The sequence below is a fragment of the Lathyrus oleraceus genome, chromosome 5 (assembly GCF_024323335.1).
Source record: "Lathyrus oleraceus cultivar Zhongwan6 chromosome 5, CAAS_Psat_ZW6_1.0, whole genome shotgun sequence".
Classification (NCBI taxonomy): domain Eukaryota; kingdom Viridiplantae; phylum Streptophyta; class Magnoliopsida; order Fabales; family Fabaceae; genus Lathyrus; species Lathyrus oleraceus.
The window spans coordinates 226,893,103-226,965,191 of NC_066583.1; the positions used below are offsets into that span (position 1 = coordinate 226,893,103).

General features: G+C 36.8%; 1 protein-coding gene, 1 non-coding gene and 1 pseudogene across 2 annotated transcripts; all 3 read left to right on the forward strand.

The window, feature by feature from the left end:
- Window positions 1–25,695: 25,695 nt before the first annotated feature.
- On the forward strand, window positions 25,696–25,802 carry LOC127088405 (small nucleolar RNA R71). Its single transcript, XR_007790243.1, has one exon. It is a non-coding gene; the product is annotated as a small nucleolar RNA R71 (small nucleolar RNA).
- A 14,519-nt stretch (window positions 25,803–40,321) lies between these two features.
- LOC127079885 (uncharacterized) lies at window positions 40,322–41,830 on the forward strand (annotated as a pseudogene).
- A 50-nt stretch (window positions 41,831–41,880) lies between these two features.
- On the forward strand, window positions 41,881–42,702 carry LOC127079886 (uncharacterized). The gene has a single exon (XM_051020240.1). The coding sequence runs from the start codon at window positions 41,881–41,883 to the stop codon at window positions 42,700–42,702; it is 822 nt and encodes a 273-aa protein (XP_050876197.1).
- The last annotated feature ends 29,387 nt before the right edge of the window (window positions 42,703–72,089 follow it).

A 72,089-nucleotide genomic window follows, 5' to 3' on the forward strand; every position in this document is an offset into this window, starting at 1 on the left:
TGCTACATGTTCGCCTTTATCGTTTTGCACGACTGTGATGCCTCCCTTTTTAGGTACTACCTGCACAGGGCTCACCCACTTACTATCCGAGATCTGGTAGATTATACCTGCCTCAAGCAACTTAAGAACTTCCTTCTTAACAACATCACTCATTATAGGGTTTATTCTTCTCTGATGCTCCCTAGAGGGTTTTGAATCTTCTTCTAACGAAATCTGATGCATGCATACTGTTATACGGTGAACTGACTTTTGTGTTTTGCTTTGAAAAGCAATGTCGCGGATAGCAAGAGTCGCCACCGACTTTTCTTTTATCCAATAAGGAAAGGCGGAAAAGAACAGGAAAGACCTTGATTAGATTTTGGGTTCGGGAGGTACATTATACAAAGGGAAGGTGTTAGCACCCTTTGTATCCATGGTTATCCATGGGCTCTTAATTGCTTAGCTCACTTACGTTTTCCTTGTTCGAGAAAGTGTTTGAGAAATGTGGTGTGTTTAGAACATATTTTGAAAGGAGAGTTTAACTTGATAATGATTCTTGTATGAATGTATACAAAGTGTTTATCTCGTTTGATTTTGAAAGATGTTTAGAAAAATATAACTCGGCAATGATTCTGGTGCGAATGTATACCAAGTGGTGATTTTCTAAAAGATGTTTTGAAAAGTGTGAGGTGTGAAAAGTATTTTAAGCTGTGAGCAAGCATTTAAGAGTTATACCTAACAAAGGTCTTTATAGGTATTTCCTATCCTTAGGAGGGTAAAACTGTCCTTACTATTGAGAAGTAAGTAGTCTTATCCTTTGGATGTAAAGGGACATCGTAGGGTCGTCGATCGGTCATTGAAGGCAACATTTGTAAGGATACCTTAGCATTCGAAGGGACGATCATCATTTAACCGTAGGCTACCACGCAGGGTCATCGAGGGACAAAGTCATGTATTCGAAGGCAACATTCGAGGGACTATGATGATTTAACCGAAGGGTCTTTGCTAAGGGTATCCTTACATTCGCGGGACATGGCCGTAATATTGTAAGGAAACAAAGAGAGGGCCTAAATCATATGTTCGAAGGCAATGTAATCAGTCAAGTAATTAAAATGAATCTTCACAAGGGTATCCCACAAATAAAGTGGAATACCTAGCAAACTGTCTCTTCAGGAGTATGTGAACCCTCACAAAAATTCAACAAACGGGTTAGAATACCAAGCTAGGGTGCAACCAAGAGTTGCACCAAACAAGAGAATCATAGCAATAATAGTGTCAGGCAAATAGCGTGTAAATGCAATAGAAAACATGTCAATCAAGTACATATTAGAATGCAAATGACAAAACAAATACTGTCATGTTCGCTACTGCCTCGCCTAGCGAAGGCTTGGCGAACCCTCGCTACATGTTCGCTCAGCGAAGTGCTGGCGAACGACTGTGGGTTCTGGGTTCTTCTTTGATAACAGTGCCATTTCCGGAACCCCAAACCCTATGGCATCCATTACAGAAATTACATGGTTAAACATTCAAGATATTGTGTTACACGTTCATGCATACTTAAACCCATATGCAAAACCTAATGAGAAATTCAATCATAATGCCTCATGTATTTGTAGATATCAAATTAGGAGCATAAAATTAGTGGGGGTGTGGCAAACCTGTTTGCAATTGAGTTGGGCGGAGGTAACCTTTGTACAGATGAGTTTCCTTCGGGGTATCTGGGGGTTACTCTGAATTCTCTTCGTTAGCCTCCAGGGTTTTTTCGGTTGCCTCTGTTAGGGTTTGCTTGTTCCCTCTCTGTCCACCGTCTGTCTATATCTCCCCTTCTCTGTGTGAAGTTCTGGTATTTATAATAGTTGTGTCTTGGTGGGCTCAGAATTAAGCCCAAAATTTTCTGGTATTTCGTGAGCTCGCTAGGCGAGTGAGGTAGCGAAGGATTCGCCTAGCGAAAGGTTTGCTCGCCTAGCGAGCATGCCAGTTTAGGTCATCTTCTGGATTTGGTAACCTGTGCGCTGGACCCTTGTTCCTTTAACATTAATGTCTTGAAAATGGATTAGAATGTCTTGAAAAATGCCCTGAACACTTAACGGGCAAATTTTGGGGTATGACAGCTGCCCCTGTTCAATATTCATAAACCGAGAGAGTTAGAATGGTATGTATGCCATTCATGATCTGGAGGTGGAAGATTATTGAACACTTAGAATGCCCCAAAAATTTGCGCTTGTTAGTTAAAAGTTAGTCTTGATGGAGATGGGCTTAAAGATGCCATCCAGAAAGTATGAGGATGGAGGCTTCAGAGTGCGTCGAACATTAGACCATATCTGAAGACATGGGTGTCATACTGGGCCTTACGCTAGACCGTATAATGAGTCATCCTGATGAGATAAGGATCCGAATGGGTCATACACTGCTGGGGATAAAGAATCAGAATGGATCATACGCTAGATCGTATCTGAATTGCAGAATGAACCGTCCGTTAGGCTGGATCTGGAGAGGTAAAGATCAGAATGGGTCGTACGCTAGATCGTATCTGAGTAGCAGAATGAGTCGTCCATTAGGCAGGTGACTTCACTGGGGATGGAAGATCAGACCGGATCATACGCTAGATCGTATCTGAGTAGCAGAATGAGCCGTCCGTTAGGCTGTATCTGGAGAAATAAAGGTCAGAATGGAGCGTACGCTAGATCGTATCTGAGTAGCAGAATGAGCCGTCCGTTCGGCTGTATCTGATGATAAAAGGTAGTCGTACGCTAGACTACACTTCAGAATGTACCGTACGCTAGGTAGTATCTGAGGAATAAAGATCAGAATAGATCGTACGCTAGATCGTATCTGAGTAGCAGAATGAGCCGTCTGTTAGGCTGTATCTGGAGATAAAAGGGGGTAGTCATACACTAGACTACACTTCAGAATGTACCGTATGCTAGGTAGTATCTGAGGGGATGAACATCCAAATGGGTCGTACGCTAGACCATATTGGAACAGTTGAAGGAACCATACGTTAGGCTGAATCAGAATGAACCGTACGTTAGGCTATATCTGATAATATTTGTATATGTTGTATTTGCAATAAATGTGTGGGATGGGCTTAAATATGCCATCATTAGGAGGATGTCAGAATGCTCATCAGAATGAACATCCATATGGATTATATCTGAAAGATGCATCTGAATCTAAAATGTAACCGATGAGGGTGTCCGTCTGAATGAACCTTTATTTTGACTGTATCGGTAGGATAATTAACCTGAAAAAGGTTAGCCTCATGCCATGTCATGATGCATGAGATGTTTTATGCTTGTGAAAATAAATGTGGACATAGCATGCATGTATATGATGCGAAATGATGCATGAATGAATTATGTGTCTGAAAATTTTTGCCAGGGGAAAATAAATCCCCATATTCTGGTTGGAGACATTTGTATTGATGACCCTTTCTTAGCTGGGGGTATTTGATTTCTTGTCTGATGGTAGAAATATTCACCAGGACCTGGCTGGGGGATAAAAGAGATGACCAATCTGTCTAGTAATGCCAATTTCTTCTGGGAAATAACTAGTTTTGCTGGGGAATAGGATTAGCAACTGGATTCATCGGAAAGCATGGTTAGACTTTATCCTCGACCCTAAAGTCTTTTAGTAATTGCTATTCCTATTTTATGCATGTATTTTCAGTAAACATCAATCATGTTCAAACGCATATATTAATTCAAATTAAATCAATGGACGTTTATGCAAACAAAACAGAGAAAGTAAAACAACAACGTCTATTTGGAAATAAAATTGTATCGATTTTGAAAGAGGGCCTATAAACAGGCAATTTTGAGTACAAGGAGACAGAGATCCTAGTAAGAGGAAATTGTCAAGAAAACAAAGAAAAAGCTATGAAGAAAAACTCATATTGATTTTAATTTCACTACTGTCATTATGTCTTCAAGCCTCTCATCTCCTGCTGTCGGATAGAAGTGATTGGCTTGTTCAGTCCCTTTGACTTGGGTGAAGCTGACCTAGAACGGGACATAGTCATACGCTTTAATCCCTAATTTTTGCCTGGACCTACCTTTTCAGGTTTTCAGTCCACCAGGATACCCTTTCTTGCCCAAGCCGCCTTTTCAGGTTTTCGACTTGCCGGGTGTACATTTTTATATGTTTATCCCTAGTTTTTGCCCGAACCCTTTTGGTTCGCCGAGATGCCCTTACTTTTGCCTAGATACGTCGACCTAGCGGGTCTCTTTTATGCGTAGTATTTTTTAACTATGTCTGCGTTCACGGGATGTGGGAAGTCTTCGCCATCCATTGTAGCAAGCATCATGGCTCCACCAGAGAATACCTTCTTAACTACAAACGGCCCCTCGTATGTGGGAGTCCATTTGCCTCTAGAATCACCTTGTGGTAGAATGATACGCTTTATTACCAAGTCGCCAATTTGATATACCTGTCTCTTGACTTTCTTATTAAACGCCTGGGTCATGCGCTTCTGATATATCTGTCCATGACAAATAGCCGCAAGTCTCTTTTCATCAATCAAATTTATCTGATCGAGTCGAGTCTGAATCCATTCATCTTCCTCTAAGCCTGCATCTTTCATAATTCTTAGAGAGGGAATCTGAACTTCCACTGGTAAAATGGTTTCCATTCCGTAGACTAAAGAGAAAGGCGTTGCCTCTGTCGAAGTGTGTACTGAAGTGCGATAACCATGAAGAGCAAAGGGTAACATCTCATGCCAGTCTTTGTATGTTACTGTCATCTTTTGTATGATCTTCTTAATATTCTTATTGGCAGTTTCTACGGCGCCATTCATCTTTGGCCGGTACGGAGAAGAGTTATGGTGTTTTATTTTGAACTGCGTGCAGAGTTCAGTAATCATCTTGTTGTTCAAATTAGTACCATTGTCAGTGATAACTCTTTCAGGGATGCCATACCGACAAATAAGACTATTCTTGATGAACCGTGCCACCACATTCTTGGTGACAGAAGCAAATGAGGTTGCCTCTACCCACTTCGTAAAATAATCAATAGCAACAAGAATGAAACGATGTCCATTAGAAGTAGTAGGTTTAATCTCTCCAATCATATCAATGCCCCACATTGCAAAGGGCCAAGGTGCTGTCAACACGTTCAATGGAGTAGGAGGTACATGTACTTTGTCCGCATAGATCTGGCACTTGTGGCAAGTTCTGGAGTGATGGTGGCAATCAGCTTTCATGGTAGACCAATAATACCCTGATCTCAGAATCTTCTTGGCCATCGTATGTCCACTAGAATGAGTCCCAAAAGTATCGTCGTGTATGTCTTCCATAATCTTTTCTGCTTCCCTTTTATCCACACAGCGAAGCAAAGTCGAATCATGATTATGTTTGTATAATACTCCATTACTCAAAAAGAATTTAGCGGAGAACTTCCTCAGAAACTTTCTGTCATTGATGGATGCCCCTTCAGGATATTCTTGAGTTTCTAGATATCTTTTTACTTCGTGGAACCAAGGTTTCTCTTCTACTTCATCAGTATTCAGTTCATAACAATGTGCTGGTTCATCTAATCGTGCAATGGTGATCATGGGAGCTTCATTGTCCCATCTGACTCTGAACATAAATGACATGGTAGCTAATGTGTCTGCCAACTGATTCTCTTCTCGTGGAATATGTTCGAATGTAATCTCTTCAAAGTATGGGATTAATTTCAACACCCACTCTCGATAAGGGATGAGATTCGGATGTTTAGTGTCCCATTCTCCTTTGATCTGACTGATTACTAAGGCTGAGTCTCCGTACACACTCAAAAACTTGATTTTCAGGTCTATAGCAGCCTTGAGTCCCAAAATACATGCTTCATACTCAACCATATTGTTGGTACAGTCAAAACATAGTCTAGCAGTGAAAGGCGTATGGCAACCCCTGGGAGAAATAATTACAACACCAACACCATTGCCCAACGCATTAGAAGATCCGTCAAAAACCATAGTCCATCGGGATCCCAGTTCGGGTCCTTCATCTGGTCCAGGTTCTTCATAATCAGTAACAAGCATGACATCCTCATTTGGGAACTCAAAATTCATAGATTGGTAATCATCAACTGCTTGATGAGCCAAATGATCAGCTAACACGCTTACTTTGATGGCTTTCTGAGTAGTATATTGGATATCATACTCTGTTAAAATCATCTGCCATCTTGCTATTCTTCCGGAGAGGGCAGGTTTCTCAAATATATATTTGATAGGATCCATCTTAGAAATCAATAAAGTGGTATGATTCAACATATAATGTCTTAGTCAGCGAGCAGCCCAAGCCAAAGCACAACAAGTTTTCTCGAGCAATGAGTATCTTGTTTCACAGTCGGTAAACTTTTTGCTAAGGTAGTATATGGCATGCTCTTTTCGACCAGACTCGTCATGTTGCCCCAACACACACCCCATTGAATTTTCTAACATGGTCAAATACATGATTAGAGGTCTTCCTTAAACTGGTGGCATCAGAATTGAAGGTTCTTGGAGATGCTTCTTGATTTTGTCAAAAGCTTCTTGACATTCATCATTCCAGATCATCTCTTGATTTTTCCTCAATAATTTGAAGATGGGTTTGCAAGTAGCAGTCAAATGGGAGATAAATCGGGCAATGTAATTCAAGCGTCCCAAGAAACCTCTGACTTCCTTATCTGTACAGGGAACTGGCATTTCTTGAATAGCTCTCACCTTAGTCGGGTCAACCTCAATTCCTTTACCACTGACAATAAAGCCCAAGAGTTTACCGGATCTTACTCCAAAGGTGCATTTGTTCGGGTTCAATGTCAACTTGTATTTCTTCAACCTCTCAAACAGTTTGTATAAATGATCGAGATGTTCTTCTTCAGTATGAGATCTGGCTATCATGTCATCCACATATACCTCTATTTCATGATGGATCATATCATGGAACAAAACCACCATAGCACGCTGGTATGTTGCCCCTGCATTCTTTAAATCGAATGGCATTACTTTGTAACAGAAAGTGCCCCATTGCGTCACAAATGTAGTTTTCTCCATGTCCTCAGGTGCCATCTTAATCTGGTTATAACCTGAGAATCCATCCATGAATGAGAATACCTTGTGTTGAGTGGTGTTATCTACCAGAACATCAATGTGCAGAAGTGGAAAGTCATCTTTGGGACTCGCTTTATTCAAATCTCTGTAATCTACACACATTCGCACCTTACCATCCTTCTTTGGCACTGGTACCACATTAGCAACCCATTGAGGATAAGAAGTAACAGCCAGAAAACCTGCATCGAATTGTTTCATAACCTCGACTTTGATTTTTTCAGACATTTCAGGACGCATGCGACGAACCTTTTGCTTAACAGGACGACAATCTTCCTTCATTGGCAAACGATGCACTACTATATCAGTATCCAGTCCTGGCATGTCTTCATAAGACCAAGCAAAAATCTCTATATAGTCATGTAACATCTGAATCAATCTTTCTTTGACACTGTTTCCCAAGCCTGCTCCTATTTTGACTTCTTTCTTGTCTACTTCAGTACCCAGATTTACAGTTTCAATTGATTCCTCATGCGGCTGTATAGTCTTTTCCTCTTGCAGTAACAGTCTGGCAAGCTCTCCAGGTACTTCACAATCTTCCTCACTTCCATCCTCGGCTTGGTAGATCGGATTTTCAAAGTCATAATGAACAGTAGCAGAATTATTATCGACAGGATCTAGAGTGGATATGGATCTGCAATTTGTTATGTGAGTGTGTGTAAGAAAGCATAGCTTGTTTAAAAGATGACAGGAAAGATAAAGAGCGCAATATTTGAATGCAAAAAGTCCATTGATTTATTGAATGTGGATATGCTTATGAAAATGACAAAACCCTTAACAAATTAGCTATTTGTGCCCCGGGCATAGACACAATGCTTTAAGAAGTTCAATTGTAAAAATTAAAAATTTGCAACACTAAAATAGGCAACAACAATTACTCCTGACTAAAGGAAATCGGGATAGTGTCTTCAGCCTTCCAATTATTGAGTCCGTCACCAATTGTTGGGAAAATCCAGCTATCCAAGTCGCAATTGTAACACCCCGATAATAATAAAATAATTATTTGAATTGAGTTAATAATTTATTTATTAATTTAATTAAATAATTGGAAATTTTATTATTATTATTATTGGATTATTATTTTGGAAAATATATATAAGTTGGAATTAAGGAAAAACCCCATTGGGAGTAAAAACATTTCACGTGAAAACAGAGAAAATCGTGAAAGGGGAAAAGGGCAGAGAAGAGGAGAAAGGAGCTGAAGAGCAAAGGTTGAAGAACGGAAAGGCTTGAAGCTCAAAGATTCGCCGGATTGTTAAGGTAAGGGGGGGTTTATCGTCAATTAACGGGTATTATGGGATAATATGTCATGGGTAGTGATAAGCTGTTGATTGACCCTAATTGGGAATTGTAAATGCTGAAATTTTGTTGGATGAACCGTGGTAGAAGTTGAAATTTAGTCGGTAATTGAGTCTGTTGTAATTTCCCGATCGTATGGCTTTTTACGGAATCGGATTCGGAGGCCCGGAAGTCTCCCAATGGCGGAAAATGCGGAGAATTCTGCATTCTGCCTTGAGTTAGCGCAGGAACAGCTTCTGTCTTGCGTTAACCGGTTAACCCAGGGTGTTAACCGGTTAACACTGTGTTGGATTATGGATATATGCTGTTTTGTCTGCGTTAACCGGTTAACCCAGGGTGTTAACCGGTTAACACTGTTGTAATTTCTGATATTTGGCTGTTTGTGCTGCGTTAACCGGTTAACCCAGGGCGTTAACCGGTTAACACTGTTAAATTTTGAGACAGAAGGCGTGTTGTGCTGCGTTAACCGGTTAACCCAGGGCGTTAACCGGTTAACGCTGTTGCAGAGTGGAAATTTGGTGTTTTAAATGTTGTGTGCCTAATTGAGGGTTGGCCTATGTTGCCTATGGTGTAATAGGGATAAATTCCCGCTGTTTGAGCAGTATATGCAATATTGAAATGTACTAATATTGTGGTTGTTGTTTGGCATATTCTGACATGCTTATGTAATGCAAGATTGATGATGTATAATGATGTACATGATGTTGTGAATGTATATATTATGCACGTATGTGTGAATGGACTGTTGTATGGCTCAGAGTGTGAGCATATGTTTATTATTGAATTATTGTTGATGTTGCATTGCTAGATGATTAGCATGCATGGCATAGCCTTCGGGGCTGTAGCTAATTCCCATAGTGAGGAATTAGTGAGTGAACCATTTTGGGTTTGTTGTTGATGTTTGCATACTAGATGATTAGTGTGCATAGTCTAGCCTTCGGGGCTGTAGCTAATTCCCACGGTGAGGAATTAGTGAGTGAGTCACTAGGTCTCAAATGAGTGGGACTAGTGAGCTTAGTAGCCGTATCTGGAGGGATCGGTGAGCTTGAACTATATGTTCAAGAATAGTCGGTACCGCATGTGTAGAGTCTCATTGCATAAAAATATGTATGGCGTATAATATGAATGGATGTGTTCCAATATTATACGTGTGTTGTGTTGTTGTTAAGTATGATTTGAGATTATACTGGTATTGTATATTGATGTTGAGTATGATGTTTAAGCCAATGAGCTATTGCTGAATGTGTATTGCAATTAGGGTGATTGATGTGTTATTTACTTAGCATTACATGTTGTTCTATAATGCTTATTATATTGACTGAAGAACTCACCCTTACAACTATTTTTCAGGTAACGAGCAGTGAGTTGAGTAGAAGCTAGTGCTATGGAGTCTAGTGTCGTCCTTAGTGGGTCATGCTCTGGTAGATGTAACATCGGGAGGGGATGTTTGACTATGTTTTAATTTAGTTGTTGATCAACTTTACATGTAATGTAGTACATGCTTTGAATTGTTGATGTTTTGTATCCGCTGCGTATTATGCAACTGTTTTATTTGATAAATAAATGAGCATGACAGAATGTTTTGATAAATGTTTGTGAAATGATTGTGTGACACCCTTCGGGGCATAATTACTCTGATTAACATGTTATTATTTTAATTAAATAATTTGGGGTATTTAGAAGGGTGTTACATAAGTGGTATCAGAGCATAGTCGGTCGTGTCGAGTCGTAATTATTCTGTTTTTCCCTGTACGGGATAGGTGTTGTGTAACCCTATCAGTACTCATTGTTTTAGTTTGTTGGGTTTTCAGAATAGAGATGGCTGGAAGAGGTAGAGATGATGCTGCGATTGCTGAGGCTCTGGGTATGCTGGCTGGAGTACTTGGAGGGAATCCAAATGCTGTAGGAATGGGAGCTGCTCGTCAACTGAGTGAGTTCCAGAAGAACAATCCTCCAATGTTCAAGGGAGCATACGATCCAGATGGTGCTCAGAAGTGGTTGAAGGAAATCGAGAGGATCTTCAGAGTAACTGAGTGTGCGGATAACCAGAAGGTCAGGTTCGGTACGCATATGCTGTCAGAGGAAGCTGATGATTGGTGGGTTGCTACCCGCACTGAGTTGGAATCTGCTGGGAATACTGAAATCACTTGGGCTGTGTTCAGGGAAAGGTTCCTGAGAAAGTATTTTCCAGAAGATGTCAGAGGAAAGAAAGAGATAGAGTTTTTGGAATTGAAGCAGGGTAACAGGTCGGTTACTGAGTATGCTGCGAAGTTCATCGAGCTGTCAAAGTACTATACTCCTTATAGTGAGGCTGCTGGAGAATTTTCGAAGTGTGTGAAGTTTGAGAACGGGTTGCGTCCCGAGATCAAGCAGGCAATTGGATATCAGCGAATCAGGGTGTTTTCTGACTTGGTTGACTGTTGCAGAATTTTTGAACAGGATTCCAAGGCTAGAGCAGAGAGCTATCAGCAGAGGGTTGATAGGAAGGGTAAGAATCAGATGGATCGTGGAAAACCGTATGCAGCTGGCAAAAGTTTTCAGAAGCAGAGTGGGATGAAGAGGCCTAGTGGGGGAGACTCTAGTGCTCCTGCTAAGTGTTATAGATGTGGTCGGGCTGGACATCGTGTTCATGAGTGTACCAGTGCTGAGATGAAGTGTTTCAAGTGTGGGAAAGGTGGTCACTTGGCTGCAGAGTGCCGATTGAAGACTGTAACTTGTTTCAACTGTGGAGAGTTGGGTCATATCAGTCCCCAGTGTCCTAAGCCGAAGAAGGAGAATCAGTCAGGAGGCAAGGTTTTTGCTCTATCAGGTTCTGAGACTTCTGCAGATGATCGTTTGATCAGAGGTACGTGTTATATTAATGGCGTTCCTCTTATAGCTATTATTGACACGGGTGCTACTCATTCTTTTATATCTGTGGATTGTGCTGTGAAGCTTAAGTTAGAGATATCTGAGATGCGTGGAAGTATGGTGATTGATACTCCTGCAAAGGGTTCAGTGACTACTACTTCGGTTTGTTTGAGTTGTCCTTTGAATATTTTTGGTAGAGATTTTGGGATAGACCTTGTGTGTCTTCCATTAGTGCGGATTGACGTTATCTTGGGTATGAACTGGTTGGTGTTTAACCGAGTTTCTATCAATTGTTTTGATAAGACTGTGATATTTCCTGAGATTGAGGAAGGGCAAAGTCTGTTTCTATCAGCCAGGCAGGTGAATGAGGAAGTGGCAGATGGGGCAGAGTTGTTTATGCTGTTGGCAACTTTAGAGGCTAAAGATAAACTGGTGATTCGTGATCTAGCAGTGGTGTGTGACTTTCCGGATGTGTTTCCGGAAGAAGTGAATGAGTTACCGCCAGAGCGTGAAGTTGAGTTCTCGATTGAATTGGTACCTGGTACTAGACCGATATCGATGGCTCCTTATCGTATGTCTGCTGTTGAGCTAGCTGAATTGAAGAGCCAGTTGGAAGATTTGTTGGATAAGAAATTTATTCGTCCGAGTGTGTCACCGTGGGGTGCACCAGTGTTGTTGGTTAAGAAGAAAGAAGGTACTATGAGGTTGTGTGTGGATTACAGACAACTGAATAAAGTGACGATCAAGAATCGGTATCCTTTACCGAGGATTGATGATTTGATGGATCAATTGGTTGGTGCTAGTGTGTTCAGCAAGATAGATTTGAGATCGGGATATCATCAGATACGTGTGAAAGCTGAGGATATTCAGAAGACTGCTTTCAGAACAAGGTATGGACATTATGAGTATTCTGTAATGCCTTTTGGTGTGACTAATGCACCTGGAGTATTTATGGAGTACATGAATAGGATTTTCCATCCGTACTTGGATCAGTTTGTTGTGGTGTTTATTGATGACATTTTGGTGTATTCGAAATCTGAAGAAGAACATGCTGAGCATTTGAGAGTGGTTTTAGGAGTGCTGCGAGAAAAGCAGTTATTTGCTAAACTGTCTAAGTGTGAATTTTGGTTAGAAGAAGTTAGTTTTCTTGGTCATGTGATTTCAAGAGGTGGTGTTGCTGTTGATCCTTCTAAGATAGAAGCGGTATCTAAGTGGGAAGCTCCGAAGTCTGTTGCTGAGATTCGAAGTTTCCTTGGTTTGGCTGGTTATTATAGGAAGTTCATTGAGGGATTTTCTAAGTTGGCGTTACCGTTGACGATGTTGACTAGAAAGGGACAGGCGTTTCTTTGGGACTCAAAATGTGAAGAAGGTTTCCAAGAGTTAAAGAGAAGGTTGACTACTGCTCCTATTTTGACGTTACCGAGTTCGTCGGAACCATTTGAAGTTTACTGTGATGCTTCATTGTTGGGTTTGGGTGGTGTGTTGATGCAGAATAAGCAGGTTATAGCTTATGCTTCGAGACAGCTGAGGGTTCATGAAAGGAACTATCCGACGCACGATTTAGAGTTGGCAGCTGTAGTGTTTGTTTTAAAGTTGTGGAGGCATTATTTGTACGGGTCAAGATTTGAAGTTTTCAGTGACCATAAAAGTTTAAAGTATTTGTTTGATCAGAAAGAACTGAATATGAGACAGAGGAGATGGTTAGAATTTCTGAAGGATTATGACTTTGGTTTGAATTACCATCCGGGTAAAGCAAATGTAGTAGCTGATGCATTGAGTCGGAAATCATTGCACATGTCTATGTTAATGGTTAAGGAATTGGATTTAATTGAGCAGTTTAGAGACTTGAGCTTGGTGTGTGAGAGTACTCACAATAGTGTTAAATTGGGAATGTTGAAGTTAACGAGTGGCATTTTGGATGAGATTAGAGAGGGTCAGAAATCCGATATGCTTTTGGTGGATAAGTTGACTTTAGTGAATCAAGGTCAAGGTGGTGAATTCAGAGTTGATGAGAATGGTATTTTGAAATTTGGTAATCGAGTGTGTATTCCGGATGTTACAGAACTTAAGAAGAGTATTCTTGAAGAAGGACATCGTAGTGGGTTGAGTATTCATCCTGGAGCTACGAAGATGTATCATGATTTGAAGAAGTTATTTTGGTGGCCGGGAATGAAAAGAGAAATTGCGAGTTTTGTTTATTCTTGTTTGACTTGTCAGAAGTCAAAGATTGAGCATCAGAAGCCGTCTGGACTAATGCAACCGTTGGCTATTCCAGAGTGGAAGTGGGATAGTATCAGTATGGATTTTGTTTCTGGTTTACCAAGGACAAATAAGAATTTTGAAGCCATTTGGGTGATTGTTGACAGGTTGACAAAATCGGCTCATTTCATTCCGATCAGAATGGATTATCCGTTAGAGAGATTAGCCGAGTTGTATATTGAGAAGATTGTAAGCTTGCATGGTATTCCGTCGAGTATTGTTTCGGACAGAGATCCTAGATTTACATCGAAGTTCTGGGAAGGTTTGCAGAAGGCTTTGGGAACTAAGCTGAGATTGAGTTCTGCATATCATCCGCAGACTGATGGTCAGACTGAGAGGACGATTCAGTCACTGGAGGATCTTTTGAGAGCTTGTGTTTTGGAAAAAGGAGGTGCTTGGGATTGTTATTTGCCTTTGATTGAGTTTACCTACAACAATAGTTTTCATTCGAGTATTGGTATGGCACCGTTTGAAGCTTTGTATGGTAGGAGATGTCGGACACCTTTATGTTGGTATGAGTCCGGTGAGAGTGCGGTGGTTGGACCGGAGATTGTTCAACAAACTACGGAAAAGATTAAGATGATTCAGGATAAGATGAGAATTGCTCAGAGTCGTCAGAAGAGTTATCACGATAAGAGGAGGAAGTCACTTGAGTTCCAAGAGGGAGATCATGTGTTTCTTCGCGTCACTCCGATAACTGGTGTTGGTCGAGCTTTGAAGTCGAAGAAGTTGACACCTCGATTTATTGGTCCTTATCAGATTTTGGAGAGGATAGGAGAAGTAGCCTATCGTATCGCCTTACCGCCGTCGCTTGCGAATTTGCATGACGTTTTTCATGTGTCTCAGTTGAGGAGGTACATTCATAATCCGTCGCATGTAGTCCAAGTAGATGATGTACAGGTGAGAGATAACCTGACTGTTGAAACATCACCTATGAGGATTGAGGATCGAGAGTTGAAGCAGTTGCGGGGTAAAGAGATTGCCTTGGTGAAGGTAGCTTGGGGAGGACCAGCAGGTGGCAATGTGACTTGGGAACTTGAGAGTCAGATGAAAGAGTCTTATCCGGAGTTATTCGCTTGAGGTATGTTTTCGAGGACGAAAACTCTTTTAGTGGGGGAGAGTTGTAACACCCCGATAATAATAAAATAATTATTTGAATTGAGTTAATAATTTATTTATTAATTTAATTAAATAATTGGAAATTTTATTATTATTATTATTGGATTATTATTTTGGAAAATATATATAAGTTGGAATTAAGGAAAAACCCCATTGGGAGTAAAAACATTTCACGTGAAAACAGAGAAAATCGTGAAAGGGGAAAAGGGCAGAGAAGAGGAGAAAGGAGCTGAAGAGCAAAGGTTGAAGAACGGAAAGGCTTGAAGCTCAAAGATTCGCCGAATTGTTAAGGTAAGGGGGGGTTTATCGTCAATTAACGGGTATTATGGGATAATATGTCATGGGTAGTGATAAGCTGTTGATTGACCCTAATTGGGAATTGTAAATGCTGAAATTTTGTTGGATGAACCGTGGTAGAAGTTGAAATTTAGTCGGTAATTGAGTCTGTTGTAATTTCCCGATCGTATGGCTTTTTACGGAATCGGATTCGGAGGCCCGGAAGTCTCCCAATGGCGGAAAATACGGAGAATTCTGCATTCTGCCTTGAGTTAGCGCAGGAACAGCTTCTGTCTTGCGTTAACCGGTTAACCCAGGGTGTTAACCGGTTAACACTGTGTTGGATTATGGATATATGCTGTTTTGTCTGCGTTAACCGGTTAACCCAGGGTGTTAACCGGTTAACACTGTTGTAATTTCTGATATTTGGCTGTTTGTGCTGCGTTAACCGGTTAACCCAGGGCGTTAACCGGTTAACACTGTTAAATTTTGAGACAGAAGGCGTGTTGTGCTGCGTTAACCGGTTAACCCAGGGCGTTAACCGGTTAACGCTGTTGCAGAGTGGAAATTTGGTGTTTTAAATGTTGTGGGCCTAATTGAGGGTTGGCCTATGTTGCCTATGGTGTAATAGGGATAAATTCCCGCTGTTTGAGCAGTATATGCAATATTGAAATGTACTAATATTGTGGTTGTTGTTTGGCATATTCTGACATGCTTATGTAATGCAAGATTGATGAGGTATAATGATGTACATGATGCTGTGAATGTATATATTATGCACGTATGTGTGAATGGACTGTTGTATGGCTCAGAGTGTGAGCATATGTTTATTATTGAATTATTGTTGATGTTGCATTGCTAGATGATTAGCATGCATGGCATAGCCTTCGGGGCTGTAGCTAATTCCCATAGTGAGGAATTAGTGAGTGAACCATTTTGGGTTTGTTGTTGATGTTTGCATACTAGATGATTAGTGTGCATAGTCTAGCCTTCGGGGCTGTAGCTAATTCCCACGGTGAGGAATTAGTGAGTGAGTCACTAGGTCTCAAATGAGTGGGACTAGTGAGCTTAGTAGCCGTATCTGGAGGGATCGGTGAGCTTGAACTATATGTTCAAGAATAGTCGGTACCGCATGTGTAGAGTCTCATTGCATAAAAATATGTATGGCGTATAATATGAATGGATGTGTTCCAATATTATACGTGTGTTGTGTTGTTGTTAAGTATGATTTGAGATTATACTGGTATTGTATATTGATGTTGAGTATGATGTTTAAGCCAATGAGCTATTGCTGAATGTGTATTGCAATTAGGGTGATTGATGTGTTATTTACTTAGCATTACATGTTGTTCTATAATGCTTATTATATTGACTGAAGAACTCACCCTTACAACTATTTTTCAGGTAACGAGCAGTGAGTTGAGTAGAAGCTAGTGCTATGGAGTCTAGTGTCGTCCTTAGTGGGTCATGCTCTGGTAGATGTAACATCGGGAGGGGATGTTTGACTATGTTTTAATTTAGTTGTTGATCAACTTTACATGTAATGTAGTACATGCTTTGAATTGTTGATGTTTTGTATCCGCTGCGTATTATGCAACTGTTTTATTTGATAAATAAATGAGCATGACAGAATGTTTTGATAAATGTTTGTGAAATGATTGTGTGACACCCTTCGGGGCATAATTACTCTGATTAACATGTTATTATTTTAATTAAATAATTTGGGGTATTTAGAAGGGTGTTACAGCAATCGCTATCAGCATCTTCTACATCATTAATCTGATCTTTGACTGCCTTTTCAGAGCAAAATCCCAGGCCAAATCTATCAGACTTGTACGGTACGTCGATCAGTTGACCCCAGCCAGTACGACCACCATCTTCGACTACGGCTTGAGCGTCTTTCAGAGAAGTCATAGCAGGAGGAGCACGAATAACCTTGGGCACACGGGAAGTTGGCTTACGGACATGACCGGTCGGAGGAACTACTTCAAATGACTGAGAAGGAGTCTCAAAGAATTCACCATCCATCTCGACGTATCTGAAGGTATGCACACTACTGACAATATACTCTTCTTCTCCACACACAGTGACAATCTTACCCTCTATTGGATACCTCAGCTTTTGATGGAGAGACGAAGCTACAACACTTGCCCCATGAATCCAAGGGCGTCCCAGCAAGCAGGAATAGGCAGGACGAATGTTCATTACATGAAAGGTAGTGTTGAAGACTTGAGGTCCTATCTTGATAGGGAGAACCACTTCACCATGGACAACACTCTTCGCACCATCGTAAGCACGCACCACAACGTCACTAGGTTTCAGTTCAATGCTTTTACAGTCCAGTTTATCGAGCATAGCTTTCGGTAGCACATTCAAAGAAGAGCCATTATCGATCAACACATGAGATAAGGTGATCCCCTTACACTCAATGGAGATATGCAGAGCTTTATTGTGATTCTTTCCTGCTGGTGTCAGGTCAGCATCGGAAAAGCCTAGGCCATTGTCAACAGCCAAGTGAGCAACATAATTTTCGAACTGATCGACGGATGTCTCCTGAGGTACATGAGCGGTCTTTAAGAATTTTATCAATGCATTGGCATGAGATTCAGAAGATAACAACAAGAATAACATCGAAATTTTAGACGGAGTATGCCCCAACTGTTCTACCACATCAAAATCACTCTTGCGGATGATTTTCAGCATTTCTTCCATTTCCTGTTTGGCAACATCTTCGGTAGTAACTTCGACTGGTGTTCTTGACTGAGAAGGATTGATTACTGGTTCTTTTCCTCGAGTTTCAGGGACGGGAGGTGAGATTTCTGGAGAAAAGATCCTTCCGCTTCGAGTAATTTTACTAGTCCCAACAATGTCAACGTCATTAGGATTAGCAGAATTATCATCTTGCTTTATGCCGTGGATGTAAACATCACCCCCATAATTCCACGGAATGGCTTTGCTTGAGGAATACGGTACTGGGCCAGGTCCAGTAATAATTAGGGGAGCTACCTTGGGCTCAGTAGTAATCTTCACAGGCACTCTAGTAGCAGTAATCTTCACTGGAACTTTGGATCTGGCAATCACAGATATTTCTTCAATAGGGTTTTCCACCTTAGGAATCTTTTCAAAGAGAATTGTACGATCATCCATCAGCTGTTGAATACCATTCCTCAACTTTAAGCAACCATTGGGTCGGGGTATACAGAGATCGCAATTTTCAGCACAACCTGGAAATAAACCAGCTTGCAATAAATTCTTCTTGATGATCAGGAGAGGAGATGCTAAATCAGATATATTAGAAATGTGAGAATTGTCATCCGCAGCATTAACAGTCTTGTCATGATTAGGCATAGGAGCAGTGATGACATTAGGAGTCTCCGGAGGATCAAATTCAATTTCTCCAGCGTCGATCATATCCTGAATCTTATTTTTCAACAACCAACAATCGTTTGTATCATGCCCGGGGCTATCGGAGTGATATGCACACCTGGCATTGGGATTATAACGAGGAGAAGTAGTGTTGGGATTTGCAGGAGGATCTCTGAGGGTAATTAAATTTGCTTTTAGCATACCCTGCAGTGCTTGTGCTAAAGTCATATTGATCTTCGTAAACTGTCTTCTTGGCCTGTCTTGTCTGTGTTGGAAGTTTTGAGATGGCGGTGCTGTCATCGTAACTGCTCCAACAACATGGTCACGATTTTTCTTGTTGTGACCCCTTTGACCGTACACCGCATTTGATTCGTTCCTCCCCTGATAGGACTTTTTGGTGCTTGCAGAGGTAGCCACCTGTATCTTTCCACTTTGAATGCCACTTTCAACACGTTCACCCGTTAATATAAGTTCAGTGAAACCCGATGAGGAACTTCCCAATAGATGGCTGTAGAATGGGCCAGTCAGTGTACCCATGAACATGTCCACTAATTCTCGATCAGTCATAGGGGGTTTGACTCTGCCAGCCAAATCTCTCCATTTTTTAGCGTATTCTTTGAAGCTTTCTTTAGATCCCATAGTCATATTCTGCAACTGTAACCGAGTAGGCGCCAATTCAGAATTATACTGGTAGTGTTTATAGAAAGTTGTTGCTAAATCAGTCCAGGTGCGGATGTTAGAGCTCTCGAGCTGATAATACCACTCTAACTGTGTGCCAGACAGACTCTCTTGGAAGAAATGGATCCATAGCTTCCTATCAGTGGTATACGGTTGAATCTTTCTCACATAAGCTCTCAGATGCATCTGAGGACAAGACGCACCATCATACTTAGTGAAAGCGGGGACCTTGAATTTTCGGGGAATGACCACATCAGAGACCAGATCTAAGCTTTCGAAATCCAGACTGGGCGCCTTCTGACCCTCCATAGCTAGCATACGTTCTTCCAGCAACTTATACTTATCATCTTTTGGAGAGTACTGTTCATTTTCATAATCTTCATCGTCGTCCTCAAGGTTGAAGGGATCAACATTCTCCTCTTCCGAATCATTTTCTGTCTCCTCTTCTTGATCCTTCGGAATTCTAATCTTGACTCCTGCGGCCTGTCCTTTAAGCCTTCTTCCCGGGTTAATGTAACTCACAACTTTCTTGTCTTTCTTCTTCTCGAGCAAGAGAGCCTTCAGCTCATCCTGCCCCTTGGATAAGTTCAAGATCATCTCCTGGAATTGAGCATTCTGAGCCTGGAGATCCTTGACAGTTTGTTCGAGAGCCATCTGTTTGTTTAGAAGGAAGACCGTGAGAATATTGATCCTTTAGAATACCTGTTATGCGATGTTATGTTATGCTATGCAATGTATGAAATGTTTTCAAGGACTTTTGGAATTTAACTTTGCGTAAACCACCCAAAAAGGGGAACTTTTATTAATAATTTCTTTAATCAATGTTTGTTACAAAAAATAATAACAATACAATGAAAGTTCAAGTCTCCCAGGGACGGCTTCTTTTTGGGCGGAGATATGCATTGAGTCTTCGTTCCTCATTAAGCTGGCTGGTGAGCTCTAATACTTTCTTCCTTTCTGCACCGAACTGAGTTTCAAAAGTATCCCTTTCCTCTCTCAACTGGATCCAGGATTTCTTCAATTCTTCAATATTGGTAGGCATATCTGGATAAGGAATGATCTGAGGGGCACCTCCTTCAACTTTTGGCTCGACAGCCAGAGGTCCGATTGCAAGATATGGCATGGTAAGCTCACGAGCTCTGGCGCGTACCCATCTGAGATAAGGTTCCATAGGAATAGAGTTTTTCTGTCCTAAAGTACTTCTTTTCACCATGCCCCAAGCTCGTACAAACCTTTGACGGGGACCTTGAGAGTCGTTGTCATAGTCAAACACGGTGCCTTGAATAATTATTTCATGTGGACCGTCCATTCTAGCATAACCGAACTGGCGTATGGCTAAAGCTGGGTTATAAGTAATACCTCCTCTTATCCCCAGGAGTGGTACATTAGAGAATTCTCCGCAACGGTCAATGATGATAACATTTTCTTTGGGTTGGGGACACCAATGGATGTCTGAATGTGAGAGCGACATTATCCTTTGAGACCATTTCAAATCTTGCTCATTCTTCAAGACTGATTAAGGAAGGTGCGAAATAAACCACCTGGATAATAAAGGTACGCAGCACATGAGAGTCCCTTGCCTTTTCATAGTACGAGTGTGAAGGGAATGCAAAATGTCTCCAAGCAAGGTAGGCACAGGGTTATGAGTGAGAAATATCCTAACAGCATTCATGTATATGAATTGATCCGGATTAGGAAATAGCACCAAACCATAGATTAGTAGGGCTAGAACATCTTCGAAAGCATGGACATTCATAACTTTTAGGAATTCTCGGGCCTTATTTATCAGAAATTTGGCAAGTAAACCCTTAACTCCACTTCTTGTTACCCAATTAGTTTCAATGTCGGACTTTGTCATGTGTAAAGCCGCGACAACTTCTTCAGACTTCGGAATCTTTTTTAAACCACTGAAAGGTGTTTGATCAAGGATAGGTATCCCAAGCAGCCTAGAGAATTCTTCTAATGTGGGTACCAACTGATAATATGGGAAGGTGAAGCAATGATGTTTAGGATCGAAGAACTGGAATAGAACTCTCATCATATCTTCTTTGAAACCGGTGGTAACTAAATTGAGGAGAGAACCATGTTTCTTGATGAACTGAGCATGATCGGGAAGTTCTGATACTAAATCCTTGAGTTGAGGAGAGGTCGCTACAAAATTGATCCGGATGGTCTTCCTAGAAGCCATAGCCTGTTTAACAGAGCAAAATTAAATCCCTAAGTCCTTGAAATGGTTCGTACAATGCCATGATGTCATGATGTTATGATGTTATGATGTTATGATGTTATGTAAGTAACAAACACAAACAAGTCACACCGCAATCATTCCTAGGTTTTAAGGCTTGCATGAGTTCCATAGGTAAGTACCCTCCCCACTGAAGTTTGGTTGGTTCCACCTGTCCTAGAATAGTAACCGGGTTCTAGAAGGATCTCAAATCATCGACCTTTCCTTAAGTCCACTTCAGTGCAACACCAAGCGGTTGACCAAAATTTCCCTAAAGTCCAATCTCAAAGAGTGTAGTATCGAGTATCAACCAACCCCAGTCGGAACCGAAGTCAGTTATCTCACTACTTTCTAATGGCTAGGATGAGTCAATTAGGGTTCTAAAGGTCTGGTTAATGCTTTGATGACACCACGCAGACGCCAAATTTTTCCTCAAGTAAACATGAGGAACATCAGGACGTCTAAAGTGTCACATTAACCGTAGCCATCATTTTAACCATTCCAGTATACGCCGGACAGTCGCGATGATCTCTTGCTACTTACCTAAGGTACACTAGATCCGGGTGTAGGATCTTTCACTCAAGCATAGAATACCCAAATAATCCCTTAAAAGTAAATCAGCTGAAGGAACAATTCGAAAACATAAATGACCTTATTTTTAAGGTAACCTCTCTTTTTAAGGTTCCCCAGCAGAGTCGCCAGTTCTGTTATACGGTGAACTGACTTTTATGTTTTGCTTTGAAAAGCAATGTCGCGGATAGCAAGAGTCGCCACCGACTTTTCTTTTATCCAATAAGGAAAGGCGGAAAAGAACAGGAAAGACCTTGATTAGATTTTGGGTTCGGGAGGTACATTATACAAAGGGAAGGTGTTAGCACCCTTTGTATCCATGGTTATCCATGGGCTCTTAATTGCTTAGCTCACTTACGTTTTCCTTGTTCGAGAAAGTGTTTGAGAAATGTGGTGTGCTTAGAACATATTTTGAAAGGAGAGTTTAACTTGATAATGATTCTTGTACGAATGTATACAAAGTGTTTATCTCGTTTGATTTTGAAAGATGTTTAGAAAAATATAACTCGACGATGATTCTGGTGCGAATGTATACCAAGTGGTGATTTTCTAAAAGATGTTTTGAAAAGTGTGAGGTGTGAAAAGTATTTTAAGCTGTGAGCAAGCATTTAAGAGTTATACCTAACAAAGGTCTTTATAGGTATTTCCTATCCTTAGGAGGGTAAAATTGTCCTTACTATTGAGAAGTAAGTAGGCTTATCCTTTGGATGTAAAGGGACATCGTAGGGTCGTCGATCGGTCATTGAAGGCAACATTTGTAAGGATACCTTAGCATTCGAAGGGACGATCATCATTTAACCGTAGGCTACCACGCAGGGTCATCGAGGGACAAAGTCATGTATTCGAAGGCAACATTCGAGGGACTATGATGATTTAACCGAAGGGTCTTTGCTAAGGGTATCCTTACATTCGCGGGACATGGCCGTAATATTGTAAGGAAACAAAGAGAGGGCCCAAATCATATGTTCGAAGGCAATGTAATCAGTCAAGTAATTAAAATGAATCTTCACAAGGGTATCCCACAAATAAAGTGGAATACCTAGCAAACTGTCTCTTCAGGAGTATGTGAACCCTCACAAAAATTCAACAAACAGGTTAGAATACCAAGCTAGGGTGCAACCAAGAGTTGCACCAAACAAGAGAATCACAGCAATAATAGTGTCAGGCAAACAGCGTGTAAATGCAATAGAAAACATGTCAATCAAGTACAGATTAGAATGCAAATGACAAAACAAATACTGTCATGTTCGCTACTGCTTCGCCTAGCGAAGGCTTGGCGAACCCTCACTACATGTTCGCTCAGCGAAGTACTGGCGAACGACTGCGGGTTCTGGGTTCTTCTTTGATAACAGTGCGATTTCCGGAACCACAAACCCTATGGCATCCATTACAGAAATTACATGGTTAAACATTCAAGATATTGTGTTACACGTTCATGCATACTTAAACCCATATGCAAAACCTAATGAGAAATTCAATCATAATGCCTCATGTATTTGCAGATATCAAATTAGGAGCATAAAATTAGTGGGGGTGTGGCAAACCTGTTTGCAATTGAGTTGGGCGGAGGTAACCTTTGTGCAGATGAGTTTCCTTCGGGGTATCCGGGGGTTACTCTGAATTCTCTTCGTTAGCCTCTAGGGTTTTTTCGGTTGCCTCTGTTAGGGTTTGCTTGTTCCCTCTTTGTCCACCGTCTGTCTATATCTCCCCTTCTCTGTGTGAAGTTCTGGTATTTATAATAGTTGTGTCTTGGTGGGCTCAGAATTAAGCCCAAAATTTTCTGGTATTTCGTGAGCTCGCTAGGCGAGTGAGGTAGCGAAGGATTCTCCTAGAGAAGGGTTTGCTCGCCTAGCGAGCATGCCAGTTTAGGTCATCTTCTGGATTTGGTAACCTGTGCGCTGGACCCTTGTTCCTTTAACATTAATGTCTTGAAAATGGATTAGAATGTCTTGAAAAATGCCCTGAACACTTAACGGGCAAATTTTGGGGTATGACACATACGGACGGGCTTATACCTTTCAGGTCAGAGATATTATATCCTAAGGCTGAGGGATGTCTTCGCAAAACGTCTAAAAGTTGGTTCGTTTCCTCTTGGCTCAAGGTAGCACTGACTATAACTGGACGGTTTTTCTTTTCATCGAGGAACTCATATCTCAGGTTCTTAGGCAGTTCCTTAAGTTCTAAGGTTGGTTTCTTAGGGCATGGCATAGGATCTGGGGTAAGGGATAAACATTCGTAAAGGTTATCATCGATGTAAGGTTCTTTAAAGTCATCATCTTCCTTTATGGGGGTTGATGGTAACTTGATAATTTCTTTTTGTTCTAATTCTCTAACACATTCATCAATGATATCTAAGGCATAACACGAGTCTCCCATCACAGGTGCCATAAGAAATTTCGAAAGTATAAATTCTATTTTCTCGTCACCTACCTCAAATGTCAACTTTCCTTTCTTGACATCTATTATGGCTCCTGCAGTCGATAAGAATGGTCTACCTAGAAGAATTGGTATATCATTGTCCTCTTTGATGTCCATGACGACAAAATCAGTAGGGATAAATAGTTGACCTATCCTAACAGGGACATCTTCTAAAATGCCTATCGGATATTTGACAGATCTATCGGCTAACTGAAGTGACATCTTAGTGGGTTGTAATTCTCCTAAGTTTAACCTCTCACAAACTGCTAGAGGCATTAAGCTCACACTAGCTCCTAAGTCTAGAAAAGCTTTATCGATGACATGATTACCCAAAAGGCAAGGAATGGAGAAATTTCCAGGATCTTTATCTTTCTTTGCTAATTTGTCCTCGGAAATAGCATTACATTCCAAAGGCTTTGGATCGTCGAGTCTACGTTTGTTGGTAAGGATGTCTTTCAGAAACTTTGCATAAGAAGGTATTTGGGTGATGGCTTCTGTGAAAGGGATTTCTACATGAAGTTTTTCTATAACTTTAATAAATTTTTGGTACTGTTTATTGATCTGGGTTTGTTTGAGTCTTTGCGGATATGGTATAGGTGGTTTATATGGAGGGGGCGGTACGTAAATTTTATCTTTAGGTTCTTCTCCTTTCTCTCGACCATCCTGGTTTTCAGATTCTTCTGGTTCCTTTACTTCGTCCGGGGGTTTGGTACACTCCTTAGAAGTTTCGGGTTCACTCAGTCTTGGGTTTGGTGGCTCATCATAAGCGTTCCCACTTCTTAGGGTAATGGCATTGGCTTGTCCTCTCGGATTTTGTTGAGGTTGTCCAGAGAATTTTCCTCCAGGTGTAGTCTGAGGGGCTTGGTTTAAAGCTACCTGAGAGATCTGTGTTTCAAGCATCTTGGTATGAGTAACTATTTGGTCAACCTTGGTTCCTAAATGAGTAATCAATTCGTTAACATGAATGTTTTGGTTCATGAACTCCTTGTTTTGTTGGGTTTGAGCGGTGATAAAATTTTCCATAATTTTCTCAAGGCTCGGCTTTGGTGGTACAGGTTGCATAGGTTGATTTGATCTAGGGGCTTGATAACTAGGTCTCGGAGGTGCATTATTTTGAATTGGGTTATTGTTTCTATAGGAGAAGTTAGGGTGATTCCTCTATCCAGGGTTATAGGTATTTGAATATGGGTTCCCTTGGGTGTAGTTCACTTGCTCGGAGTGGGTTTCGTTTAATAGACTGCATTCAGCAGATTGGTGTCCTTGGGTTCCACATATCTCATAATCCGACGAAACTGCGGCTACAGTATTCGGGTTCGTGTACATATGCTCGACTTTGAGAGTTAATGCGTCCATTTTAGCTTGCATCATGTCTATAGAGCTTAGTTCATGCACTCCTCCTTGGGCTTCCTTCTTCTCCATTGTCGCTCGTTCGACTCCCCATGATTGATGGTTTTGAGCCATGTCTTCGATGAGGGCACTAGCTTCAGGGTAAGGTTTGTTCATCAGAGCACCGCCTGCGGCAGCGTCGATGGTCATCTTTGTGTTATAATGAAGTCCATTATAGAAGGTTTGAATGATTAACCAATTTTCTAAACCATGATGTGGGCATGCTCGTAATAACTCTTTATATCTCTCCCAAGCTTCGAACAACGATTCTCCTTGGTTTTGGGTAAATCTAGTTATATGGTTTCGAAGAACGGCGGTCTTACTCAGGGGAAAATATCTAGCAAGAAAAACTCTTCTAAGGTTATCCCAAGTCGTAATGGAATTGGGTGGAAGGGACTCTAACCATGATAGGGCTTTATCTCTGAGGGAAAAAGGGAATAATCTTAAACGTATTACCTCAGGAGAAGCTCCATTGGTTTTAAAAGTATCTGCTAATTGAAGAAATATTTTTAAATGTTGGTTAGGGTTCTCGGTAGCGAGACCCGCGAATTGTCTCTGTTGCACTAATTACAACAAGGATGGTTTAAGTTCAAAATTATTGGCTGGGATGATTGGGTTTACTATACTAGAACTAGGTTCTTCGTTAGATGGTTGAGCGAAATCTTTAAGAGGTCTTTGATTTTGATCTTCGGCCATAGCTCTCTTAATTCTATGAAAGAATAAACGTGCGCGAGTGTAACGTTCAGGTTTCGCCAGAGGATTTACTAAACTTAAACTTCCGGTACTGCGAGTTCTTCGCATTGACCGGCGGGAAATAACCTAAGTCTAAACGATATAACAACAGGAAAATGAAATTTGACGAAATTGGTCCCCGGCAACGGCGCTAAAAACTTGATGCGTTGTTAAACTTGGTGTTCGCAAGTGTACGAACGCGTCAGAGTAATATAAAAGATTATCGAACCATAGAGACCAAGTGTCAATATCGTTATCTGTTGTTATGGTGTTTATCAAAGGCAGTCAAAATAGGTGTTTTTGTAGTGTGCAATGAAAAGTAAAGTATTGAAAATAGAATATAACTTATAAAGACAAGGTCGAATGTAATTCACGTAATCAGTTGATAATCCAAGTACTTGCTAATAGAACTACTTATGGGCAATGTTTCCTACTTTGAAAAGAACTAATTTAACAGGAACTGTCGCTTTCGCGTATTCAGAACCGAGTTGTACTCACTAATCAAACCCTCTTATTGTCACTTATAAAAAGGCGCGCATTGCGTTAGAGTAGTAAACCTATTTTTAAGAAATATAGTATCTTAACTAAGTTGAAAAGTATTATAACCTGGATTTCTTAACCAAAAGAGGTTCTTACGAACCAGACTCTAAACTTATAAACGCGTCCGAAAATAGTTTTAAAATCTCTTTTCTCCTTGATGTTAAAAACTCCTAATGAACTAGACAAAGCGCTTTCGCTGTTTTTGAAATAGTTAAAAACAATTAAGTTTATAAAGACGTTGGACGGCTTTCGATCTTACCCAACGGAATTGAAGTGCGGGAAAACTTAAGTTGAAAGTTAAAATAGCCCTTAAGTGTTTCTACGAACAATTGTACGGATTATCGGTTTAATTACGATCCTTACATTCTAACCTTTTAGATTTAGTTAGACATAGTAAAGTAAAAGTGCATTAAAGTAAATAAAAGCAGTGCGAGTGCGAGAATTAAATAATTTAAAGCGAGTGCGAGGAAATAAATAATTTAAAGCGAGTGCGAGGAAATAAATAAAGTAAAGGCGAGTGCGGGAAATAAACAAAGTAAACGCGGGTGTGGGAAATAAATAAAGTAAAGGCGAGTGCGAGGAAATAAATAATTTAAAGCGAGTGCGAGGAAATAAATAAAGTAAAGGCGAGTGCGGGAAATAAACAAAGTAAAGGCGAGTGCGGGAAATAAACAAAGTAAAGGCGAGTGCGGGAAATAAATAAAGTAAAGGCGAGCGCGGGAAATAAATAAAGTAAAGGCGAGTAATGAAAACCTGCTCCAATCGGAGGGCTGAGTAAATTGCAATGCGGAAAAGAAAATGGCGGCAGGATTAACTTCCTTCCAAAGTGCTCCAAACTCGATTACAGACTCTATCACAGACTTGATGACACAATTGTGGTAACACTCCAATGCGAAGCGACTACCACTATAAAATACTGAATATATGCCTAAGTGAAACAAATTTGCTTATGAGTTTGCCTCTGTTCTAAGTTTGGATGGTTGTAAAACTGAATTCGCGTTTCTATTTATAGGAAAATAAAAAAAGTGGAATTGACTTGGATGCCCTTCAACTTGAAAATAGAGGAAACCGTTTCCTTCTTGTGGCGCCCGCCACAAGCACAAAGTGGGGTGCCTTAGTGGATGAAGTGGGGAAACGTGGGAGTTGAGGAAGTTGGACTTGGACACGTCATGGCTTGGTCTGTGGCGCCCGCCATGGGGTAAGCCATAAGCACAAAATGCTGAATTTTAGGGTTTTTAGCCCTTTTTCACTCCTTTTCTCGATCGGGGCTCCGATTAAAGTATAAACCTGAAAACAAAGGAAAACACAGTAATAACACAACAAAATGACAATAAAATAACTAGAATACATGTGAAATCGGAGTCGAAAATATGTAAATTTTAGTGTGATCATGTACCCGTCGACATAGCTCTAGTTGTTCTCGGCTATGGTACTCAGTGCCTCCTCTGATACCATATGACTAAGAGAATCATTAAACATGGCATATATATTTGTATGTGTCATATCATGAGGAGCAAAGAGAATAAGGTGTCTGGGAATAATCTGGGTGTAGTCGAACTGCCTCATTACGCACTCAGGCAGATGAGGAAATGTCAGACGTGAACCAAAAGCCAATCATCCCGAGTATAACAATATGTCGTCAAATGACTGTGTCTCGCGGTTATCAACATAGCTATTAAAGTGCATATCCTTGGCTACCAAGCAATCAAGATACACTCGAAATAACTGTATCATTTGGTTTCCTCTGAGAAGGGCAAATGCAGAAACATGTGGCATATCCTCACTAGAGGTCGTTACACACGACCAATCAGAGATGTGTGGGAAGTGCTGGAGAATCCAAGCTTGAAAAGTATTGGAACACACAAATCATGAGTAAATGCTTTGCAAAAATGTAATAAAAATGACACACAAACACTAAAAGTCCAATAAATATTACCTTCAAAAGTGTGATGTTGTATGTCACCTGTTTCGCTTCCACCTACAACCCCCTTATAACTTAGAGTACAAGTAGACCAAACAAGCACCTCCAGTTGTACTCATGGATACACTCAAAGTCTTCGAAGTATCGTAGTTATACGACATCCACATAAGTGGCACTCTTGTCCACAAAAATTTGAGTGCCAACTAAATGTAATAGGTATGTTCTCATAGCATACGCTCCATGGAGCCCCACCTACTCATCATCACCTCTAGCCTCCTTTGCTCTAAGGAGCTCATATGTATATACCTTTTTCAAGAATTCAAACCTAGCATGAGCCCCTCTGATTATTTCCAACTCCCTCAAGGCAACCTCTAGGTCAACTTCCAGATCGTCTACCATCAACTCGAGTGCCTTATCTATGCTAATCCTCATATGATATAGAAGTTTCCCCCTAATCGGAAGATGCACCAAACACGACACATCGTCGAGTATGATAAACATCTCACCAAATGGTAGATAAAATGATGAGGTCTCATTGTGTTATCTCTCTGCAAATGCATTAAGCATCATTTAGTTCACCGTAACATAACAGGTCTTGCATAAGTCATTCATCTCAGATAAGGACAAAGAAAACGGAAACAACTCGTCATTAGGTTAATGCAAGACAGTAATCTTCCGTCCATGGTTAATGAATTTCAACGGATCACGGTCCCGCAGAAAAATGAATCATCATAAAAAATTTGTAATATAATAATAAACATAATTTAAAAAGAATGAATCCAACTAATTTTACTTTTTCGTCTCAAATATGTCTAGTATGATCCGAGTAAAGAGGCAACAATTACAACTCTAAATGGCCTCTTCCAAGTACCTGAGATGGCTTTGACTCATCAGGTTCATCATCCTGAGGTGGGACTGCCTCATCAGCTTGAGGTCCCTCTAGTTCCTGGGGTTGCACTGGTGACTCTGGTACCTCTGGCACCTGAATAGGTGAAATCTGTCGCCTATGAAAAGATGAAGGTAGTGATGCGTCACTAGGTGACACCCGTCTCCTATGAGAAGAAGAAGGTGGAGAAGCATGAGCCCCGTAAGTCGACGCATCTGCATGAACCAAACTAGAGGGAACAAAAGCCTCTGAAACCTGACTCTTTTCTCTCCGAACATATGCATGTTGTGCAATTAAAAGTATTAGATGTTGATGATGTATCACTATAATTAAAAGACCTTCGAGATTCAAATATATAAAATTTGTTGAAAAGATTAAATGATTAAAATTAAAAGATAATAAAGTATATATATATATATATATGGTGAACACTCAAAAATATTCTTTCGCTTAAAATTAAAAATTAATAAAATGGATTAAGTTTGATAACAAAATCTTTTTTTGAACGACTAAAACATAACATTTATCAAATAAGAAATCAAATAAAAATCTTAAATTAAATTAAGAGATTGCATGATTAATTATTATTATTATTATTATTATTATTATTATTATTATTATTATTATTATTAATAATAATAATAATAATAATAATAATAATAATAATAAATTCTTAGCCACTTTAAAATATCTATTATAATAGCATAAATATTACAATTTTGATCTATATTTTTATGAGTTTATTGAATGGATCATCTACTGTGATGTAACTTTTAGGAATCAGATCCCCTTTTATGTTTTTGCTGCTGCAATCTCTCTTGCGTGATATCTACCGAGAATTTAAATTTATTGGCTTAATTTTTCTTCACCTTTTTCTCTTCCTGATTTATGGATTAATTTATATATTCAGGATGGAGAGCAGGAGACATTTAACAGAAGAGGATCCAAATCCTAATTTTTATGTCATTAATTTTGGAGTTACAATTTTCTCACTTGAGTGTCATATGGTTGATTCTTTGATATGGGAGTTCTAAACTGAAAAAGACAATTTGGTGGAAAAGAAATACTCACTTTGTCTCAAAATATATTATTATTTAAAATTGTTGCATATAGATTAAAAAATATAAAGATTAAATATTTAAATATAATAATTTTATAAAATTGTATTTAATTATTATTAGTTGTCATAAAGATATAGTATGATATAATTATTTGAAAGGAGCGTAAATAATATTTATTAAAAATAAAATTGATAAAATTTAATTAATAATATTGTATTAAAAATGTAAAAATATTTTTATTTTGGAACCATTTTTTTTAGTTAAAAAGACTCTAATAATATTTATTAGAGATAAAATTGATAAAATTTAATTAATATTTTGTATTAAAAACGTAAAAATACTTTTATTTTAGAACCATTTTCTTTAGTTAAAAAGAGTCTAACTATGAAAGAAATGGAGTAACGTGTTAACAAATAAGTAGATTGATTGTGTGATTATATTTATGAGATGATTCACTGATATGCATCATGCATTTGTTATTTTTACTGAGGTGATTTTGGGATCATTATTAGATAACTATACTTGTTGTTGTAGTAACTAATTTTGAGATAGGTGTTGAAAGATATTTGATTAATAGAGACGTTAAGAAGGATCTCGGAATGAATTATTAACTTGTATCATTTTGGTATATTGAGGTGATCACCTCATACACTAACTTAAAGTTTATGATGTTAGGAATTAGAGGGTGTTCGACACGTGGTTTGAATGGTTTTTATGTTAAAAATTATTTGAATTGCAAAAGAAAAATAATATACAGTTTAATTTGGTTTGATTGGTTTTTAGAAATTAAATTGAATATCAAATCAAACTAATACGGTTTGATTCGGTTCAGTTGGTTCAGTTTTTTATAAAAAAAAATATTGAGTGATACGTACATATATAGAGGATAACATCACTTTGTCTTTAGTCATTCATAGATTACTAAATAACAACAAAACTCATCATATTTGGACAACAATGTTGGGAGAGTTCTTCCACTAAGGAGCATTGAACATTGTGAGACATCTTTTTAGAGTAACACTTTTGTAAGAAACACACGACATGTACATCAAAAACCTTAAGGTGATAGGTGAGTGGGTTCTCTCACTTATAGACACACCACATATACACTCAAAACCTTAAGGTGATATGTGAGTGGATTCTCTCACTTATAAATGTTCAAGTCTCCATATTTCCAACCAATAAGAGACTATTACCCACACTACTCAACTTGATATATTCTCAATACTCCCCCTCAAGTGTGAGTCCACAATGCTCCCCTAAAGTGAAAACTCTTCTTACTTCCACAAACTCTTGTACCGCACATAACGTTTCTTATTCACCATACTGGCGTCGTTGACACTCTTCAACGGGACGTTTCTTATTCACCATGCGTCAGTACCGCACATAACGTTTCTTATTCACCATACTGGCGTCGTTGACACTCTTCAACGGGACGTTTCTTATTCACCATACTGACGCGATTGACTTTCGACATAAGTAAGTCGGTCCCTTTCTCGAACCAAAGACTCATGATACCATTTGTCAAGATCGCACAGAACGTTTCTTATTCACCACACTGGCGTCGTTGACACTCTTCAACGGGACGTTTTTTATTCACCACACTGACGCGGTTGACTTTCGATACAAGTAAGTCGGTCCATTTCTCGAACCAAAGACTCATGATACCGTTTGTTGGGGGAGTTTTTCACTAGGGAGCATTGAACATTGTGTGACTTCTTCTTTTTAGAGCAACATCTTTGTGAGAGACAAACCACAAATTCAATCAAAACCTTAAAGTGATAGGTGGTGGGTTCTCTCACTTATAAATACTCAAGTCTCCACATTTTCGACCAATGTGGGACTATTACCCACACTACTCTCACTTGATACATTCTCAATAAATAATTTCTTATTTAATATATAAAAATCATATTAGACAAAAGTGATATAATAAACATAAAACAATAGCATCAAAAACATTATAATGAAACAAAAAATAGAGGAGATGAGAGATTAGTGAAGATGAAAAAGAAAGAACAAAGAGATGGGAGATTATATAAAAAGAGGGTTAATAAAAACGAAATTTGAAGGAGAACAATAACATAAAAATGAGAAATAACATAAAAATGAGAAGATAAAAAAGAATGAATATAAGAGTGAATATTAGAGAAAAGGAGGCGAAATGTATTCGGCGAAGAAAACACGATATTCCTAGGAGAGATTTGGGAAGAATGAAATTGAAATCTTAAGAGTGATAAGGAGAAAATTGTTCCTAATCATAAAGTTAAGACATAATAGGTTTGAATTTGGGTTGAATGTGGGTTAAGTGAAATGTGTGTTCTAACATAATGTGGTTTGATTCAATTTTATCAAGTTTGCAAAATACAAACCGCAAACCGAACCAAACAATGCAGTTTTGTTAATAAATAACTCAAACACATCCGAATCAAATTTATTTTTTTGTGGTTTTCAATTTGGTTTGGTTCGATTTACGGTTTTTTATTAGGGGATTTTTGTTTTTACAAAATCCGATAAAAAATCATTTTTTAAATAATATTTAAGTGTTTTATCTCTTTACTAGGAGAATTTGTTGCATAAATATGTTACCTGCAAATATTTCTACAAATTTTGAATTATATGCATTTTTTTGGAGTTTTAAAAGATCGGCACCTAATTTTATGTATTTCTATCGGATTTTCAAAATATCCAATAATATATAAAGGGGTGCTAGATTTATATTTTAATATCCGGTAAAAAAACATTTATTATATATATTTTAAATGTTTGGGTTTTTACCGGCGGAATGTTCTGGAATTACATGTGGATTTTTTTGCAAATTTAAAATTATATACATTTTTCCGAATTTATTAAAAGAATGGTACCAAATCATATATATATTTATTGAAAATTTCAAAATATTCAATAATTTTATGCATTTTTATCAATTGTTTTAACAAATCCGATGAAAAAACATTTTTTTATAATATTTTAAGTGTTTGATTTTTATTTACCCAATTTATTACAGAAATAACTTGCGAATTTTTCTGCCATTTTGGATTATATGAACTTGATGCATTTTTATCAAATTTTTAAAAAATCCGATAAAATAACATATCAGATTTTTTTTATGTTCTAGTAGATTTTTGTGTCTGAGGGAAATTAATTCAACAATAAGAGGGTTATATTTTATATTGTGAAAATATAAGGGGTGTTAGGTATGATTTCAAGGATGTCAAGTAAAATTCTCTATGATATGACATCGTGTGGCTGAACAATTTATCCTAATAACAAATTAAACCCAAAAATCTCAATCTTTTTCATCTTAATTAAAACTTTAGATATCTCATATAAACCCAAAAATTATCTTTTTTAATTCTAGAAAGTAAAATGTTGTAACAAAAATCTAGGGAAATCTATTATTTCATTTAATTCATGTTTTCCTTCTTTACATCATACAACTAGTACATATAATACTTTCTTTAGCTAAAGTCCAAGAGTCCTGTAATAAACTCTTGGTGACTCACTCACCAGTGAATATACTAAATTATTTTGGGCTTCCACAATTTCTTTTGGCCTTAAGAAGAGGGACATTTTCCTCTTATTATGATTCATGTACTTGAAGCATAACATTCCCTAGGTTTGCAAATTCCTCAAGATGAAACTGGGGTATGTATGAATGATGTGATCACAGTCTTCCCACGTGGCATCCTCGGGAAACATTCCTTCCCATTGAATGAACACATGCCTAATGATATTTTTTTCATTAAGCTTCCAGTCTAACACAACCAATGGTTGGATCGGTGGTTGGTTTTCCACAACCTCCGGTGGCAACTCTAACAGCGACATGGTGTCACTTGTCCATGGTTTCAACTGGAACATGTGGAAAATTAGATGAATTTTTCTACTGGTTAGTAATTCTAGCTGGAAAACAAACTCACCCATTGCCTTCATGATCTTTAAGGATCCATAAAACCTTTTTGAAAGCTTGTGCATCCTTTGTCCTTCTACAGAATTTTGACGATGTGGCCTTAACTTCACAAAGACCAAATCACCTACAGCAAAATGATGATGAATCCTTGCCCTGTCTACAACATTCTTCATGGTTTCTTGAGCCTTAGCAAGCTTCCACCTTAGTTCTTTTAGAACTTCAGACCTCTCCATTAAGGTCTCTTCTACATTCTGAATGTTAGTACTACAAGTCATGTAATCCCTCAAATTAGGAGGATTACGACCATACATCATTTGAAACAGTGAAACCCCTATTGAGTTATGAATTGTCGTGTTATAATGCCATTTGACCTAATGCAAAAAGTGGCTCCAATGCTTAGGTTTGTTGTGCATGAAACACTTGAGATATTGCTGAAGCAGTTTGTTAAAAACCTCGATTTAGCCGCCACTCTGAGGGTGATAAGATGTGGATATTCGCAGCTTCGTTCCACTTAGGCGAAACAACTTTTGCCAAAAGTGGCTTAATAAAATTGGATCCTTGTCTGACACTATACTCCTGGGTAGGGGTGTTCAAAACCAAACCAACCCAATAGAAAACCGCAAACTAAACCAAACCAAACCAAAGCCGCAAAAAACCGCATTTGGTTCGGATTCGTTTGGGTCATTTTTTAACAAAACCGCACGGTTTGGTTTGGTTCACGGTTTGTATTTTGCAATCGAACTAAACCAAACCAAACCGCATTATGTTACAACCCAAATTTTACTTATCCCACATCCAACCAAAACATCAAATCTAGTATGCCTTAACCTTACAATTACAAACGATTTTCTCTTACTCACGCTTAGGGTTTCAATTTCAACCTTCTTAAATCTCTCTTAGTAGTATCACACATTCTTCTCGTCTTCTTTTCCATGTAGGTTTCGCCTATTCTACTCTAATAAGTCATCTCTTATGTTCTTTCTTTTTCATCTTTTATGTTACTATTTTCTCTTTTAATTACATTTTTATCGCACCTTTCTTCTCAATCTCGCATCTCTTATGTTCTTTTTTTCATCTTCTCTAATCTCTCATCTCATATGTTTTTCATGTTTTATTATAATATCTTCGATATTATTTTATGCTACTATTTATATATGTTTTTTATTCCACTTTTGTCTAATCTAATTTTTTGTATATTGAATGAAATATTTTTGTCTAAATATGATGAGTTTTTATGTTATTTAGTCATGTATGAATGACTAAATATAAAGTTATGTTGTTCTCTATAGGTGTATGTATGGCACAATAAAAATATTATAAAAAACCGAACCAACCCAAACCGCATTAGTTTGGTTTGATTTGGTTTGGTTTTATTTCTAAAAGTCAACCGAACCAAACCAAACCGCATGTTTTTTTCTCTTACGGTTCGGATGATTTTTATCGCCAAAACCGGCAAAACCGCACCGCGAACACCCCTACTCATGGGTATTCCATGTAATTTGCACACCATAGAAGCAAACAAATTCTCTACTTTTGAGGCTGTAAATTGTGTGGGTAACATGCCAAAGTGTGTAGCTTTAGAAAGTCGATCCACCACCACGAAAATCACTATGTAAGTTTGGAATGAAGGGAGGCCTATGATAAAATTTAATGATATGTCTTCCCATAATTTATCTTGAATTGAAAATGGCTAAAGCAAGTCGTATGGAGTATGATTTTTAGATTTCATTTGTTGACATTTTACACATTTTTGTATGAATTTAGTAACATCTTTGCACATTCCTACCCAAAAGACATTTTCATGCAACCTTCCTAGAGTGCAAAGACTACCACTTTGGCCTCCTATTGGTGAAGCATGGAATTCCTTCAACAATAGTTGTTTGTAATATTGTGTATCAATTATTGGAATGTTTCATCGTGCGCTAATTGTTCTTTCAGCTTTGAAGTAAACTCTATATGAGGAATGGATAGGGCAAGGAAACATATACAAGAAAGTGTGTCTACAACTTTGTTTTGAGCACCTGGTTTGTACATTATCTCGTATGAATACCCTAGAAGTTCAGCTAAATAGAATTGTTGCTCTGAGATTTGGATAACTTGTGTCATAAGTTCTTTCAAACTTCTCTGGTCTGTGTGAATCGTGAAAGTCCCATCTAACAAATATATTCACCATTTCTTGACAGCAGAAGTAATGACGCACAATTCCCTCACGTGGGTTGAACGCCACCAGTGAGAGCTTCACCTTATTTTTCCCTTTCTTTGTTGCGTTTTGTTTCACGTGTTTAGGGGTGGGTGATCGTGAAAATAGCAAGTGTACTAATTCACCGATGTAGTAATAAAAGGAATTATCCTGAGTATCGATCTCGAGGACTGCGTAGGAACTATCAGTGTTGATAATGATTCAATTGAACAAAATATCCTTGGGTTGGTAAGTGAAGAGTGATTTTGCTTTGTAAAATATAAAGGAAATAAAGTAGAGATTTTTGAATGCAGACAAGTTAAACATGCTAGATCAAGGGTGTATGAATTGCTCTGAAATAAACTTAATCCTTAATTTATGATATCTATGTTCGAATGATTCAATATGGTTCTCAAGAGAAGTTTCCCCTAATTCCTTAGCCAGAAACCATTAACATTCAATTTTAAATCCCAATTCCTTAGCCATTCAAAAGAATATTAATCCCATGTATGAATATCAAGAATTTTCCATCATCGCTATTAGATCCTCATTCCTAAGCGAAATTAGCGATGTTGTTATACACATAGTGATAAAGGGATTTGTCAGACCTCCTTTACCTCCAATTCAATACCTAATTTTCCAATACGGCAAGCATTACACTCGTGTTATAACAAATTGATTTCATAAAAACATAGACATTCATAACATTGTAGGAAAAAGGTTCATTACAAAAGCAATTCAGGGACACCCCCCTAGCATTGGGGGGTTTAGCTCATGATAATATTCAAAGAAGGTACAAATATAAGATTAGACATTACAAGAGATTAGATAGCTTCGATCTTCAATTGCTTCCGCGCTTGATGATCTCCGTTCTCCAAAAATCTTGATTCTCTCGTTCTCTATGTTTCCCCATTTAGTTTGTCCTTCCATTAGGTCTAAATAGTGTGGTACACATTGCATCCAGGCCAAAAAGTCAAAAATACCCTTCGGGATCACTTACATGAGTGAAAACAAGAAATCGGAAACTTCAGCGCACCTGCCAACACGGGCCGTGCCAAGCAACACGGGCGGTCGTGTTGGCTCTTCAATTATTTATTTTTTTGATTTTCCTTCAGACCTGCTGACACGGGTCGTGCCAGGCAACACGGCCGGCCGTGTCAGCCCCCTGGTTTTTGTATGGGAAAAAGGTTTTCTTGCAGCACGGGCCGTGTCAGGAGACACGGGCCGTGTTTGGCTCCAGGAATTTCCTTCTATTTTTTCTTTCTTTTTCTTTCACTCTTCCACTGTTGCCTTGGCACTTCCGACTCTTCAACTACTTCTGAAACATGCACAATACCATGGAAACGACATAAAACGCATCTAAAAACTTAAATTAACACCAAAAGCAAAATAAGCATAAATCTACTCAACTATGAAATACTTAAAATTCAAACACTCAAACACAAAATAAAGGGTTACCACATTGATGAATTTTGGCCGAGAACATGATGAAAATCAAGTTAAAATGTGACCGATCAGTGGGGGTGCACGTATTATTTGTACTTGTGTATTTTATGTTAACAATTAGGTTAGTGGTAAGACATTGGCCATTGACCCATTGAAATCTGTTTTTATTCTTGGGTTTGTTCTTTTATTATCCTTTGAAATTTGTGACTTTGCTTTTTATGTGTTATAAGTTGTTAAAATAAATATTGATACTGTTATGTTTTAATTGTTAGAGAAAAAACTAATAGATTTTTTCCTATTTGTGTTTATGATATTATTTATAAAAATTAACAAAATAGATATATTACCATTTTATTAATATGACTAGATGTCCTTTTTTAACAAAAAAAAAGTTTTTAAAAAAATGAAAAAAATATTATGGTTTATTCATGTCCAAAAATCCACATATTTTTAGCAAAATATTTGGAGTAAAGAAATTGAGCAACCAGATGTACCCTTTGCTCTTGAAGTTCTCGAACGCGAGACGCACGTCTCGTTTAAGTTCTAATTCTTCGCGTTTCTCCTCAAGTATTGTTTCATTTACCTTAATTTGGCCCACCTTTTTTTAATACTTTAATAATCAAGAGAATAATGAAATCGAATTAAAACGGAATAATTGGATGTACATCCATTTTGTTTTGGAGAGTCGGAGTGCAAGGCGCGTGTTTTATTTAAGCTCTGATTCTCGTATTTAATCCTCATTTTTTCTAAATAAACTAAAACTTGAATTAAACATGGATAAATAGATGCACATCATTTTATCCTCGAGTAAAAAAATACAGGATGCACATCTTATTTAAGGTCGAATACTCGTCTTCCACCTAAAAATTTCAATTAATAAACTTTTCAAAATCGAATTAAAATGGGTATAAATTGATGTACATCCGCTTTGTCCTCGAGCAGGGACGGAGGTATTAAGAAGAACAGCTATGTTATTCATACACTATTTTTTACACCAAATCCATACACCGTATACCCTGTTCTCCGTATTTATACGGTGAACAGTGTTTTTCTAAAATTAAAAAAATTAATTGTGAACAGTACATGAACAGTGTATAAACTGTGCGTGAACAGTACCCGTGAATAGTGCCCCTGAACAACAATCGTGAATAGTAATCGTGAACAATGTCTTTAAAGTAATGAAATAAAGTTGGTTAGTGAAATGTAAAAAATTCGTTAATAAAATGATGAAGTTGGTTAATAAACGTTCAGATATTAAAAATAATTTTTACTAGTACGCCAAAGTTGGTTAATAAAAAGTAAAAAATTTGTTAATAAAATTATGAAATTGATTAATAAACGTTCAGCTGTCCAAATAAATTTTGAGCAGTCATTAAAATTGGTTAATACAATATAAAAAGTTAGTTAATAAAATTATAAAATTGATTAATCACATAATTTTATATCAATATTATTTAATTTAAAAAAAATTTAAAAATAAAATAATATTTTTTAATATTTTATTTTTAAAAATATATATTATTATACGGGTGTAAGTGTAGGAATATCATTTCTGTAAGAAGAAAGGGTGGGTCTATGCCCCCACCACATTATTCTTTGATTAATGTTTAATAATATAAATAATATATTAATATATTTAGTGTACTAAAAATTAGGAAGAAAAGTTAATAATGACCCCCACTTAATAAAATAATTTGGAGTATCACACACATCCATATGCATTTAAAATAAAATAAATTCTTTAAATAAAATTAAAAAATTTAACTCCTATTTCTTTTCATATTCCTATTAATTCTCTTTTACTCTTTTCAAATAGAAACAAATCACTTTTTCGTGTTCTTCTTTCTCTCACTCCTTATTCTCTCACTACAAAGTATCTCTCTGTTTCTAGTTTCTTCTCCATTGTTGATCTTTTAAAAGGTAAATTTTTTAATTTTAATCTTTATGAATTTATAATTTATTTTTATTATTGTAATAAGAGTAAAAAATATATTATTACTTTATTGAGCTTGAGATTGTGTTAATGGCAGAAAAATTATTTTTAGAGTTTTGTAGTGTTTGTTTGAAATTGTTGTGTTTGTATCAATTTTATAGTATTATTATGAATTTTTTGAATATAATTTTAATTGTGATTTTTTTTTTTTTAGTAATAAGCAATGGAAAAATATTTCAAAAGAAAATCAACAGAGCAATCATCAACTCCTAATCCTCAAACACCTAATGAACGTCGAAGCCCGGTCCTCCCATGAAAAAAAGGTTTTTGCAGTTTGAATCGGAAAAACTTCCTAACGATCCCGGTTTAAGGCAAAAAATGTTAGATTATCATCCAAGTGATAGAGATAAAATTATAAGATATTATTTGCAAAAGGGTCCTTGTCAACCAAAAGAAATTATTTTTCCACAAAGAAAATTTGGAGATACCTTTCGTAAGTTTAATTCGGATTGGTATTTAAAATATGCTAGTTGGTTGGAATATAGTCAAAGTGAGGATGTTGCATATTGTTTATGTTGTTATCTTATGAGGTCACATCTTGAAGAACATAAAGGTTGTGGTGATGCCTTTATAACAGAAGGCTTTACAAATTGGAAAAAAGTGAAAGATTTCGAGTTCATCTTGGAGATGTAAATAGCTCTCATAATCAAGCATGGAGAAATTATCAAGCTCTAATGAAACAAAAGAAACACATTGAAGGTGTCTTGTGTAAACAATCCAATCAAGTTAAAGAGGACTATTGAATTCATTTGACATGTATAATTGATTGCATTCGATATTTATTAGCACAAGGTTTAGCTTTTCGTGGTAATGATGAGTCAATTTCATCCAAAAATAAGGGGAATTTTCTTGAACTTATGAATTTTCTTGTTAATCATAATGAAGATATTTATAAAGTTTGGAAAAATTGTCGTGGAAATCTTAAGTTAACATCTCCTGATATTCAAAAGGATATTGTTAAAGCTGCTGTAACGGTCATTACTCAAGTTATACTGAATGATCTTGGAGATGATTTATTTGCTATTTTAATTGATGAATCTCGTGATATCTCAGTGAAAGAGCAAATGGTTGTGGTTATACGTTATGTAAATAATGAAGGAAAAGTTATTGAGTGTTTTCTTGGTGTTGTTCATGTTTCAAATACTAGTGCTCTAACATTAAAATCGGGTTTGGAGTCATTATTTGCAAAATACGGATTAAGTTTGTCAAGGATACGTGGACCAGGTTATGACAGAGCAAGTAATATGCGGGTGAATACAATGGTCTAAAAAGCTTGATTTTTAAAGAGAATTGTTCTGCATTTTTTATTCATTATTTTGCCCATCAACTCCAATTAGCTCTTGTGACATTAGGAAAAAAGCATTCTAAAATTGCTTTATTTTTTAATTTGGTTGCTAATTTGTATAGTTTTGTTGGAACATCATGTAAGCGCCGAGATATTCTTCGTGAAAGTCAAGCTACAAAGGTGAAACAAGCATTGGAACATGGAGAAATCTCTAGTGGGCGTGGCTTGAATCAAGAAATGACAATTAAGAAGGTGGGGGAAACAAGGTGGAGCTCACATTATGGTACATTACTTAGTATAGTTTCTCTATTCTCTTCTATGATTGATGTGCTAGAAATGGTTGAGGAAGATGGAACAAATTTAGATAAAAAAAAGGTGAAGCACTAATGCTGATGGATTATATGCAATCTTTTGAATTTATTTTCCTCTTGCACTTGATGAAAATAGTTTTAGGAATTACACATGATTTATCTCAAGCATTAAAAAGAAGTGATCAAGATATTGTAAATGCTATGAAGTTAGTAAAAGTGTCCAAAATAAGGCTACAAGCTATAAGAGATAATGGTTGGGATTCTTTGTTGAATAATGTTTCATTATTTTGTGAGCATAATGATATTGACATTCTAGATATGGATGACACTTTTCAACCGACACAAAAAAAGTCAAAGAGAAAAATGGAGAAAGTATTTAATTTACACCATTTTCAAGTTGGATTGTTTTATGAAGTGATTGATCGACAACTTCAAGAGTTAAACAATTGTTTTACAGAAGTAAATACTAAGTTGCTCCTTTGTGTAGATTGTTTAAGTCCAAGAGATTCATTGTCTGCATTTGATAAGGAGAGATTGATTTGTTTAGCTCAATTTTATCCTTCAGAGTTTTCTCAAGTTGAATTATTGGCACTAGATTGTCAGCTTGAAAGCTATTTCTTAGATGTATGCTCTGACAGTGAATTTTCAGAATTAGAGGGGATTGGTGATCTTTCTATCAAGCTCGTAGAGACCAAAAAACATGTTGTGTACCCGTTGGTATATTTGCTTTTAAAGTTATCTCTGATATTACCGGTGGTAACTACAACAGCTGAAAGAGCTTTCTCTGCTATGAATATTATCAAGAATCGAATGCGAAATCGCATGGGTGATGATTGGTTAAATGATTGCCTAGTTACTTACATTGAGAGAGATGTTTTTGTTGATGTTGAAAATGAGAAAATCATTCAACATTTTCAGAACATGAAAAATCGTAGAGAACAATTATAATTTATATTTATATTTTTGAAAATGAAATGTTATATTTATATTGACCCCACTACTCAAAATTTATGGCTTTGTCCCTGTCCTCGAGTAATTGAATCTAAGGTGTACACCTTGTTTAAGGTCGATTATTCGTCTTTCACTAAAAAATAGATTCATTAAAACTCGTATTTAAAAGGGGTGATCAAATGTACATCCGTTTTGTCCTCGAGTAATTCGATGCAAGGTTTACACCTTGTTTAAGATCGATTAATTGTCTTCCACCAAAAAATAAGTCAACCAATTAAACAAATTTGTTTGGCCTTAGCGTGACCAACTCTTTTTCATTTTCTTGCCAATGAACAATGTTTTATCCGCTCCAACATGATTTACAAACAACCCTTCATTCCTCTCTAACGCGACCTAAAGTAACATTTTTCTACCTGAGCACAATCAAATTTTTGCTACCTAGAACTACGTAGCTTTGAATTTTCCATCGCACTAGGAGATACGTAGGAGCGAGATTCAACGTCTTGTCAAAAACCCTAATAATTTTTTTTTACTTTTTTTTTAATTTCCTGTAAATATTTTTAATCATTAGAAGAAACACAATATTTTAAGCTAAAATTTCTTCCAAAGCTGATCAAACGGTTCCAATTGGCTACAACATATGTCGCGGGGTGCTAATACCTTCCACGCACATAATTAACTCTCGAACCTACATTTGGTTGTGATGACCTTATTTTTATTCTTCAAGGGTTTTATCGATGTTTCCTTTTTTTAAAAATAAACTTCGTTGGTGACTTCATTTTCATTCGACGATCATTCACTCGGGTAGTTTTCGCTCGCGATAAATGCGGTCTTGCATCTCAAACGCGGATTTGAGGGTTAATTTATCTGGTGTCGACCATCCCGAGCTTTGGGGATTTTCTGAGTCACCTCCTTTCAAAGATCGGTTCATTCTGGTTACTCCTATCCACCTAGAAAATCATGATATAGTTTGCAGCGTTGGGAATGGAGTGGGGGGTAAATGTGTTGAGTTTGTTCCCCAAGTACTGGACTGAAAGTCATTTCCTCATGGGAAACAAGGTGTAAGTATACAAAGAGGAAGATATTTCTTTGAAGGATCTCTACTAGAAGAAGCAGATGACAAGTTTCATCAAAGGCCAGAGTTATTTAAGGGGTGGTGTCCCCTCGGAGGAGGCCGATCGGATATGCTTGAAGTGCCTCATTGATACCCAATTGTTGATCGAAGACCGTACTCAGGAAGCAAGGAAGATCATTTTGGGTAAGATCTTGGCCTTTTTTTCTTTCAATTTTATTACTTATGAGGTGCTTGCTCTAACGATGGTCGGTTGCAGATTTGATGAAGGATGAAGTAAAGCTTTGGTTATTGAGGCGTGGAATATGGCCACAAAGGAATGAAGTTGACCCTTCTACTAGTTTAGGGCCTTTTGGAGGTGACATTGCTTTTAATACTCTCCCGAGGCCGCAGAGTGCTTCGGGGTCGACCTCACACTCCTCAAGGAAACCTTGGGTTTTTCCCCATAAGGAGGATTAATTTTATCTGGCCAATTTGTCTAGGCGTGTCGTGGATGAGGAATTGGCACCTTTAGCTCGGTACACTCAGTGCGTTTCTATTGTTTTCTCCCTCGATGGAGATGGTTGTTAAAATGCTCATTGGTCCAACCACTAATGTGATGAAAACACCAATTGGAAGAATGTATTCGCATTCTGGCGCTTTAACGGGATAAATATGTGCGGAAAATACATACAACTTCCACATGTATCACTAGGATAAGGGATGCTTTGTTCCTTCTTAACCCCCCTTTCCAAAAAAAAAAACTCTCTTGCTTACCACGGCGAGGAAGAACCAGACACAAGGTTATGCTCAGAGTAATTTATTATTTGCTTAAGCGTCTCTTTTAGTAGCTCAGATGGGATTAGAATCTTTATGCCTCAAGAATGCTTTTTTTACTCAGTGTTTGGTCGATTGTACAATCGTCGGCCTTGGAGCTGTTTGGAAGTCTTTTGAAAATGTCTTGGATCAAATGGAGCATTTTCACCATCTCCTGTGTATTTCGAGGGAACAGGTTTGGCCAGATCAAATTTTCAAAGATGGGGATGTCGTCTCCCTGCTGGAGTAGTCATGTTTTTTTTTGTACTATATAAACAATACTTTTGTAATGGAAAAACATATGTGTATATATATTTTGGAATTAAATGTTCTTTTACATGTATAAGGTGCATTTGTATGGTCCCGGGTGCAGAGCTTTGGATTCTATGCAAACTTACGAGTTTTTTCCTCAAATTTTATTAAACGTCACTAGGACCGTTCTAGGCCAAAGGCAAGTTCGCCTTTCCCCCGCCCTGGTGAAAACCCAGTCCAAGGTAGACGTATGGCCAACGCACCACATCCTCTAGAGTGGCTAGCTTCCAGATGGGGTGGACTATTATTTCTAGAGGAGAATTGGTTGTTGTAGTTGTACGCGCGAGGAATTTGCAACAACACCTCTGATGGTGGAGAATCAATTGTTGTAGTCACGCGCACGAGATATTTGCGACAACATCTTTAACGATGGCGAATTGATTGATGTAGTCGCATGCATAAGGCGTCTGCGAAAATACCTATGACGATGGAGAATTTATTGATGTAGTCGCACACACGAGGCATTTATGACAGTATCCCTGGATTTCTTTGTGCATGTTTTACGCCATGAGGAATAGATTGTTGTTGTCACATATGACAGTGGAGAATTGATTGATGTAGTTGCACGAGCGTAGCATTTGTGATAACACCCTTGAATTTCTTTGTGTCGAGCCTTGACTCCATCAATTGTTTTATTATATCTCTATAAAAGACTCTTTTAAAAAAAATAAAAAGACAAAAGAATATGAAATGTAATTTATACATATCAAGAACATATTAAAAAGATACATGAAGAATACATCAAGAGAATACGAAAAAAGTTTAAATGTACCTCTTAAAACTTTGAAAATCAATTTGACTTTGATTCTCAACTTTCTTCCTTTTGCAGAAATTAAACTTTTTAATACACATTTAAATAAAATCAAAAAGACTTTATTCAATATAATAAATAAAAATAGTTTCAAATGTCAATTTCGAATTGGTCGATCGCAAAGTCATCAGATATAAGATTTTAAAAAAAAACTTAAAATATCTATTCCTAGATATATGAGTAAAATAAGTGTCAACCACATGTTGTTGTGATTTTATTTGTGCATATATTTAAGAACGGTTACCTTTTGTTAATTGTTTGGTGTCACCATAAATTTAATATATTTTATAATGAATGACTTATTTTTTATTGCAACAAGATCTAAAACATGAAATAATATATTTTATTTTTTTGTTGAACTCTGGGTCTTTTTTGTTTGTTCCATTGGGCCAGTTCACTTTATCTGCATTGGGTTTCTTTGGTACATCTTTGTTTACAACTTTCTGGGTTTATTTTCCACTCATCTTCCTATTTTCTAGAAAAAGAACTTACACAGTTTCATCTTCATTATTTTCCCACTCATCATCATATTTTCTGGAATTTTTTTTATAGGGTTTCATCTTCATTATTTTTTCACTCATCTTCATATTTTCTGGGGAAAAAAAGTAACACGATTTCGTCTTCATTATTTGTGGATTTTTTTCTTACAACACTCATCTACTAGAAATCAATGCTACTCATGTTAAATCATGTTGTGTTATCTGGATACGTCGAGTCCAGTTCCCATTTGGTATATATTATATTTATTTTTATAACATGATTTAACATGATGAATGTACCATTACTATGTGATTCATATTGCTGGACATTTCCAAAGAATTTGGAGACTTTGTTAGGGAAAACAAATTCCAAAAATAATCTTTATACTTTTTCTTAGTATTTCTTTTTTGTAATGAAGTTTTAAATTTTAGTAGTATTCATATTTCTTTCAAGTAATTATGAATGACATAAAATAAATTGTTCTAATTTTAGTAGTAATCATATTACTTCCATATTTATTTTAAAATTTGTTCTAATTTTAGTATGCAAAACAATGCAATAGAGATAAAATAAATTGTTCTAATTTAGAGTAAATATGAATGAAAATTGTGAATGAATGAATAATTTGAATTCTATTTTTTTATAAGTACTAAAAATAATTGGTTATTTTACTTTAAAAAGTATGGAATGGTACTAATAAATTGAAATATTAATGATAATGAGATAAAAATATTTAATGTGTATCTCCGAATATTTCTTAGTTACTCTATCTTACACGCAGTGGAAGATTTCTAGTTGAAAATCTTATTTGGTGTTCTACCAAGGTAAAAAACAGACGTGTAGGAAGATCTTTTACCATATGATGTCTTACCAAATATGGTATGTTATTCGGAAGGCTTACCTCCGTGACTCGGAACCTTGAAATTCAATTTTCAACGTATTGTTAAAATTGCTACATTTCTACGTGTTTAATGTTTGTTTCGACATGTTCACCCTTTAGATTAGTTGATAAGCTCATTCTTGATAAATTAATTGCTTTCAATAATTAACATGTTTCCCTTATTCATTCCAGTGAGCATAAGTCTCTTTGTCACTTATTGGATTATACCTTGGTATGTGCACTACATCGGATCTCGAGTTCAAGACTTCCCTTCCAAGTCTCTGAAGATGAATGGATATTAAGGCTTTAATCATTGTTGGACTTCATCCATCATTTTCTTTTCCCTGTTCATTTAAGATTAAAATTCTTTTGCAAATAAATTCAAAAATACTTAAAAATACGATTTGAATTGTATGCCACGAGCCTTAAGAAATGGAGAAGAATGAGAGAGAGAGAGATATTCTTACCCTTGTTCTGAATATCTTTAAATATAGGACGTTTGACCCAGTTGTTCAAAGTATCCACCTTCATTCATAGACTTTAGTGCAATTCAAATCAAGACAACTTTTTGTTTTCAAAATTAAAATTAATCACAACCCATCAAACTCAATTTTCCGTCTTAGGGCATTCAAAATATTTTTACAAATGACATGTTATTTTCATTCTAATGACTTTTCACACTCCCCTCTTCATTTATGCATCTCTGGCAGAGTTCAATCTTATTTATTTATTTAGATAAATTCATTTTTAATAATTTTTTAAATACACCAAAGTGACAATTTTTATATAATTAGGAATGTAGTCTTAATTAATATTAGTATTTAATTTCCTAATTATGATTAGATCGGATTTAATTAGAAAATTAGGGTTAATATCATTTACTTTGATTTTTCTCCTTTTTTTATATCTTTAAATCACAATTCATGGATATTTTCTTGATTCTTCTTGATATAGCTTGACTCATAACCCTTACATGCTCCCTTAGATTTTTAGTCAATTAATTGATTAAATTCCTTTGATCATTTAAATTTAATTAGTAACTTTATGACTTGTACCATATATGTTCCCTTAGGTCAAATACAATTTTATTCACGATCAAAATCCTAGACATAGGTTAATTAATGCATCACCATATTAGACTTTATTCCTCTTCTTTGGTACCATACCCCATACTTTCGATCATATCTCTCTTTATTTATTCATTTAAAAGTAAAGTTCTTTTTTTCAAATAAGTCATAATATACCTTGTATGCCATAAACCTTAAGAAATGAAGAAGAATGAGATTGAGTATTCTTATTCTTATTCAGAATATCTTTAGATACATCCAGTACAATTCAGTTGTTCAAAGTATTAAACTTCATTGATAAACTTTAGTGTAATTCAAACAAAAAGAATTCATAATAAATAAAAGAAAAATGATGTTGTATTATTAATAGTATATATGCATGTTATTTTAATAGATAAATAATTGATAACTATATTACAAGATTTTTTATAATTTCCAAAACTCAAATTATATATATAAACAAATAGTCATAATAGGCTAAAATGCGCAGATTTTTTTACTAGTTTGAATAATATAAAAAGTAGTCCATGTAATATAATAAATTAAAACAACTTAAAATATCAAATTTGAATTAATCAATTGCAAAATGTGTGTAAAATAGTGGGTGTCAACCATGGGTTGTTGTGATTTTAGTACAATCTGGATCTAAATAGTAACAATCACATGGGTTTGGGACCAATCTTGACCCTTCTAGCCTTATTCAACCAATCAAAATCCGAAAGTGTCACTGTCACATACTGCAAAAGCAACCTGCTAACTTGTACGAACTGTCCCATCTCAAATGTCACTTCTCTTTGTTTTCCTCAAATTCATGCTTGGTAAATGATGGAAATAAGGAAGATCATTGTTTGAGTCTCGTGATGACTGTACTTCACCTGGATCTTCTCTACCACTTTCATCTTATGTTATGCATATATTTAAGAACTGTTACCTTTTGTTAATTGTGTGTAAGTATTACTGCTGGTGAGAGCGTGTTACCATAACAATTCTAATGCAAAAATCTGAAATAGAAATGACCACACACACTTCATCTAAGTCGCACACATGGGAAATATTCCATCAAAGTTAGTACTCTTTTTTTCCATTGGATTAAATAGGTAAATGATAATTCTAATTCTGGCTGAAGATAATAAATTTTGAACATGTTTAACAAAGAATCAATATTATAAACTGCATGATATCATGTAGAGTATCATTACTTAAAACATATTCTTTATAAATGAAAGTTCTTTCATTTTCAATTTTTATCTGAAATAAAAAATAGTTTTTATTTTTAAATTTTTTTCGTTTGCACTCTCAATTGTTTTATTATGAGAAATTAATTTAGTCCCACCAATTATTTGCGCTTTTAGTCCCTCTATTTTGAAGTTTTTTAAAATTTAATCTCACCATTTTAAAAATCAACTTTTTCGTCGGTAAAATTTATTTCTATTGGAATTTTCATGGGTTCTCTCCATTTTTATAGACGTAACATTGATGATTATGATTTAAAAATAAAATTTTAATGCCGTGACATGGATAAGTAGGATAATTTATTATTTATTACTATTTCTTAAAAATTAATTAATAATTATTCATTCTATTATTTTTATTAAGTTTTTTTAATATTAATTAATCAAATTGTTAAAAGTAAATGTTGGGTCTTAGCCCAATTCATCACTTGTGAGCTCAACAATTCAATTGCAAGTTGATTTTAGTATGACATATATACACTTGAGCAAAGTATAAATCAAACAATATCCACAACTCCTCTTCTTCATCAACAACAAACATTCCATAAACCCAACTCACCTCACCTTGCACAATATTAACAACAAGAGCCTCACGGATTGGAGGTACATCGATCCACTTGTCTTTGAGAAGAATTTAAAGGCCACCAATATGATCTTGGAGAAGCACGGTGAGAAAGCTACCATCAGAGTGTTTGGTGGTTCCTATAGTTAATTCTGGTTGAGGACAAGCATGATAATAATGACCAAGTAACATATAATTCGCTTAGAACGATCCATATCTTTTAAATGCTTTGGATTCAATCCAAGAGCTTATGATATTAACTCAAAGAGTGTCATTCCAAGTTTCTCTACATGTGCTCCATATTCTAGAACTATATCCCTACAATAAGATGAAACCACCAAGCCATAACTAATGAGGCCTATAATTTATTCCTCATACTGTAATGTTTGCAGACTTAAGTTTATACATATTTATATTCATGTTTTTATCTAAGATATTAGGCACACTCATTTATCAGTGTTAGCCTTTCCAATGGATATTCATATTCTATTGCAACTTCGATGCAGGGCACTTTTTTTACAATGGTTGTTGATAACTGATTTTGATTGTCTTCAAGATGACTCTTGAGGGTTCTAAAACGCATTCTTCAAATATTTCATGGATTGATAGATGGAAACCTTAATTTAGAACTCAACTGAATTGAGTTTATGGAATGTTTGTTGTTGATGAAGAAGAAGAGTTGTGGAATTGGTGCAGCAACTTCAAGTGATAAGTTGAGTCTCACATTGTTTGATTTGTACTTTATTTAAGGATTTATATATGTCAGACTAACATCAACTTGGAATTTGATTGTTGATCTGATATGTGTTGAATTGGGTTAAGGGGCAACATTTACTTTTAACAATTTGATTAATTAATATTTAAAAAAACTTAATAAAAATAATAGAATGAATAATTATGGATTAATTCTTTAAAATGATAATAATAAATAATAAATCACCCTACTCATTTGTGCCACATCATTAAAAATTTATTTTTAATCCTAATCATCAATGTATGTCAGTAAAATTGGAAGGGGGTCATAGAAAATCCCAAGAAAAATAAACTTTAAGAACTAAAAAGCTGGTTTTTAAAATGGAGAGACTAAATTTTAAAAAATTTCAAAATAGGGAGACCAAAAGTATATTTAAGCATTTATATAATTAAACTAATTTATAAAATAAAATTATTTTAGAATCGATTTTAAACTGAATTAAAATTATTTAAATTAAATGTTTAAGTTCATTAATGATATAAATGGTTCAATTTTTTTTTAAGTGCAATACAATTCTAATCATATTTTTACACCCCTATTTTTCTTTTCTTCTTTATAAACGGGCTTTAGCCCTGAAAATATATATAAAAGAAAAAGGAGTAGATACAAAAATGTGCAGGACTTAAAGTCAAAACCTTAAACCTATCTGAGTCTAAAGTTATGCAATCCTAACTTGTTTATCAGAAAATCCGATTTAACGACCAGATGAACATCATTCCATCAAGTAAAATTAGTGATATATAATCCTAAGTTAGTCAGCTTATTAGCGCAAAGATTCCCTTCCTTGCATATATGAGGAATCAAAAAATTAAAGTTTCCTAGAAAATGCATATATTTTTGGGAGAGTTTTTCACTAGGGAGCATTAAATATTGTGGGACTTCTTTTTTGGAGCAACACCTTTGTGAGAGACATCACATATTCACCTAAAACCTAAAGGTGATAGGTGGGTGGATTCTCTCACTTATAAATATTCAAGTCTCCATATTTCCAACTAATGTGGGACTATTACCCACACTACTTACACTTGATACATTCTCAACACTCCCCTCAAGTGTGAGTCCACAATACTCCCCCTCAAGTGAAAGCTCTTCTTACTTCCACAAACTCTTGTACCGCACGGAACGTTTCTTATTCACCACACTGGCATCGTCGATATTCTTCAATGGAACATTTCTTATTCACCATATTGGCGTCGTTGATATTCTTCAACGGAACGTTTCTTATTCACCACACTGGCAATGTTGACTTTCGATACAAGTAAGTCGATCCCTTTCTCGAACCAAAGGATCATGATACCATTTGTTGGAGGAGTTTTTCACTAGGGAGCATTGAACATTGTGAGACTTCTTTTTTGGAGCAACACCTTTGTGAGAGACACACCACATATTCACCTAAAACCTTAAGGTGATAGGTGGGTGGATTCTCTCACTTATAAATATTCAAGTCTCCCATTTCCAACTAATGTGAGACTATTACCCACACTACTTACACTTGATACATTCTCAACATACATGTCTTATCTATTCCTGATTTTCCAAGGCACTACAGATAGTTTACTGAACGCTAAAACAACTAATTTTGAATCCGATTTTAACCAAAGATTAGACCAACCATGAGCATGAGCATGCTCAATAGCCAAAATAACTCTCATAAGCTCTGCAAAAAGGGCATTCTCATTGTCTAGATTGCTTGCACAGCTCCCAACATGATTTCCAAGGTGACTCCTGAAAATCCCCCCACAGGTTGCCTTAATCGGGACTCCACCAGAAGCACCGTCTACATTCACCTTTGTCCACCTTCTAGATGGTGGACACCAAATTACTTTAATGCACACCTGAGGTTTAAGATAATTGATTGAAATAGAGAACTTCTTAAGAATTTCAAAATCACTATTAACCAAACTAGATGATCCTGTAGTTGAATTTCCTGCTAACAAAGATTGAGAATAAATGAATCAGCAAGTGGTTCTCTAAGGAATACGCTTATTATGAAACCTAACTTAATTACCAGCCCGTCAAATACCATTAATCGCTGCAACAGTGGATGCACGGATAACAACCTTGTATTGAGCAGAAACAAACATTATAATTCATAGCAGTCAAACAATCCTCAAAGATTTATGCATTAAAGGAATTGTTCCCTACCATTCAGCCAGGTGGAGTCGAAATTATAACGGTGTGGTCGTTGTTGAACGTCGTGTTAAAGACACTATTGTACTTTCAATAGGTAGAACATAAGTTTGTTTATGTTAATCTTTGAATCTTATAAGGAATGAATGTCATGGCATGTCTACTTTCTATTTCTTCAATCTTTATTTGACCCTTAACTGTAATAAAATGAGCATTGATTATCATTTTCACTCTTACACAAGTACTAATTACATGTTTCAATAAGAGAAGGTGAAAATATTGAACCGGGAGAACTTGAAGAATGAGGACTAGTCTCATACAATATATATATATATATATATATATATATATATATATATATATATATATATATATATATATATATATATATATATATATATATATATATAGAGAGAGAGAGAGAGAGAGAGAGATAATTGTATTTTTTTATATAACTAAACTAATTTATAAATGAAAGATGTTTTAGAACTAATTTTAAACTGAACTAAATTGTTTAAATTAAGGGATTCAATTAATTAATTTTTTAAATAATTCAATTTTTTTAAAATTGTACTCACTTTAATAAAATAGTTTGATTAATTATATTTTTACACCCCTTCTTTGATACTCCCTCCGTTTTTTATTATAAGTCGTTTTTGACTTTTCACACGTATTAAGAAATGTAATAATTATAGTATGAAAAAGATAAATTATGAGAGAGTTTACAAAATTATCCTTCATTAATGATATTGGAAAGACAAATTGACATAATTGAAAGGAGAGAGAATAATAAATATTTAAAGGTATAATAGAAAAAATAACATCAATAATTCATTGGTATTATAAAACGACTTATATTGTGGTACAAGATATTTTTCCAAAATAACATATAAATAAAAAATAACGTAGTAGAAATGTGTAATTGTTCATAACAAAAAGAAGCCTTTAAAGGTAGCAAGGGAGTTGCCAATTATAGAGAATATATAAGGACCAAACAGGTAAACTTAGGTAAAGTCAAATATTTTTCTCTTTCATTAAAAGTTAATATGTTAATAGTATTAAATAATCTAAGAAAAAAAGTAGATAGAAAGAGATGGATATTTTTTAGAACATTAAATTTTTATTTAGGAAGTGATTTTTAGTCAAAATGGCGCTTCATTGTGAATCAGTTGATATGGCAAATCAATTCTTCTTTCTTTTAGTCAGATAGTGATTTTTTTTTTCTTATATTTACTATGTACCGTAAGGATTGAGTACTCTTTATATTTTTTTTATTACTCGCTTTTGCTTTTAAAAAAATTAAGAAAAAAATTAATGTTTTCTTAATTTGAAGTTTGTACCATAGTTTGAACTAATTATCATCACCATATTCAAAAGTATGTCTATCAAGCTCAAATTTAAGATTTAAGCTTTTTGATTAGCTTAGTGCTAAGTATTTTTTTTAATTGTATATCACACTTTCTGATATTGGAAGAGAGAAAAACTATTATATTTTTAAAAAAAAAAATTATCTGATCTTACGATTGATTAATTTAAAGTGATTAATTATACTATTTATTTGTCGAGATTTCGTTTAAAGTCAAAACAAAGTTTTGATTTGATTTCGAGGAACAAATTATGTTATTTTTTTATTTTTTTATTTTAGTATTTTTTTTAAAATATTTTGAGATGATTTCACTTTTTTGAAAGAATCTATCATTTGAATTTATTTTATGAAAGACTTGACAATTTTTAATTTTGCTTAATGTGATTAGTGATATTCTAAACCGATACGCAAGTGTTTGTGAAAAGATTTTAGAAAGTCCTCAATTTTTGGAAGGTAATAAGACATGTAAACTACGTTTTAAGGCTTTAGCATGTCACACAATATTTTGATGAGTTGAATGTTGTTGTTAGAGTTTTTTCAAACTCTACTCAACTACTATAGTGATATATTTAACTAACATCATTAATTATTAGAGTATCAATGTCAATATGAAACTCTGCTATTAAGATTATTAAATGGATATTACTTGTAAATAATATTTAATTTAATCCACTCCTCTCTAAACTTCCAAATAAAGATTCGGCGTGTTTCTCAGATTTTTTTAAAAATAATTATATTTTTTAAAATAAATTCTAAAATAATCATATTTTTAAAAAAAATATCAAACTAACCATCTTTTTAAAAAAAATCGCTAAAAAGAAGTGTAATCAAATTTATTGGTGCATATATACAACTTTTGTATATAGTAGTCACTGTCTATAGTGTATGCATACAATTTTTGTGCACAGTAGTCACTGTCTGTCGCGCATGAATATAACTTTTGTTACATAGTAACCACTATCTGTGGCTACTGCGTTATCTTTTATATCAACTTTTGTATACAGTGGTCACTGTTTGTGGCACACGCTCCTAAAGGATGCATACATGCGCTACATTCAGTGGCATAACCTGTATGTATGCTTGAGGTGGTATACAAAAGTTGTATATATGCACCAATGAGTCTGACTATACTACTTGTTAGCGATTTTTTTTTTGAAATTTTAGTATTTTTTTTTAAAATATGATTATTTTAGAATTTATTTTTAACAACATGATTATTTTATAAAAAAAATATTTCTCATCATCATAAATACTAAAAAATATATAATATTTTGTGAATAGTCATGATATTTTGTGAATAGTGTATATAATATTAATTAGAAAATAAACTAGATAATAAATAATTTTATATTAAAAAGTAAAAAATTACATTTATTATAAAACAAAAATTCTTTAATAAATATAAATCGTATTATAATAATACTAGTGTAATATAAATGTAGCATGTTCATATAATTTGCTTTAAGAGTTTGAAAAGAGGGGGACAGATGAGTATTTTGAAAAGAAAAAAAAAAGGATGAAGTTGGAAGAATTAAAAAAGAGAGGAGGATTTAATAAATAAATAAAATGAAGTGGAAAAAATTGAAGGAGAAGAGAGATAAGAATTTTGAAAAAAAAATTATAAAATAGAAAGAATTGACGAATTTAAGAGAGAAAGTTTCATAAAAAAAAAATTTCATCACACAATTTTTTTAATATGAGAGAACTAAATAAATATACTAAATAAAGTTTTTGGAGGGATAAAGTAAACTCTTCAGATTCAATATATATTGTTATAATAATTTAATTGTTAAATTTTTTTTAATAATAAATATTTTTTTATCATTTTATATAAATTCTCTCTTTTTGGAAATACTTAAAGTTAATTGATAATAAATTTTATATTTACATCATTTTCCTTTATTAGAAAATCAGTTAAATGATAACAAAGCCTAACCATTAACATAAGTTTGAACTTTCATTCACACTCCTAATACTTTTGTTGTTGTTGCTCCTCACGTCGTCTTCTGCAAGGATGTAGATAAGATATTTGATAAGTTCTATAACCATTTGATGCTAAAGGAGGTACGTAGCGTCTCAGCTCCTCAATCATGAAAAACAATACAATTACATTCAATAGATTTATAGAGTGTCACATTCTTCCATAATATCATATGTAGAAAGAGATCCATCTAAGCTAGCTCATCAAGAGATATTAGAATAGGAGCAGACTAGGACATGCCATGTTATTGATGTGTTGTCGATATGTCAATGTATTGTGGATATTGGGGGCAGTAGGCATAGAGAGAGGAGAGTTTGAGGAAGACACTTGTGGAATGGCCTTTGTACAGATCATGATAGCCAGAGGCATGATATGCCATGTAGTACAGGAGGAGGAGGAACCTGAGGAGTCATATATATCCAGTAGTGACTTTTTCTTTGTATTTTGATAATAACATTTTAATAATTTGTATCATGGTTTGTATTTTATGAACAATGATGTTTGGTTATTGGATAACAAATGATGTATGGTGATAACATCCTTACCACCATTTTGACTGTCTTATTCCTATCAAATGCTCAGCTGTCAGGACCTGTTTTGACCATCTTGAGAATTGAAGAATTTGTTTCCCAACCATTCTAATCTTTTTTCAATTACCTTCTTAAAATATTTTTTAAGGGAAATCAAATATGATATTTAAATTATTTTTTATCCATATCTGATAAAATCCTAAACATTGTTTATCTGTGCAATTTCTAATCAAAATTTTTGTGTCTCTGAATTCTTCTTTGGTTATATGATTTTTTTTTCAGTATCTTTTATATTTTCTTTATTTTTTTTTTGTTGATAACAATAAAGGGAGTAGATATAGAAGTACTTAATCACCTGAAATCTGACAGTTATTATCTTTGCTCAAACTCTGAAGAATTATTATTGTGCTTTAAATGTTTAAATTTAGTTAATCTGGATAGCACTTAGGGGGAACTTATAAACCTCACCCTATAGACTGTAGACTCAAGGATAACTTACAAACCTCGTACCTTGAAGTCAACTGGTTAATTAAATTAACAACCATTGTTCTTCACTACTTATGTTTATCATCATCAAAAAGGGGGGAGATTATTGGAACAAAATTAGTTTGTCCCATATCCCTTGGGTTTTGATGATAACAAAGTATTTAAAGAGAAATTAAGTATACTAATGTTTGTTCAAGTGTGCAGGACCATGAACTAAAATTTCATATAGAAGTCAAGTATTAGTTCTGAATATGAACATCCAAAGAGAAGCTTAAAGACAGAATTTTGATGGATCAAAAGCTGAAGACCAAACTCTGAAGAAGACAACTTCTAAAAATGTCAACATCTAAAGGTCAGAGTCTAAAGGAGTTAGCCTCTGAAGACTAGACTTTGAAGAATTTTTCTTTTGATGATCAGAACCTGAGTCAGTCAAAGCATAAGGACCAAGGTGACTATGATGGCTCATTATCAACCTCTGAGTCTACTTTGTCATGTGAAGACCTAAGCTATATTTTCTTCATAGAGTCTGTTGAATGCAACTGCTAATTCCTTTTGTAGCAAAGGGATTTCAAACTAGCCTTCACCTACTTTGAATATTTGGTGAAACATCCCAACGTCTCTTTTGAATCTTCTCAAAGGACTCTACTATGCAGGATCTTCAATGACTTTTTTCTTCTCTATTTAAGGAGCTAAAAGACTTAAATAAAAATATACCAATTGACACTCAAAGAGAAGTTACTCTGTCAACATAAAAGCACAAGTTGAACTTAGGATTTATTATCCTTGTATTTCTTATAAATACATAAGTCTTAATAAGAGTCTATTTGCATTGTATTCTTCATACACCTCTGATTGTATATCAAGTGTATTTTCTCAAACAACCATTTATCTGTTAGTTAGATTGTTAGAAGTCTCTAACTAAGTATTTGAGCATTTGAAGTCTTTTGCTTATGTGCTTGCGCATATAAGTCTCTTGATTGTGTTATTGAGCTTTGGATTTATCCTGCTTGTATGCTTGAGCATAAAAGTCTCTTACTTGATGTTTAAGCATTGGAAGTCTCTTGCTTATGTGCTTGAGCAAATTTTAATCTTGTGTGACTATAGTGAATATCTCTGGTAATTATAAAGGGACTGGATTACTCTCAAGTTGTGAGAGGAACCAGGATAACTCTGTGCATTATTCTTCTTTCTTGCATTTCATATTTGCTACCTACATTTGACTGATTCATATTCTATAACCTGGGTTTAAAATCAGACCAAGAGTTTAAAAAGAAAGAAAATATTAAAACAATTCAACTCCCCCTTTTTTTTTTCTCACCTTTATATTTTGTCTAAATGACTTAAAATATAAGGTTTGTAAAAAATGTCAATTTTTAAAGAAATCTATTGTCTTGAGGGTTAGTCCGAATTTTAAAATCCAGATTCTCCACTAAGTTGTGAAACAAACACACTGTCATGAGTTAAAATTTTGTGTAGGTGTGGGTTCGAGTTTTAATATCCAGACTCACCCTTTCCTCAATGAAACACGCCATGCAGGCAATGCATAGGGTTTGTTCGGAGATTAAAATTTGGATTAATTTTGGAAAGAATGAGGGTGCCTATCTGATGAAGACATTTTGTTGTTAAATAGCCGCTTCTAGATTTCAATTTTTTAAAGTTGTGAAAGACATTTTAGAGTTAGAGTATCATAAAGGTGGGTGATAACCACATAGGGTGGAAATAGCCCCCCCCCCCTACTAATTAATTCAAGTGTGTGGTTTTTTGATGTAAATTTGCGATTTATATTAAAGAGATTCGTTGATTTATTCATTTGTATTTAATTTGTTTAAACTTGTGGGGGGACAAATTAACCTAAAGTTGGGTGTGTTTACACACGTCTTAAAATATATTTGTGGAACTATAACTATTTTGTATTCATCATATTTTTGTTTGAGTTTTACAGTAAATTTCCAACACAAGATTTATCATAAATATGTTTGATAATAACTTTTTGCATAACTTAGTGATGAAGTTCTTTAACTTTATTTCAAGTTTCACTTTAATCTCTTATCTAATAAATGTTAGATTTTAGTCCCTTAAAAATAGTTTTGTTAGCCAATTTAGTCCTTTCTGTTAAATGTTGAGCAAAAGTTTTAACTTATGATAACATGGCATGACAGCATGACAAAAGTCAAAATAATGAGTCAACAATTTAGATAATGGAAAAACGTTAACTTGTGATGATATCAAATGATAACCAAACTGCGATTAAAGTGACCAGACAAGAAATTTATCACATTTTACCATACCATAACTTGTTATATACCAAACCAGAATTTCATATCAATAGAATTTTGAATTTAATGGCATTAAAATAGAATTTTGTTACATTCTTGATTAAAACAAAAAACATTAAGCCAAAATTGAGAACCAAACAAATGCTCATATGCTCTAATGAGTAATAACAGAGTTCTTCTCTTTACATTGATTAAATAAAATGCATATATTCATGTGTACATAGAGTATTTCTCTTTCACTGCGATATGATTTAAAAGATTCTTCGATTGAAGTGTCATCAACGTTAATAGCTCGTGTAAGCTTTTTAGATAGAAGTACTACATCCCCAAGTGCACAACAAGTTCCTTTCCCAAGATTTGGAGTCATTGGATGTCAATTATCCCCAAGAAGGCTTCTCGATTCATCAAATTGTTCTTTGATAACAAATATATTCAATATTTTTAACAATACTCTTTCTGAAAAATAGATGTCAGTTAAGTAATTATTCTTCTACATATCCTCATATGTTTTCTCTAGTCCTGCTTTCTTTAAAAGCTTTACAATACCGATCTGATTTACTGCACATGAAATTCGATAACTTTCCAATTCAGCTTGGCAAGATCAATTTTCCAACAAGAAAATGGTTCAAAATGGTCAAATAGCATGAAACTAGTAGCAACTAATCTGAACAAAATTGTCACCACACATAATTATTATTTAAGACCTTTTTATGACTCATGATTGCCTCCAATTTTTTGACACATACTCATGCCAAACATGGCCTAAACCTTAAACAACAACAACAAAAACAACACAAATACATAAAATATTTCTAAACAGAGCCTAAGCCTTAAACATCAATAACACATAAAATGAAATTATCTTCATCAAAGAACAGATGTTGGACCAAGTGTCTGGGAAAACTTGACTAACTTGTTAAACTAGTTGTAACACAATATGAAAATAATAAAGAAACAAGGTAAAACAATAAAGAAAACACAAGATAATTGGTAACCCAGTTCAGTGCAAACAACATCTACGTCTGAAGGGCACTCTATCCAAGAAAGGAAACCCACTCTTTAATATAATTAGTATAAATTGTCTTAGATGAATAATCCTCTTATTCAATGCCCCTCTTCTTAATTCTACCCTTAGTGTCTTTCTATTTATGACTCCCCCTAAATATGAGAAACCATTCTCACTTAATCTCAATCACTAACCCTGGGTATCAACAACAATAATCAAAGTGATCAATGTTGAATTACAACTCAACTACACTAACCATCTATATTCCTTATGATATGAATGAATAAATAACGTGGTGTGCAACAAATAAATACTCAACCTAAAACCCGAATGACACACAAGCTCGACGGTCTTCAATGCGTGAAAGAGTATTTACATATAGAAATCTATAGTTGGGATTTTCTCCTTGTATTTTCGCATTTATCTCATCTAGATATGATGGAGATTCAATAAGGATTTGTTCCACAAAAACATCTCCACAAAAGATTTGATTTGATTTTAGTTCAAATTTAAATCTCCTTGATTTAAATTTAATTAACCAATCAAAAAATCATATAGATAAAAGATAGCAACAACCATTGTTGCACAAGTAAAAGAAAACATGCAATAGACATTTGAAAAATACGTGCATACAACAACAACCTTGTCCTGCAGATAAGGGCCACATGTTGGGACATATGTTCCCATATGTGTCTTCCTTCATAAAGGCAGATGGGGGGAAGATGTGCCACACCATCTAGAATATCATGTCCAACATGTGTTCATACCATGTTGTTTTGCATAAAGTAGCCAATCCAAAAAGGAACAACAATCTCCCCCTTTGGAAAATTTTGGCAAAATAACATTCTTCGAGAACATATAAGATGTGCATCATAATTTGAGCAATAAGCACACCACTCCACTACGCACAAAGCAAACAATATCAGAAGCACACATATCAAAGCAAACGCACAATAATAGTAGAAGTTAGAAGATATGGGGTTGTTAAACATCATTCAATAAGATACATAATGATGCTCCCATAAACAGTTAACACATGAAATCATTCATGATCAGTTAGTCATGCATGCATACACAATTAGTAGTCAGTATTAAAGATTCATAAGCTACTACTAACGCACAAAGAAATCAGCACACACAATATCAAAGTTGAGGGCCAGATGTTAAGCCATATGCTTCGGCAAGTGTGCACATAGATTCAGAACATCAGTTAGTACTAGCCACACTAGTCAGTACAAAGCATATCATAGCCAGTCAACAATTATCATCACTCATACACCAATCACAAAATTTGTAGTCAGTCAGCAGTCACACTACTCCACTACATACCATTTATGAGCCAGTCAACAACTATCATCACTCATCCACTAACTCACAAATTCATTAGTAAGTCAGTAGTCACACTACTCCACTATACACCATTACTCCCTGTAGCACCTCAAATTTTCACCCTACCATTTTGTACATTCATTTCATATTAGGTCATAACATAACATAGGCCACTGCATAACATTGCATTGTCCATTTGCCCAAGTGCAAGCTCAGCTGACCAATTAGGTCAAACTGGTCAGGAGAATCAGTCAAACCAGCAAGCCAGTGCTATTTTCATTGGAACAAAGCCCTATGGTTGATTTATCAGGTTCATATGGTCTAAGGATCATTGTGAAGTGATTTGGACAAATATTGGATGCTCAGAAGTCATCAGTCAAGCTAAAGTTCAGCTGGAACCATAGAAAGTCAATTGTGGTCAACTATGGTCAACCGTGCCTGATTTTATGGATTGGAAGGTGTGAGATGGTTTGAAAGGCCTCATTCATGTCCATACAAGTCTCATTTGACATATCAAAGACCAAGGTTGAAGATTTGGAGGTCAGACAAGAAGTTTCCTAAAATAGCAGGTGACCTGTAATTTCAGCTGCCCAAAATGGAAACTTTTTCTCCTCAAAATTACTTCATCATACAAGCTTCAAATGGATTTTTGTCCAACATGAAAGTTGAAGATCTTGATCTCACCTTTCCAAATATGCCACTTTGATTTCGGGCATTTTTGGAAAATGGCTGGACCATATCTTGCCAACCACACATGGGAATGGCCAAATTGGATGGTTCTTCTTTGAGCAAATCACATTTAATGTGTACTTTCATAATCCATCACCACATTTTGCCAAAAACATTCACATAAAAAGGCCATTTTTCAAGTGTACTAATTAAAATCCAAGGGCAAAATGGTCCAACTTTCAAAATATTTGGAATTTTGGCATGGGACTTTTTGCAACAATTTCTAAATATCATTTGTGACTTGTTTGAACCAAGTTTGGAGAGAAAAACCAGCTGCATTAACCAAGGGCATTTTGGCCACACTTGAAGTTACACATTAACACTAAACCTTCCATTTTTGCTAATTGGGATTAATTTTGGGATTAAGCATTGGTATAAATAGTTAATTATAACTGTATTGCACTTACACTAATCATTTTTTCAGATCCATAACAGAAAACTCAAGAACTCTCTCACTTTTTCTCCATTTTTTCACAAACTTTTTTTCTCAATTCATCAATATTTCACTATTGTTTTTGCAAGATCTTGGTTGAATCTTCATGTGTAGGTAATATGCAAGTACTGTTGAAGCAAATTGGAGCAAGAACCGCGCAAAAACTCCACTGTTGAAAGCTTCACTCATCAATGGCAAATGGAAAATTCTTCATCTCCAAGACTTGTTGAGCTGCGAAATCATCATCAATCATCTTCATAATCATCACACTCCATCTGTTTTCATAAATCGGAGCAAGAAACGCACGGATTCACGAGCTGCACGTCAATAAGGTTGGAAATCAAACTCGTTAATTCATGCAATTGTTATGCGTTTTAGGTAGAGCACACGACATAGATCATTCTGCAATTTGAATCGCGCGATTCCGTTAAGTATAGAGCTAGATATGTTGATCTGAATATTTGCGTGCGAAACTTCTTTCGATCGGTTCTTTGCGTGTGTTAATCTTTGGACAAAAGCGCTGCCATAACCGTAACCTACGTTGAGAGACGGTCACAACGGTATAAGGTTTGCGCGATTTGGTGAAGAATTTCCCGTAACCGAAGCCGGTAGTGATGAACACGCATGAACGCGGCGAAGAACAGTAAAAAAGATCTGGAAAAATGCATTTCAATCCGCTGCAGTGCCGTGCCATTTTTGAAACGTGTTTCCCTCTTGTTCCAGCCAACCAGAAGCCGCCACGGCATTAATGCTACAGTACCACGTTTTGGATATTTACTGAAACGCCATTACAGCTTAATTAATTCGTAAACCAATTAAATAATTATTACATAAATTAATCAAAACTTAAAAAATTCATAAAAAATTCAATATTAGTCCAAATTAGGTGGGATTTTTTTGTTAGTTTCCAAATTTTATCTACTTTGTTTTAGGCATAGTAGTATAAGTTGTGCCTGGTAAAATTTTGGAATGGTATATTGATCTTTGACATGTGTGACATAATTGTATGTTTTGCCATTTTAATCACCAAATACTCATACATTATCCAAAATTAATGAAATTTCATATGGTGATTCTTGACACATTCCTGGAGATTTTCATGTATCATTTGTGATTTTTGGACCTCTGGATTGGTAGATATGATTTATTCAATTTGAGTGTGACAATATGTGTCACACTATGCCATGCTGAGTTCATAAATTAATTTACCATGCTTCCCCTAGGCCTATGGCTCTGATTTTTTGCATGAGATACAATGTATATGTTAACTTTCAACATGAATTTTTGTGGATTTAATTGATCCATTTTCTATTTGATTAGGATTTTTGATTGCTGTTTAGCAATTTTAGGGCTTTGTTTGTGTGACAATTTTACATATGTTGCTAAATCCTCATCCCTAATCCTATGATAATGAAATTTGGTGGAGTGGTTCCTAACATGTGTAGCTTCCATTTGGCTTTGGTCCCATTAACTTCCCATGTGATATCACTGTTTTATGAATTATTGAAGATGATGCTTATGTGGAAGCCTTGAATTGGCTTGTATAAATGTGTCTGGACTTCTTGATTTTCATTGACCTACTTTCTTTTGTCCAATTGAGCTGAAAATTGACATGCTATACATTGAATGTGTCCTGTTTATGTGTGAATTTTTGTGGAATTAATTGAATTGATTTGATATGCTTTTGAGTGAGATAGTTCTGTTTGGTCATTTGAAGTTGCAAATTTCATGATTGATGTTAAATTGTGCATGAAATGATAATGGTGAATGATATGAGCATGGGATCAATTGCATTTGCTTTTGAATTGTTTTAATGTGATTTTGGGTGAGTATTACTTGCTGTTTAGAATTTTTTATCCCTTTTGGACCCTAGGCTTGGCCTAGTGGTCTAGTTTCTCACATTTGGTTTGGATTTTCAGGTTAAAAGTGCAAAAGGCTTAAGGAGAGAAATGGAAATTGAAAATTGGATTTGTTTGATGTTGTCCACTAACATGTCTTTGTTTTGTAGGGATTGATGCTTGAGCTTGAGCTTATAGCTTGCACTTGTGTGCATTAACTTGTGTTGCTTTGTACAGATTAACTGATTAACAATTTGCTGTTTACTGTTGGTTTGTCTGAGTATTGATGATACTTGATTGATTTCAGGTACATTTAGTCGCTTACAGTTCTTTAAGAACTTGCTTGCTGCTGCTTGGTTTTTTAACCATTTGAGGTAGGACTTCTATTCTTCATGTAGTCTGGAAGACCTGGCCTGTTACTTGGCCAGGCAACTGTCTGAAGTCCTCCTTAAGAGGCGATGTTTGTGGTTGTTTACATTTGTGCCAAGCAGGTAAAGACCTCTATGAGGCAATTGGTGGATCAAAGGGATATGCAATCTATCCCCCACTATTCTGTTGAGTCGTCCCCCTGCTCAAACGGCTGTGTGTTGATGCATTGGGACACAAACCCAAGATCTTGTGCTGTTGCACAATCGAGTCAGATTCTTTGAGCGTAGAAGGGTCCCTCCATTCTGGACCCACGCTCCTTTGTCTGAAGCTCTCCCTGGTCAGGGATAAGAGCTGTGAAGTCTAATCTTCACTCACCTTTCATCTGCTTCACCTTAGCCCCGCAATGGCAAGGTTAAGAGCGAATACTACCCATGTACAGATGGCTTGCCTTTGCAGCCTTACCCCTTGTTTGAGTCTCACTTGTGTGCATATAGTGTGTGCTGTTTGTGATTGATTTGATATTGCTTGTGAATAGGATAGGCTGGCTCCCTGTGCCAGTTAGCTAGAAACCTTGACTTAGGGACAATCTCGCATGATAACATCTAGGCTCGAGTTAGTCTCCCTAGTTGTGTTTCCCTCTGTCATCTGGCTAGGCTAGTCCTGTGTCCCTTCGTAGGGGAACTACGTCGCCCTGATCCTCATACCAGATGAGGTACGTAGGCAGGAGATGAGCAGATCTCTCCGGGCGCCTGTGTCTTTGTTTTGTGTTGTTGTGTGCTTGGAAGCTGATGTAAGTCCATCGAGTGGCATTCGGGTTCCAGTGTTAGTGCGTGTTTTTGGTTCGGATGCTGATGTAAGCCCAGTGATTGGCATTCAGGCTCCACGTTTGCCTTCTTGTGTGTGTTTTGGTTTGGATGCTGATGTAAGTCCAGTGATTGGCATTCAGGCTCCATGTTTGCCTTTGCCTGTGTTTGTTTGTGTGCGTGTTAGCCGAGCTACGGATGCTCTGATTCTCCTTCGTCCAAAGGAGATACGTATGCATAGGATGCGATATCCTAGCGAGCATGTGTCGTTTCCCCAGTCCGAACTACTTAGACTCTGAGGTCTATGCTTGATAGACTAAGTAGGCCCAGGATGCGATATCCTGCCGAGTCAGTCTTGCTTGTTTTCTTGTGTCTCTTTCAGCCAGTGTTTGTGTGTGTGTGAGCAGTGTTTTTAGCAACCATTTTCCTTCCTATTGTGCGTGGATCCCGTCGAGTACGACGGATGCGTAGGGGTGCTAATACCTTCCCTTCGCATAACCGACTCCCGATCCCATTCTCTTTGGTCGCGAGACCATGCTTCTTCCAGGTTTACTCTGAGCGTTTCCTTTCCCTCTTTTGGGATAAATAACGCACGGTGGCGGCTCTGTTGTTTCGTTTTCCCGCCGGTTTTTCGCGTAATACGACAGCTGGCGACTCTGTTGGGGAATAATAGAGAAGTTGACCTGTGCTGGTCCTTCTTTCCTAAGCGAGTCTCTCCTAGCGCTCTCTAGGTTAGGGCTTTGGTTGCTTTTTGCTGTGTTGTTTATTGCATTCATTATTTACTGTTTGCATTCAATGTGTGCATTAATGTTTGCATTCATTCATTTCATCTGCTGTGCTGGCTGTATTTTCTCTGATGTGGGGTGGGAGTTCTATGAGGTAAAAGGCCCAATACCCAGGCTATGAGTGCAATTTAGGAAACCTAGGAATAGAGTGATTCATGGGAAGCGGGTGGTGTACGCCACTTAGCGGAACATTGATATCACGAGCAGTTCAGACTCTGATGGGGTATTATCGGTGCATACATCTGGTGTGCACAGGATGATATTCTTGAAAGGGTTGTTTATCCTGCGTTTCTCTCGACCTTACCCTGGCCTAGATGACACCCGTGAGTGGGGAGGGAATGATCATTTTAACAGGTACAGATGGTGACCGGTTGGTGACTGTGGGTAACTCAGTGTGTTCCTGTTGGTGACTCAGTTTCTCAGATTGGGTTCAGATGACAGTTGACCAGTCGACTTTGGGTTTCGGATGACTGTGATCAGAGTTCGAGCCGAAGCTTCGATCCTGTGTTCAGAGAAGCGCAGCTTGCCAGTCGTGTCTGCATCATGTGCATCATAGCATGTTTATTTTTCAAAAGAAATGCAATAAAAATTTTGAAAAAAAAAATGAAAAAAAAAGAAAAAGAAGAAACTCACCCCTGCATGCATATCATTTCTCAGGTACATTCCAGAGCTTGATTCATTGATAGAGATGGCAACAGTTCCCGAGCCGAAGCGGAAGACTTGTTCCTATATTTTCCACCGTGAGCCTTTGACATCGTTGATAGAGTTGAGCAGTCTTGTGACCAGTGATCATCTTAGGGGGTTCATTTACCAGTATGGAGATCTGTTGACTCTGTTGAAGATGGTAGTCGACCCGGTGCCGTTGCAGACTCTTCTTCAGTTTTATGACCCAGAGCTTAGGTGTTTCACTTTCCAGGACTATCAGTTGGCGCCTACTCTCGAGGAGTACTCCATTCTGTTGGGTGTCCCGATTCAGCATCAGGTTCCGTTCTTGGACGTCCCGAAGGAAGTTGATTTCAGAGTTGTTGCTAAGGCTTTGCATCTGAGTATCCGAGAGATCAGTGATAGTTGGAAGACCAGTGGGGATGTCGTGGGTCTACCTTTGAAGTTTCTGCTGAGAGTTGCTAGAGGAGAAGCAAAGAGGGGGAATTGGGAAGCTTATCATGCCCAGCTCGCTGTTATGATCTATGGGATCGTTCTGTTTCCTAGTATGCCTAATTTTATTGACTATGCTGCAGTCTGCATTTTCATTGGAGGGAATCCGGTCCCTACTCTGTTAGCTGACACTTACTATGCTATCCACAGTAGGCATGATAAGGGTGGAGCCATCAGGTGTTGTCTCCCACTGTTGCTCAGATGGTTCATGTCTCTCCTGCCAGTCAGTGGGCCGTTTGTTGATGCTCAGAGCACTTATAGATGGACTCAGAGGGTGATGTCTCTCACTTCATATGATATCAGATGGCAGTCATACCAGATGGATGTGCGGGATGTTATTATGAGTTGTGGAGAATTTCGGAACGTGTCACTTGTGGGGACCAAGGGTTGCATCAATTACAACCTGGTTCTTTCTCTTCGCCAGTTGGGGTTCATTATGAGTAGAAGGCCGCTTGAAGCTGAGATAGCTGAGAGTGTGTATTTTGAGAAGCGTATTGATCCTGTTAGATTGGAGCAGATTGGAAGAGCTTGGAAGTCTATTGGTGTCAGAGATGGATCCGTTTTAGGGAAGAAGTTTGCCATTGCTATGCCTGATTACACTGATTGGGTGAAGAAGAGAGTGGGAACTTTGCTGTTGCCCTACGATAGGATGAGCCCGTTGCAAGTGCAACCGCCCTCGATTCTTGCTGATACTGTGCCTGCTGAGCAGTATAAGCAAGCTCTGATGGAGAATCGCCGCCTGAAGGAGAAAGAGCAAGATGCCCAGATGGAGTTGTATCAAGCCAAAGCTGATAGGCTGAGTCTGTCTCATCAACTCAGAGATGCCCAGAGTGCAGGTGTTAGTGGTGTGAGGAGCAAAAAGAGATCTTATTCAGAGATGGAGAATTTGCTAGATGCGGAGCACAAAGAGTGTTTGAGGTTGCAGAGATCCGAAGCCAGTTATCTGAAGAAGATCAGAGAATTGGAGAAGCAACTCAGAGATAGAGATATCCAGTTGAAGAAGGAAGTCGACCAGAGACTTGCATCAGAGACCCAGCTTGGGGCAGAAGTTGTCGAGCTTAGAAGACAGTTGAAGGAGAAGATCACTCCCTTGCCAGAATGTTCAGAGTGTGAACTGTTGATAGACCAGTGTCACTACTTGAAGACGCTCATTCCTGGAAGTAACTTGTCTTAGCTTGTACTTCTTGATGTTCATGTTATGAATCACCCCCAGGCTTGTTGGGTAGGATTCTTTTTTGTACTTTGTTGGATATTCGGATCTTTCTTGTATGATCCAGTTGCTCATTTATAGATGAGATTTCCTCTGTATTCAGTACTCTGTTGTATGATGTTTCTGTATCTCCCTGTTGCTTTGTGTTGTTACAGGTTGTTATTTCTTGAGATGAATCAGGCTCTTTGAATGCCTGAGAAATGATCATTATCATGTGCATCATATGCATTAGCATCATGATCATAACATTTGCATAACAGGTGTTCTTGTGCCGACTTCTCACTCTGGTTCCTGTGTCAGGCAGGATAGCGGATCAGCGACCTCACCGGTATTCTACAAGACTAAATCAGCGCAAAAGTATGGATCAGGTTCAGACTGAGCTGGCTGAGATGAGGGCGAACATGGCCCAATTTTTGACGATGATGCAAGGGGTTGCTCAGGGTCAGGAGGAGCTCCGCGCTTTGGTTCAGAGACAGGAAACGGTTATTCAGGCGTCTAACCGTGGTTCACCCGTTGCTCCACCCGGTTATGAGAATGTCAACGTTGCTGCTGCTCCTGTTCATGGTTATGCCACTGGAAATGAACTTAGGGGAATAAGAGTTGATGGTCAACCTCTTGCTGCAGAGGTTAATGTCAGGGCCACTCGGGCTCCGGGGCGTCATCCAGCTCCTCTTGTTGACAGGCAAGAGGACATGTTCACGATGATGAGTGAGGACGATGGTGATGTTGCCAGAATGGAGGATAGGGATCGTAAGGTCGATGCCCTAGCTGAAAAAATAAGGGCGATGGAATGCCAGAACTCTCTCGGGTTAAATGTTACAAACATGGGGTTGGTAGAGGGTCTGAGAATCCCCCATAAATTCAAAGCACCCACCTTTGACAAGTACGACGGTGCTTCTTGCCCTCGCACCCATGTGCAGGCTTATTATCGGAAGATCTCGGCATATACAGATGACGAGAAGATGTGGATGTATTTTTTCCAAGATAGCCTATCTGGGGCATCTTTGGATTGGTACATGGAGTTGAAACGATATGTTCATTGGCACACTGCAGGGAGTGTTCATGGACCGAATGGGGAGTTGCCCATTTGGAAGCTTCTCTGATGTTGTAATTTGTGGTGAAAGAACCGAGAGTTTGATCAAGGCTGGGAAGATCAATGATGCGGGTTCCTCTTCATCAAAGAAACCTTTCTCTGGGGCACCTCGCCGTAGAGAAGGTGAAGCTAGTGCTGTTCAGCATCGCCGAGGGCCGAACAGAAACCAGCATCAGTACAGACAGGTTGCTGCAGTGACCATTCCTGCACCGCAACAACGTCAACCTCCTCAACAACCGAGACAACAACAACAACAACAACAGCAACGTCCTTATCAGCCGAGGCAGAGGCTACAGCCTGATAGAAGATTTGACCCGTTGCCCATGTCCTACGCTGAGCTATTGCCTGAGTTGCTCAGACTGGGATTTGTGGAATTAAGAACGATGGCTCCGCCAACTGTGTTGCCTCCTGGATATGACGTCAATGTCCGGTGCGATTTCCATTCCGGGGCACCAGGACATCATATAGAGAAATGTCGGGCTTTTCAGCATAAAGTCCAAGATCTGATCGATTCTAAGGCGATCAATTTCTCCCATGTGCCGAATGTTGTGAACAACCATATGCCTGCGCATGGTGCTCATAGGGTAAACTGTATCGAAGGGGTCGAATATGAAGATTTGGTCGTCAATGTTGAAGAGATTCAGACTTCCTTGCTGGTGGTTAAAGACCGTTTGCTGAAAGGGGGTGTTCATTCGGGTTGTGATGAAAATTGTGTGGGCTGTGCAGAGTCAGCTAATGGGTGTGATCTGTTAAAAGCTGGTATCCAGGGTTTGATGGATCAAGGCTGTGTTCAGTTTGGTAGGGTCGATAACAGAGATCGAGGGGCAGTGTCTACTGTCACTATCTTTTTCAAACCATCTGAAGGGCGTGCGCCTACAACGAGTGGTAATCCAGTTACCATCTCCGCACCAGTTGCTACCAATACTCCGACAATAATTGCTGATCCGGTTAGAAGGGCCGTGAACAATAAAGTTGTGCCGTGGAAATACGACAGTGCCTACCGAAGCAACAGGAGGGCTGAGAATAGGGTCAAGCCTTCAAATCAAGCACCTGTGACAATTAGTGCGCCATCCAGTAAAGCTCCTGTGGTTGCGAGTCCAGCTGTGGACAATGTGGGTGGACCAGGAGGTTTTACTCGCAGTGGTCGGCTGTTTGCGCCTCAACAGTTGAGGGATGCCAATGCTGAGGCATCTGCTAGAGCTAAGGGCAAACAGACCGTAGTTGATGAAACTCCTACTCAAGCAAATGTGCCTGGTGGCTCGTTTGAGAAAGATGTGGAAGAGTTTATGCGGATAATCAAGAAGAGTGACTACAAGATTGTAGATCAGCTCAATCAAACTCCCTCCAAGATCTCTATCCTTTCCCTGCTGTTGTGCTCTGAGGCACATAGAGACGCCTTGCTGAAGATGTTGAATATGGCGTATGTACCTCAGGAGATTTCTGTAAATCAGCTTGAGAGTGTAATGGCCAATGTGAGTACCCGACATGGTGTGGGGTTCACAGATCTTGATTTGACACCCGAGGGTCGAAATCACAACAAGGCCTTGCACATCACTATGGAGTGCAAGGGGGCTGTGCTGTCTCATGTCTTGGTGGACACCGGTTCTTCGTTGAACGTGCTGCCTAAGCAAATCTTGAAGAAGATACCGGTTGAAGGGGTTGTGCTGACACCAAGTGACCTAGTCGTTCGAGCATTTGATGGATCCAAGCGTTCTGTCTTTGGTGAAATCACTTTGCCTATAAGGATAGGTCCTGAGGAGTTTGACATTGTCTTTTATGTCATGGACATCCAGCCTGCTTACAGTTGTCTTCTGGGACGTCCGTGGATACATGCAGCTGGGGCGGTCTCGTCGACTCTCCATCAAAAGCTCAAATACGTCTGGAACGGTCAGATTGTGAC

Excerpts from the sequence above, each read along its gene's own strand:
- LOC127079886 (XM_051020240.1), top strand. The coding sequence starts at position 41,881 with ATGAAAATAGTTTTAGGAATTACACATGATTTATCTCAAGCATTAAAA.